The sequence below is a fragment of the Physcomitrium patens genome, chromosome 3 (genome assembly GCF_059467195.1).
Source record: "Physcomitrium patens ecotype Gransden chromosome 3, ASM5946719v1, whole genome shotgun sequence".
Classification (NCBI taxonomy): Eukaryota; Viridiplantae; Streptophyta; class Bryopsida; order Funariales; family Funariaceae; genus Physcomitrium; species Physcomitrium patens.
Window position 1 is genome coordinate 4,870,805 of NC_143412.1, and position 58,110 is coordinate 4,928,914.

Genomic DNA, 58,110 nt, shown 5'->3' on the forward strand with positions numbered 1-58,110 from the left:
CTTTTAGAATGTATAATCATCCTTCAAAATAGAATAGATTTTTTTTTAATTCAAAATTTTAAAAATTATTTTTAATATCATAAATAAGAATATTAGAAGACATACTCAATTGAACTTATTTGAAAAAATTTGAGTCATCAATCAATGTTGATTCCATTGTTTAAAGAAGAAAATTCTTTGGCTTTAAGAGAATTATTCTTTATTAATTAAAACCTGCATCTCCTTCTTTTGGTATAAGATAAGAATATTTAGAAAGGGCATCTAATAAACCTTGTTATTTTTTAAGGCAATAAGTGATCTTGAAATCAAATCTTAATAAAAACATGCTCCAATAGGCTTGGCGATGATTAAAACATGTATTGAAATGAAGTACTTGAGGTTCTTGTGATTCATATATATAGTGACTAGACTTAAAGTGACATTAAGATAATAATATCATTCTTGAAATGAATCTATAATTGCAAAAAATTCTTTATTGTGGATCTTATAATTAATCTTGATTTTTTTAAATTTCTTGGAATAAAAAGCTATCAAGTGGAGCTTATCATTTACTCCCATTTTTGACAAAAAAACATCCATAGCAAAGTCTAATGCATTTTTTTTCATGAAGAATGCCTTAAAAAAGTCAACGCAATAAGAAATTGGTATAAAAATAAATATTGTCTTTAAGTCTTTAAAAGATGCTTCAACTTCTTTGCTTTACTCTAGGTTTTTTTTACATATTTGGCATATAAGAGGAGTAGAAATTTGATAAAAGTTCTTGATGAAGATCTAATAATAATTAAAAAATCTTAAAAAATATTATATCTCTTTGATTATTTTTGAGATCTTCCAATTCTTGATAGTCTAGATTTTTTTAAGATCTATTATAAGACCATCATTTAAAATTATATATCCTAAGAAGTTAATTTAAGTAGTAAAAAATATATACTTGTTTTATCTTCACATATAATCTTACATTTCTTAATTTTTGTAATATGCAACAAACATGAAGTTCATATTCTTTAATGTTTTAGATTAAATTAAAATATCATTCAAATAAAAAATAGTAAAGTCATTAAAAAACTTATAAGAGATATTATTTATTACATATTGAAAAAAATTTGGTGCATTATGCATGTTAAAAAATAAATGGCATAACATTATATTTGAAATGTCCATACCTAGTTTGAAATGTATTTTTTTATTTTTTTCCTTCTTTAATGCATAAAAAGTTTTATACTCTTTGTAAATCTATTTTTGTATAGATTCTATAACTTATTGTAGAAAAATCTATAAAAAACTTTAAAAAATATCCTAAAAATCTTGATACTAGTTAAAAATACCACTTGTCTTTTCACCATCAAAAATGGGCATGGCATATATAGCAAAAGATGATCTTTCTTTTGCCACATGCATCAAAGTTTTTATACCTATTAATAGGAATTTTCATGTATTAGACTAATATATTTCTATTTAATTAATGAAATTTTGGATTAAACTATAAGAAAAATCAAGGTTATAAAAAATCCAATCTATCTAAGAATTATGCTTTTCTAACCATGATAATCCTAAAATAATTAAATTAGAGGGAGATCTTATCATTTTAAATATTGCTAGTCTATTATGATCTTTAATTAGTACATATAAAAGAATAATCTTATGGATAATATCTCCAAAAGATAACAAATGACCATCTATGACTTCTATTTATATAAATTTAGTCTTCTTTACTAAAAATATTTCTTATTTTTTGACAAAGTCTTTGTTTATAAAATAAGCTGAGACTCTTCAATCTATTAAGATAAAGATTTTGTGATTTTTAGGTCCTAAATATACATCTATTATAAATCAAGGTGAAGAATTTGAAAAAAAATAAGATCTTTATTAGATATCGTATATGATTTTTGCAGCAAGATTCTTATTGTAGCTAAAAAAAATTATTTTTTGATACATTGTCTTTTTTGGCAACCATGCTCCTTATTTTTTTATTGCATTTTTTTTAAGGATAATATTGAGTAATGTGTTTAGTTTTTCTATAATACAGGTACAAACCTTCTTAATAATGTCAAGTCTTTTCTTATACAATGAAAAATTTAAAATATATTATATCAATTTGTATTGATTCTAACCTTAAAAAATAAGTTTTTAAAATCTTAAGAGCTATCATTATTGCTTAATTTTTTCCTCTCCATCCAAATATTTATTCTTGTTTCTTTTCAAATAGTTGATTATTGCATAAAATAGCTTCAGCAATAAATTATTTTAAAGAATCTATTTTTGGTATTATTAATAAAAAAATATTTTAAATTATCCTTTAATCCATATTAAAATTGATTATTAAAGGCTTTATCATTTTAGTCCATATTACAAATAAGATTTTAGAATTTAGCAATATATATGGTGGCTAATCATGATCCTTATTGTAAAGATAAGACCTTGGTTTCTACTAATCTTTTTTAATTACTTTCTTTAAATATAGTTGTAAATACTTTTAAAACCAAATTCAAATTATAAAAGAGAAATGAATCATTTTCTATCAAAGATATAAGTTAAAAAAAAAAAAAAAATACTTCCAAATAGAAGTGTGCCTATAAACTCAACTTAAATAAATCCATCAAGATATTGGAAAGGATACAATCTTAGATAGACCTTGATTTATTGCAAATTTTAATTTTGTTCTATCAAACTTCTTGAGCATATTAATCAATTTTTCTTTTATGGTTATAAAATCAAAAAATTTTAGATTTGATTGTGAGGTTGATCTATTTGCTTCTTTCAACTATACAACTTTTTGGAGTAGACTTTGGACTTCTTCTACAGACATAGGAATAGTGCTTTTATGATTTATATTAGTAATGCATAAAATTTCTATTCTAAAAATATTAAAAAGCTCATGAAGATATGTAATAGTTATAAATCTATTCTCACTTCTATTAAGTATAGCATCTATAATTTTTACTTCTATTTCAAAAAACTTAATAAATCTACAAGTCAAATTAAAAGAGGATAATCTATAACTTCCAATATCAAATAAAAATTTCTACAAAGAAGGATAATTTACTTTCTTTAAGAAAAAATTAGTATTAGAAAAATAGACTTAATTTGCAAGGTAAGTTTCTTATAAGTGTACTACATCATTAGCTTGTAGTATAAGCTACCAATATATATAACACAAGATTAACTTATTGACTAAATTTTTAACCTACTATTTATATATATAAAGTTAAAATTATATCTATATAGCTTCTAAGAAGCTTCTTTATAAGATATTTTCAAATTAATCTATTTTTATTTATTTCTATTTACTTATATTATCTATATTCTATAGCTATATTAGTGACATCTATATCTTTTTCAATTTTTTCTTGAGGAATCACTGACTCATTAAGCTATTCATCTTTGTTATCAAAAAAAATCATAACTTGACTAAAAATCATCTTTTTTTCTTCAAGTAGTAAAATTTCATATTTTTTATCACATCTAAATATCCAAAAAAAATACACTTTGCTTTTCTATCAAGTTTTTGATACCTTTTTTTTCATATGTGATATCAAGTAGGATAAACAAAATAGTGAGTATTTTGAAGATGAAATATTTTACTATAAAAAACTTTATATAATATCTTATTATTAAGTCTTGCAAGTATAAGGCAATTCCAAATCTTATAAGAAAAATATACTTGGTTTTTAGTTTGAAGAAATGCAAAGATACAATAATTGGAGTATTTATTAATCTATACAATTAACCATTTGGTGCCATCAAAACTAGTTATATTGAAATAACCCTGTTGATGAACTATTATATCTAAAATACTATTAACATACTTATGCTTGTCTAAAAAATATTGCCTATGGATCTTATTAATAATGCTTGATTTATATGTAGGTATTTTATCTTTTTCACCTTTTATTTTTAATTTTTCAATACTATACATTTGCTTTATCTCTTATATTATATGTATTAAAGCATGTACTAATGCTTGATCCTATTCAATAAGTATACAATTCAAAATAGATGAACTCATAACTACATCAATTTTTTCAATTTTACAATGCATAAAATAAGCTTTATTGGCTAATGTACCTTGTATGAATAAGTCATCTAAAAAAAGAATTCAATCCATTCCATTGACATTCGAATTGAATTTGCAACTTTTCTTGTATAAGATTATATTTTATAATAGAGTATCACATGCTCAAAGCACTAAATTTATGTCCTTCACAACTACAAAAATATATTTTTTTGTGGAATTTAAAATTATAAGATATATTTTATTTGAGTCTTGTGATATACTAATGCCACTATTGTAGCCTTAAAATTAAATATTTATATTTTTATTAAAATTAAGAAACTTACTCCAATCTTCTTGGATATATACATCTATTATAATATTAATACAAACATAATAACATTACAAAAATAAAAATATAATTTTTGTTTTTGAATTAAATGATGCTTCTTAGATTGAGAGAATAATAGCAACTTCAACATTTATTATACCATTGTTGATTGTTCTAAGACGCTTTGCATCACCTTGTCAATGCTTCTTATGTCTATAAGTCCTACAAGTGCTTCTAAACTCATCAATCTTGAGCTTCTATTTTTGCCATGGATGGTACTTCATCAAGACTTATTTCTTTTCTATATGCATTGTTAAAGTAAAAAATAAAGAATTAATATTTTTCTTTCTTTGCATCTCCTCTTCAAAAATTATAGATCCTACTATTTTTTTGAGATCTTTTCTTTTTTTTCAATGCAATTGATTAAACAAGTCAATTCCAAAATTTTGGTAATACAATAAGTATAAGAAATGTCATGCTTTATTTATCTATTTCACTATTGGATTCAATATCTTAATTTTTAAGATCAAAAATCTCTCTAAGAAAAGTCTTTATAGATTTTTCATTAATATATCAAAGATTGTGAAGTTTCTTTATCAAAAATATCTTAGTAATAATTCGTGAGGATTTTTGAATCTTAGCTAAAATATCCCATATCTTCTTTGCAACTTTATATTTGAATATTTGAGTTAATTACAAAGGCTTGATATTGAAGGCAATCAATACTTCTGCTTCCTTTTTGCTTGATTTCTATTTTAATTTTTTATCAATATGTATAGAAAATTCTAATGTCCTATGTACATGCATATAGAGCTTACAAATGTGTATCAAATGCTTAATAATAAATTTCCATGAGCCATATTTTTTTTTATCTATTTGATCAATGTAATAATCTATTGAAGATGATCTATTGAAGATAATGCCATTGCCAAAAATAATCAATGTTATAGCAACAAATAATAAAATTATTAAATAATAATAAATCTTATAGAAATTATAAAAAAATAATCAACAAATATTCTACAAAATATAATATTAGAAAATAGAAGTATTAAGCTAAGATGAAGAAAAAATAGCTCTTTTTTTAACACTAGTAATAGATTAATTATAGTTGAAATCAAGAATAGTAGCATCAAAATAATGCTCCAATAGCAAGGCTTTAATGGTGTTAAGACTCTGGAAATAGCAATGGTTTAATAATAGTGAGGCTTTGATAAAAATTTATTTATAGGAAAATTTCATCAAATAAATTTATTCACAAAATTCATCTAATTTTTTTATTCAAAAAATTTTATTTATAGAAGGTGTTTATCAAAGGTTCTAATATCATGTTACAAAAAATGGATCTACATTCATGTTGCAAATAAGAATATGCAAGAACAAAGAAAGGTGGTACTTTGTAGATCTTTGTTATGTATTAAATAAGTCTTAGCTTTTATTACAACTAATATTTAATAAATTCTTATATTGAAAATTCATGTCAAGGATATGAATCTTGAAAAAAGAAAATCTTCAATACCCTCTTGTGTCATTGAAGAGAACTAAAAAGTCACTCAAAAAGTGATGAAATATTAAACTAGAATAGCCATTGTTAAAAATAAAAATACTAGAAAGTCTTGAAACAAGACTAAGAACTAGAAAGGCATTGATAAGAGTGAAGAAGGTTTCACTCTTGCTTCCATGTATACTCTTAACTAAAACCTGTATAGCAATGTTGTATAGGACCTCCAAAACATGTTGACTTTGTTAGCCACATGTCTTAACTTACAAGACAAGTTTTTTATATATATATTACATAGTTAGCTTGTTCTATAAGCTACTACATGAAGTTAACTTGTTCCACAAGCTACCAATACGTGGTTAATTTTCTCATCAAGTTTCTAACCTACAAACACATCTGAAGTCAAATCCACATGTAGATAGCTTCTAAAAAGCTTCTTTAGAAGACTTTATGAAATTAATTCATATTTATCTACTTCTACTTAATCATATAAGTAACTATTGGAATAAATATATATGGCCATAACATTATCCTCTCCTCTAGGGACAAGTTCCACCAAGAGTGGTCATCATTATTTATGGATCTTTATAATTCTTCATCTTGGTTTTGATGGATGTTGTTGTCAAGGACAAAGACTTGATGAGGAAAAATATACACCAAAAGGCTATCTCGATATAATAAGTCAAAATATAAACAAATAGGTATATTAAAAGGAAACTGGAATGGCTATTGCCACAAGACAAGAAACTAAAGACTCTTGAACCTGGACTAGAAGCAAGAAAGGAGTTGACAAGAGTGAAGAGGGCTTCACTCTTGCCTCTATATATATTATCTAACTAGAAGCCATGTGGCAATGTTCTATAAGACCTCCAATATATGTTGACTTTCTAGGCCACATGCCTTTGCTTGCAAGGCAAGTTTTCTATAGATGGACCACGTAGTTAGCTTGTTCTTTAAGCTTCCAACATGCGTGGCACATGGCTAACTTGTTGACCAAGTTTCTAACCTAAAAGTCAACTATAGACTCCTATAAAGTCAAAGCAGCGTCTATGAAGCTTCTAAGAAGCTTCTCTAGAAGATATTACACAATTAACCTACTTTTACATACTTTTATCTATTCATATAGGTAATTATATGTATGTCCGTGACATTACCCCCCCTTCTAGGGACGAGTTCCACGAGGAGCGGTGATTATATATTGAGAAAATCTAATATGCGGCGAATTGTATTTGCCACATACTCTGATCTTTGTTCTCTTCGAAGATAGTTGATGGATCCTCTTAGCCATCGATAGTGTCCCATTCCAGGGCGAGAAGACCACCCTGTTATTTGATCACTGTTGAGGCCTTCATAACTTCCTCAATCTTGTCTCTTTAATAAGAGAGGTTTTCATCTTGGTTTTGATGGATGTCGTTGATGAAAAACTTTGACTTTAGCTGATGCATTTGCTAGATTCCTGGATGGCTCCCATGTGCGCTCACTAATATCATATCCGCACCAATGAACAAGATATTCCAGCTTATTTCGGCGCCGCCTTGAGTCTAATATCTCTTCCACCTCAAATTCTTCATTATTATCTACTTCTATAGGAGGCGGTGGCATTTGTCTTCTTCCTTGTATATCCACTGTCTTATATGATTCAAGAAGAGACACGTGGAATATAGGATGGATCTTCATTGACTCCGGTAGATGTAACCGATATGCAACTGGATTGATCTGTTCAGAAACAGAAAAGGGGCCAAGCCTACGATAGTCCAATTTGTCACAAGGTCGAGTGGTCTTGATATTGCGACGAAGTAGCCATACCTTATCACCCACGTTGAGTTGTGGTTGCTCTTTACGATATACATCTGCATTTATCTTTTGTCGTTCTTGAGCTTTCTTCAACTGCGCCTTCATTATTGCATGTAACTCTGACAACCGATTTGCCATATCTTCTGCTGCAGGATTATCAACTTTTGAAAAATCAAAAGTATCAAGTCGTGGATGATAGCCATAATTGGCAAAGAAAGGTGTTTGTTGCGTGGAAGAATGTACCGTATTATTATAAGCAAACTCTGCCAATGGCAGAAGGTTTGTCCAATCATCTTGTTGGTAGTTGATGGTACACCTTAAATACTGTTCCAAGACTTGGTTTACGCGCTCTGTTTGTCCATCAGTTTGAGGATGGAAAGCTGAAGATAGCTTTATGTCCACTTTTAAAATCTTGAAAAGAGTCCTCCAGAATCTCGACACAAATTGAGTTTCCCTATCCGATATGATATCTTTAGGTAATCCATGATAGCGATAGATATTATCAATGAAAAGCTTAGCTGTTTCTTCACCTGTGATAGATTTTGTACATGGCATAAAATGTGCCATCTTGGTGAAACGATCTACTATCACAAATATAGAATCATAAGATCTTGAGTTTGGAAGATCTGTGATGAAATCCATAGAAACAGAAGACCATGGTTGTTCTGGTATAGGTAATGGCTGAAGAAGTCCATAAGGTCGATGTCGAGGAATTTTTGATCTTGAACAAATATCACATGATTGTACAAAGTCTTTGACTGACTTCCACATTTGTGGCCACCAAAAATCTCTTGATATGAGTTCCAGAGTCTTATTATATCCAAAGTGCCCTGCTGCTGGAAAGTCATGACGTGCTTGAAGAACACGCAAACGTGCTTTTCCTTCTGGAACATATAGGCGTCCTTCAAAATATAATAGATTATTCTTGAACTCAAACTTAGAAGAATCATGAGACTTGGAAGAATTATTCTCGATATCATGAACAAGAGGGTCTGAGGACATACTGGACTGGATTTGCTTGAGAAAAGTTGAATCAACAGTCAATGTTGATTTCACTGCTCGGAGATGAAATTGCTCCGGTTTCAAGAGGACCGTTCTTTGTTGCTCAAAAGCTGCATCTCCTTCTTTTGGTGCAAAATAAGAACGTCTAGACAGGGCATCGGACAAACCTTGTTGTTTTCCTGGCCGATAAGTGATAATGAAGTCGAATCTTGACAAAGACATACTCCAACGAGCTTGACGACGATTCAACACGCGTGCTGACATGAAATACTCGAGGTTCTTGTGATCTGTATACACAGTGACTGGATTAGAAGCACCTTCTAGATAATGACGCCATTCTTGAAAGGAATCCACGATTGCAAGAAGTTCTTTATCGTGGATTTCATAATTGATCTCGGCTGCTGAGAATTTTCTTGAATGAAAAGCTATCGGATGAAGTTTGTCATCTGTTCCCATTTGTGATAAAACTGCACCCAAGGCAAAATCCGATGCGTCTGTTTCCATAAAAAATGCCTTGGAAAAATCAACACGATATAAGACTGGTGCAGAGACAAACGATGTCTTCAAGGCTTCAAATGCTGCTTCCGCTTCTTGATTCCATTGAAATTTATCTTTACTAGTCAAGCGTGTAAGTGGAGCTGTAACTCGTGAGAAGTCTTTGATGAAGATCCGATAGTAATTGGCAAATCCCAAGAAACATTGGACATCTCTCACAGTCTTTGGAATCTTCCAATCCATGATTGTTTGGACTTTCTTAGAATCCATCATAAGACCATCATTTGAAATGATGTATCCTAAAAAGTCAACTTGAGTAGTGTGAAATACACACTTTTCCATCTTGGCGTACAATCCTGCATCTCTGAGTTTTTGTAATACTTGACGAACATGTATTTCATGTTCTTCAACATTCTTAGAATAAATCAGGATATCGTCTAGGTAGCAGACGACAAAATTGTCTAAGAATTCACGAAATACATCATTCATGAGATGTTGAAAAGCAGTTGGTGCATTCGTGAGTCCAAAAGGCATGACATTATATTCAAAATGCCCGTACCTGGTTCGAAACGCAGTCTTCCATTCATCTCCTTCTTTGATCCGTACTAGATTATATGCTCCTCTTAGATCTATTTTTGTATAGATCTTAGCTTGATTTAACTGGTCAAGGAGTCCTGATATCAAAGGTAATGGATACCTGTTCTTGATTGTGATCTTGTTGAGTCCTCGATAGTCAACACACATTCGTAAAGATCCATCTTTTTTCTTTACGAATAAAATTGGAGCTCCTGCTGGAGATTTTGAATGGCGTATGAAATTCTTCGCTAAATTCTCGTCAATATATGTCTTGAGTTCAGCCAACTCATCTTGCGATAAACTGTAAATTGGTCCAAATGGTGGCTGAGTTCCTTCCTTGAGATCGATTGAACAATCGTATGGGCGATGCTCAGGAAGAATATCTGCATTCTTTTTCTCAAAAACGTCTTGATAATCCTGATATTGACTTGGAATGCCACTTGAAGTCTTTACGCTTTCAGAAATAGGTGCAGCATAAATAGCAAAAGTTGATCCTTCTTTTGCTGCGTGTATAAATGCTTTTGCACCTATAAGTGCGGGTTTTACTATACTAGACTCATGGTTTTTTACTTGATTAATAGAACTGTTACTAATGCTCCGAGGAAAATCAAGTTTACGAGAAATCCAATCTATTCGAGGATTATACTTTTCTAACCATGATAAGCCTAAAATTACTGGATTAGAGGGAGATCTAATTATATTAAAAATTACGCAACTACTATGACCATTTATTACTACATCTACAGGAAGTGTTTCGTGAGTTACATCTCCAGAAGACAACGGACGACCATCTATGACTTCTACGTGTACAGGTTTAGTTTTTTGTATTAATGATATTCTATGACATCTAGCAAATTCTTCATCTAAAAAACAAGCTGAGGCTCCTGAATCTATCAAGGCAGAGGCTTTGTAATTATTAGGTCCTAAACGCACATCTATTATAAAACAAAGAGATGGTTTTGAGGAGAGGATAGGACCTTTATTAGAAGTTGTACAAGATTCCAGCCGCACGGTCCCTATTGTAGCTGGACGTACTCGTTTTTCGACATACTGTCTTCTTTGACAGCCGTACTCCTCATTTTGTAGTTACGTCGCTTCTTTGGACAATGTTGAGCAGTGTGCTTAGGTTCTCCACAATATAAGCACAATCCTTCTTGTCGACGACGAGACTTTTCTTGCTCAGTAAGAGGTTTGAAACGTACCGCATCAATTTGCATATCCTCTACTTCCGAAGGTATGTGTTGAGGAGACGTCGGTGTTGCCATTGAATTGTAGTAACGTTGAGGCCCACTTGTGCGACTCTCGGATCGAAATTCAAAAAGTCGATTGTCGCACTTCACAGCAAAGTCAATTGCTTGACTCAATGTTTGAGGATCAGGTAAATTAAGCATCAATTTCTTTACCTCATATTGTAATCCGTAGAGAAATTGACTCACAAGTGCGGCATCATCCCACTTGATATCAGTTGCAAGTTGTCGAAATTGCGAAGCATATAATGTTACTGATCGATTGCCTTGTCGCAAAATACGGATCTTGTTGGTTGCAACACGAATTGCATCATGTTCTCCAAACATGGATCAAAACTCCGCCAAAAAAGCCTCCAGATTATCCAATATTGGATCTCGTCGTTCAAGAAAAGATGAAAACCATGACAATGCTGAACCTGAAAGAAGTGTACCAATGAATCTTACTTGTGACCCTGGAGTTGGATAGCTCTGGGGTTGAAGTTCAATCACTAGTTGGACCTGATTGATGAATCCTCGAAACTTGGATCTGGTACCATCAAACTTCTCGGGCAAGGCAACTCTCGGTTCTCTAACACTCGAAGGGTGTTCCATTCTGGGAGAAGGGACATGGTTTGGTGCAGATGTTGAAGCAGCCCCAATCATCTCTATATCTTCACTTCCTACCATTCTTGTTGCTCCTTGTGGTGGTAAATTGAGTTGATGCATCGCAAGCATTAACTCCCTCAATTGTTCTTGCATCTGTGCCATTGCACTCTTCATTTCAACAAGCTCTGCCATAGTAGCACTTAGAAAAGAGAAGATGTCTAACAACGCTCAAAATAAATAGAAGAGAGGAATTGATAACAAAGAAAATACTAAGAACAATATCAGTTTAAAAGAGGGTAATCCGCAACTTCTAATGCGCTTATGTCTTATCAAGAAAAAGGGGTAATCCACTCTTAATCAAGAAAAGACAAAGCTCTGATATTGTAAGTGTACTCTTGTCAATCTGTCAAGGACAAAGACTCGATGAGGAAAAATATACACCAAAAGGCTATCTCGATATAATAAGTCAAAATATAAACAAATAGGTATATTAAAAGGAAACTGGAATGGCTATTGCCACAAGACAAGAAACTAAAGACTCTTGAACCTGGACTAGAAGCAAGAAAGGAGTTGACAAGAGTGAAGAGGGCTTCACTCTTGCCTCTATATATATTATCTAACTAGAAGCCACGTGGCAATGTTCTATAAGACCTCCAATATATGTTGACTTTCTAGGCCACATGCCTTTGCTTGCAAGGCAAGTTTTCTATGGATGGACCACGTAGTTAGCTTGTTCTTTAAGCTTCCAACATGCGTGGCACATGGCTAACTTGTTGACCAAGTTTCTAACCTAAAAGTCAACTATAGACTCCTATAAAGTCAAAGCAGCGTCTATGAAGCTTCTAAGAAGCTTCTCTAGAAGATATTATACAATTAACCTACTTTTACATACTTTTATCTATTCATATAGGTAATTATATATATGTCCGTGATAGTTGTTGATAAAAGACCTCAAATTTCTTTGTTGCATTTGCAAGATTCTTTGTTGGCTTCTATATGCATTCACTAATATCATATCTATGCCAATGAAGAAGATATTTCAATCTATTTTGATGTTGCCTTGAATTTAAGACTTCTTCCATCTTGAACTCTTAATTATTATCCACTCCTATAGGAGGAGGTGGCATTTGTCTTCTTTCCAAGATATTCACTATCTTATATAGTCTAAGAAGGGACATGTGAAATATAAGGTGGATCTTTATAGACTCTAGTAGATGTAATCAATAAGCAATATAATTGATTTATTTATAGATTAAAAAAAGGTCCCAACTAACGATAGTCCAACTTATTACATAGACAAATAGTCTTGATATTGCGATGAAGTAATCATACTTTATTATCTATATTGAATTGTAGCTACTCCTTGTAATGTGCATCTGCATTAGTCTTTTGTCATTTTTGAGCTTCTTTTAATTGAGTCTTCATTGTTGAAAGTAGCTCTGACAAACAATTTGCTAAATCTTTCGCCACAAGATTATCAACTTTTGAAAAGTGAAAAGTATCAAATCATAGATGATAACTATAATTGGCAAAAAAAATATATTTATTGACTAGAAAAATGTATCAAATTATTGTATGCAAATTTTGTCAATAGCAAAAGAGATATCCAATCATCTTGATGATAATTGATAGTACACCTCAAATACTACTCCAGAAGTTAATTCATCCATTTTGTTTGTCTATCAGTTTGAGGATAAAAAGTCAAAGAGAGCTTTATATCCACCTTTAGAATCTTAAATATGATTCTCTAAAATCTTGATACAAATTGAATCTCCCTATCTAATATAATATCTTTTGGCAATCCATGATAGCAATAGATATTGTCAATAAAAAACTTAGTTATTTCTTCACTTGAAATAGATTTTGTATATGGTACAAATATATCATTTTGGTGAAGCAATCTTTGGTTATGAATATAGTGATATGAACCTGAGAAGGAAAGATCTGTGATAAAATCCATAGAAACAAAAGACCATAGTTGTTCTAGAACTGATAACGGTTAAAGAAGTCCATAAGATCGATGGCGAGGAGTTTTGGATCTTGAAAAAATATCACGTGATTGTATAGTCTTTGATTGCCTTCCACATTTGAAGCCACTAAAAATCTCTTGATATTAGCTTCAAAGTCTTATTGTATCCTAAATATCTGACTGTTGAAAAATCATGACAAACTTGAAGGACATGTAATCATGCCTCGTCTTCTAGAACATTTAGGTGATCTTCAAAATATAGTAGGTTGTTCTTGAATTCAAATTTTGAAGTATCATAGGACTTAAAAGAAGTATTCTTAATATCATGAGCAAAAGGATCAAAGGACATATTTGATTGAATTTGCTTGAAAAAGGTTGAATGAATGGTCAATGCTGATTTTATTGCTCAAAGATGAATATGCTTAGGCTTCAAGAAAATCATTCTTTGTTGATCAAAAGATACATCTCCTTCTTTTGGTACAAGATAAGAATATTTAGAAATGGCTTCTAATAGACCTTCTTATTTTTGAGGTCGATAAATGATCTTGAAATCAAATCTTGATAATGACATGCTCCAACAGACTTGGTGATGATTCAAAATATGTGCTGACATGAAATACTTGAGTTTCTTGTGATATGTATATATTATGACTGGACTTGAAGCACCTTCTAGATAATGATGTCATTCTTGAAATGAATCCATAATTACAAGAAGTTCTTTGTTGTAGATCTCATAGTTAATCTCAGTTGCTGAAAATTTCCTGAAATGGAAAGCTACTACATAGAGTTTGTGATCTATTCCCATTTGTGACAATACTACATCCAAGACAAAGTCTGATGCATCTGTTTTTGTAAAGAATACCTTAGAAAAGTTGATGCGATACAAAGTTAATGCAGAAATAAGTTCTTTCTTTAAAGTGATAAATAGTATTTTGGCTTCTTTATTCCATTTGAGTTTGTCTTCAGAAGTCAAATGTGTAAGTGGAGCTGCAACTTGAGAAAAGTTTTTGATGAAGATTTGGTAGTAATTAACAAAGTCCAAAAAGTATTGCATATCTTGTATTGTTCTTGGAATCTTTCAATCTATAATAGTTTGGACCTTCTTAAGATCCATCATAAGACCTTTGTTCAAAATGATGTATCCTAAAAAATCAACTTGAATAGTATGGAATACACACTTTTTCAACTTGGCATATAATCTTGCATTTTTAAGTTTTTGTAATACGTGACTAACATGAAGTTTATATTCTTTTATGTTCTTAGAATAAATTAGAATTTTGTCTAAATAAAAAATAATAAAATCATCCACTATTGATATCATTGTAGATTTTGGTATAGATCTTTACTTGATTGAATTGGTCAAGAAGTCTTGAAATGAGTGACAAAGAATACCTATTTTTGATGGTAATCTTATTCAGTCCTCAATAATCCATACACATCTATAGAGATCTATCTTTCTTCTTCACAACTAAGATAGGAGCTCTGGCTCGACGTTTAAAATGGCATATAAAGTTCTTTGCCAAGTTTATATCAATATACTCCTTTAATGTAACCAACTCATTCTGTAATAAACTATAGATTAGTCCAAATGGTAGTTGAGTTCCTTCTTGCAAATCAATTAAACAATCATAAGATGGATGCTTTGGAAGAATATCTGTATTCTTCTTTTCAAAAACGTCTTGGAATTCTTAACATTGGCTAGGAATATCACTTGACATTTTGGATATAGTATATATAGCAAAAGATGATCCTTCTTTTATAACATGCATGAAAGCTCTTGTACCTACTAGTAAAGATTTGGATATACTAGACTTATGTACTTCTATTTCACTAACCCAATCCTAGATCATACTACCAAAAAAGTTAAAATTATGAGAAATCTTATCTATTTGAGGATTATATTTTTCTAGCCATGATAAACTTAAAATAATTGAATTAGATAGAAATCTTATTATATTAAATATTACTATGTTATAATGATCTTTAATTACTACATCTATAGGAACAGTCTCATGGATAATATTTTGAGAAGACAATGAATAACCATCTATAACTTCTACATGTATGGATTTAGTTTTCTTGACTAAAGGTATTTTTTAATTTTTGACAAAATCTTTGTCTATAAAATAGGCTGAGGCTCTTGAATATAATAAAGCAAAGACTTTAAGATTTTTAGGTCCTAAATACACATCTATTGTAAAACAAGATGAGGGGTCTAATGAGAGAATAGGACCTTAATTAGGTGTTGCACATGATTCTACTTGTACAGTCTCTATTATAGTTGGAAAAACTTATTTTTTGATACATTATCTTCTTTGGTAATTGTGCTTCTCATTTTATAATTACATTGCTTCTTTTGATAATATTAAGCAGTGTGCTTAGCTTCTCTATAATATAAACACAAATCCTCTTGGCAATGTCAAGTCTTTTCCTGCTACAAGAGAGATTTAAAACTTATCATATCAATTTGCATTGGTTCTAGCCTTAATGAATATGTTTTAAAAAACTTGAGAGTTGCCACTATTACTTGACTTATTCCTCTCTAGCCAAGTCTTTGTTCTTGACACCTTTAAAATAATTGATTGTTGCATACAATGGCTTGAGCAATAAATTATTCGAAAGATTTTTCTTTCAACATTGTTAATAACAAAACTTTGATGCTATCCTTTAACTTATATCAAAATTGATTGATTAGTGCTTTGTCATTCCAGTCTATGTTGCAAGCAAGGTTTTGGAATTTAGCAGCATATAAGATGGCTATTTGCGATCCTTATCATAAAGATAAGAGTTTGGTCTCTATTACTCATTCTCAATCATTTTTTTTGAATGTAGCCATAAATAATTTTAAGAATGAATTTAAATCATAAAGAAGTCGTGAATTATTTTCTATCAAAGATGCAAATAAAAAAAAAGTACTTTCAAATAGAAATGGGCTTATGAAGCTGACTTGAATAAATCCATGTGCATATTGGAAAGGATATAACCTTAAGTAGAGCTTAATTTCTTATAAAAACCCTCAAAATTTTAATCTTGTTCCATCAAAATTCTTGAACATATTAATTCTTGCCTCTCTTGAGCTTGTAGAAGTAAGACCCCTTGAATTTGGTTACGAGGCTGATCAACTTGTTTCTCTTAACTGCACAACTTCTTGACGTAGACTTTGAACTTTTTTCATAGGTATAGAAGTAGTGCTCCCATAGTTGACATTGGTGATGCATAAAATTTTTGTCCTAAGAGTGCTAACAAACTTGTAAAGATCCACAATAGTTACAAATCTATTCTCACTTCCACCAGGAATAGCATCCATAATCTTTCCTTCCATAGACAATTCAAACAAATCCAAAAAGTTAAATTAGAGGAGGATAATCTACAACCTCTAATAAAAATTTCCTCAAAGAAGGATAATCCACTCTCGTTAAGGAAAAGATTGGTATTAGAAAGTAAGATTTTTTATTTAAAGATAGATAGTCTGTAACCTTCAAAATACAACAATAGAAGTGAGGTGATCTACTCACTTCTAAAACAAGAAAGAAATAGTATATTAACACTCTTGTTAAACTGTCAAGGATGTAAAACTTGAAGAAAGAAAATCCTCAATATACTCTTGTGTCATTGAAGAGAACTAAAAAGTCACTCAAAAGATGATGTAATATTAAACTACAATGGCTATTGCTAAAAACAAAAAGACTAAAAAGTCTTAAAATAAGACTAAGGACTAAAAAAGCATTGACAAGAGTGAAGAAGACTTTACTCTTAACTAAGAGCTACATGGCGATGTCCTATAGGACCTTCAAAACGTGTTGACTTTGCTAGCCACATGTCTTAACTTGTAAGGCAAGTTTTCTATGTATGCGCCACAAGCTACTATACGGAATTAACTTGTTCCACAAGCTATCAATACAAGGTTAACTTGTTCACCATATTTCTAACCTATAAACACATCTAAAGTCAAATCTGCATCTATGAAGCTTTTAGGAAGCTTTTCTAAAAGACTTCATGAAATTAATCTATATTTTCCTATTTCTACTTAATCGTATAAGTAATTATTGGGATAAATGTATATGGTCGTGACAATTTAGTATGTTCCTTTATCAAACTCCTTATGTATTATCTATCATCACCAACTTAAAGCTCCATAATTGTAATTCTATGAAAATGCTACTCCTACAAAACCTACAGTTCAAAAAAGATATAATATTATTACCTACCAATTCTCACTTATATCAAAAAAATTGTTGAAAATTTTAATTTTTTTTACAAATATCAAATGGAATATTGCTTTTGTTATCAATTTGGTATCTCACTTCACCAAAAGACCGCAAATTGTTCATTTGCAAATAATAAAGTCAATTGTATAATATATCAAGGACATTCTTGATTATAGACTATTTTATTGACAAGCCATCACATTTGATCTTCACTATCAAATGACCAAAGGGCTATAAAAATATCTCATAATCCCATATTTTATTCCAAGATAGAGTATTTTGAAATATATTTGTATTTTTTGAGAGACATAATTGAAAAAAATCAAGTTCAAATAATTTGTATTCCTATAGATCAACAATCACAGGATGTATTGACAAAAGCATTAGAAAAAACGAAGTTTAAAAATAGATTCAAATTTCTAAAATCTTTGAGATTAATCTATTAGATACTTCTTAAAAAACTTTAAGCCTCAAACAATGAGCAAAAGCTCTTAATCATCGTTCTTCTAAAACCAATGACTTGATTGATACAAAGATATCAAGAATAGTAGATATCTAGCTCACAACCTATTCTAATAGCACACTACTCTAAAACCCCTTAACTTTGTACTTGGAATAATATAGTACAAACTTTGTACTTGGAATAGTAACTCCAAATAATTGTCTGTTGAGAAGCCTGTTGTATATGGGAATGGTATAAACTCTTAAGTATAAAACTTGGCCAAAACATCTGGTCAAGGAGCTGTTGCATAGGCCTCACACAGGTGCTATTCAAGTAAGATCTCATTTCATCAAACCACACACATGACTGACTATCAAGGTTATTTTGGTCACGTTATTCTGGAAATCAGTTGTTAAGCAACTCTTCCAGAATATGAGTGTGCTAGCCTCCTTCATTTTAATCCAAAAGTTAATTGCAACTTTAAAGGATTTGTCATTCATTGTGAATATTCTGCAGGGGATGTTGGAGAGAGATACCCTGGCTAGTCAAGATACTCGCCGTTCCAATACCTTCATGCTCAAAAATTGCTCGACTGTTCTCAGATTATGAATGTGACTGGAGGCGGCTGACGTACTGTTGAATGAAGTTGTGGAGGTAAAATCGCATATTTCCCTCTCTTGACAAATACGATACGAATGGCAAGAGAAGAAAATTGCGCCACCAGTATTCAGATTCGTTAACCTGAAACAATGCATACCAAGATTAGACACAGGATGTGCGTGGAATTCATAACAACACCATTGTGGACCCGATAGAAGTGAATGTAGAGCCCCGACCCCAAAGCACCCTCGAGCCGCAGGTCAAATCTCAACGACTAAATGCTGGGCCGATCCCCTACAATTTTACCAAAACAATCAACGCCACCGTACTACCCGGATACCCAATGGACGAGATTATGACATTTTTGGCGACGTTCCAAACGGTGCTCTGCAGCACTCTCATCGCTACGGAAATGCTGCATCAGGGGTTGTGGGTCTGATACGCACGATCTTGTGACTTCTGAACGCGGTTTGCTGCAGACGTACATGATACTTCAGGGAATATTTTCAGTTGTGCTATTACTACTCGTTACTATACGTCAGCATCGCACCATAACAGCTCCGATTGGTATCACTCTCACATCCACTTCAGCCAATGAGTCCGGCAATTCATTTGGGGTGTTGGGCATTACGCTTGAAACGACTCACTCTTCAACAGTGTGTCTGTGCTGCGACAATACCCAACGTTGAAGGCCTACAAATTCACTTCAAGCGAGAGTATAAAATGTCGAAAATTCCAAGAGACACCGTAAGCAAAGTCGTCAACAAGGTTGAAATTAAATCATAAAAAATATAACTAACGACAAAATGAGGAACCAAAATTCTGCCAATTGGAGCAGATTTAAATTCCAACCTCATCAATAGTTTGTGAAAAACTGCTGACAGCAGAGACGCCTATCACCAATCTGCGAATGGGCATCATTGCGACTGCGGAGCCCCAACGAAACAGAAATGATTACTCACTATTCCTGGTCAGAATGTGCTAGTGGGATTGTTTCAAAATCGAGGCACTAGCAAAACAATTGCTGACAATATTGTGGTGCCTCGTTTCTGCTATGATTCTAAACCAGCATCTAATCACGATGCAGATATTTGATATACCTACTCTATAAGACTGCTATCTTCACTGTGACATCAACCCATAATTTCTTGCAACGACCATCAAGATTTCTAAAAGAAATGCCATTTATCAGCCAGACTAGAGACTACGAATAGAGATGACATGCCCCTCTACACAGTGTACGACTGTTGAATCATATCGACGTCGAGATTCTTCAGACGAACCACCGATTCTACATGTCCCTTCAAAGTGTTTAACTCACGCAGCCTGCAGCGTGAAAACTCAACATCAGTGATCATTTCTGAGACGAAAAATAAGTCTATGTCCTTGAAGGCAAGATATAGAACCATATGCTGAAGATGCATGAGTTCAGGTCTACAATCAAATGGATAACATCGAAGATCCAAAGAAGATTACAAAACACAAATAATAAAATATAGAAGATAATTCATATGCACCTTGCAATTTCAGCCCTCCTCTTAGCCTGCTCTGCCATGAATCCAAGTTCTTTGTTACCGCTAGTGGTGGCAGCGGCATCATCCTTAGATTGGGGAGGATGCAGTCCATGCAATGTCCGCTGAGCATGAGCCCATTGGGCTTCACGTGCCTCTTTTCCGAAGTCCTTCTGGGTTGTGAAAGCAGTCTGTACAATCCACCAATTAGATCAAGGTTAGCTGTTGCAGCTCTCACACGACAAGCTTCGAAAAAAATATTTCTATCGAACAGATCTATTTGTAGCAAGAACGTCCCGAGCACAAGTTATACCTTGCGGTTAATCAAATTATTCCAAGCCTTTCCACTTTGAATGTATCGAACAGTAAACTTCAAAATATCCAGAGGAATGTAAGTGACGATGCTGAATAGCCAGACGATTCCGGCCCAGCCCCACCCACAACCTTGAATGTGAGCAAATCCCCAATTAGCATACACTGCAATGAACGTCGCAATCTGTGGAAAAGACAGATTAATGTAAGCATCGACTTCATTCATTCATGTTCTAGAAGTCTCACGAAACCTTACAACTAGTCTGCTACACAAGTAAGGCGCAAAACGAGATCACACAACCCAACGATTGAAAGGAGAGTAGCGAGTTCAATGTAACTGAAGCATATGTATCGAGTTGTTGAAGCTGAAATGATGACGAAAAACACTTACCAGCTGAGCAGACAGAAATGCGAACATCAGGAGGGCTCCTGGTCTCTCAACGAATGACCAGCTCTGGGAACGAGTGACAAAAATAAGAGCTTGACTAATAATGCTGACTTGCAGATAGATGGCCGCAGTCATCTCGCCGTGGCTATTGCCAATGTTTCTAACCCCAAAGCGGTCCTGCGCGACATGCAAATTCATCAGCTGCTGGCATTTGTAGAAACATAAAAACTGCATCTGGAACCAAAAAATAACATTTATTGTCCACAGCCTGTGGGTGACAAACGTAACCACTGTATACATGATAACTCGTTCAAAATAATCTCTTGATAATTTAAACTCATGAACAGGGCAAAGCTAGTTACAACCTACATCAACCACATCTTAGACATCTGCGAAGAAACCTTAGGGGTTAAGATCCTACAACGCACCAATCACCAATCGCCGACATTCAAGTTATGATGCATGGAAATGAGATCCTGTACCGGGAAAAATGTAGTCTCGTGCATGATCCAGAAGAACAGAACCGTCATCAGGGCCATGTAGGTGCCGAGTACGACACCGATGGAGAAAATTTCTCGCAACTTCCAGCTGTCTGGCAGAGGAGATGGCTTAACGCGATCCTTGGCGATGGTCATAATAGTACCTGTCCCACACAAACATGAAATAGCTATTACTCACTTGACTACTCCGTTTACACACCGGATGAAATGATGAAATTTTGATGCTGAAACTAGATAATGCCTGAAGGGTTGCCCCGAACCATGATTACGAGGTCATAATATACATCAGAGGACCCAATGCGATCCTCAAACTGAACTGAATTCGTAAAGAAAGAGCAAAAATGCACACATACCGTCATTAAGAATAGCAATAACAAGGACCATGAATGGTGAAAAGTCAAACTGCCAGATTAAGGCCAAAAGCATAAACCCAAGCTGCAAACGAAAATACGCTATCAGGCCACATTATTATCACACGAAAACAATGTCATTTATAACATCTACAACAAACACACCACCACAAGAAAATTCTGTAACTCAGAGAAAGGGTTTAGCAGCAATCTGAACAGTTTGAGTAGCGCAAAAATAATATTTACCACTATACGAATGGTGATGGAAACAGCATAGATCTGCAGACCCACCATGACAGAGAAATATATCGTTAAATGTTGTGAGAAGGGTACATGCATGCCGCAGTGTAGGAGGAGATAATATCGGACTTACAAAGTTCTACCAATTCATTGCGGAACAGTATGGAATGCATTCAATACAAGGGAAATGAGCCAAAGGAAAAGCGGCATTTAAAAAGCACAGATATCTGGTCTCATCACACACACCGTGTAGTTCTTCATACGCTGGAAAATGGCTCGACTGGTCAACACAGCACTAATAATGACACTGAGCCCAGGTTCTGTTAGCACGATATCAGAAGCACTGCGAGCAGCATCAGTAGCATCTGCAACAGCAATACCAATGTCGGCCTTCTTCAAAGCAGGAGCATCATTCACACCATCGCCGGTCATACCAACAATGTGCTTTTTATCCTGCAACTTCTTGACGATTTCATACTTGTGCTCTGGAAACACCCCTGCAAATCCATCCGCCTTCTCAATCAACTCGTCCACAGGTAAAGCGGCAATCGCTTCATCCTTGTGTGCTCCTAGTAGAGAGGACGATGGATACATGTTGGTCCCCATGCCCAGCCTTCGGCCTGTCTCCTTTCCAATAGCCAGCTGATCACCTGAAACAAATTGCTACGTATTAGCAAACTGTAGCAGGTTACACACATGGTTACTGTGCACTGGAAACCCGGATGCTAAAGATATATATACTTCAGTCTTGAAGAGCAATGTACCTGTAATCATCTTCACACTAACTCCCAAGTTAAGGGCCCGACGAATGGTCTCAGCACTATCATGTCGGGGTGGGTCAAAAAGAGGCAACAAACCAAGGAACTCCCAGGGGCCACCGGCGCCATCCTTGGAGCGTTCAGGAACTTCCTGTATTCAAAAACAAGTCTAATAGATTTAGAACGTTTTCTCAACCCAAAGCAATATTACTGAGCGAATAAAATCAAATTTTAACGTAAAAACCGTAGTTTGGACTCGCAGAACGAAAGAGGATGTGCAAGGTATATTAGGACGACGCCACATCCTCACCAAAGCATTCCGTTAGGGCAATATTCCATTATTTGGAGTCTGCTAAGAAATAGTGATCGCATTAGTTGGCTTTTGTCTGTACTTGCCTGTCTAGCTACAGCCAACGAACGCAACCCCCGTTCAGCAAACTTGTCTATAATCGAGTGCACTCGTGCAGCAATCTCGGTTTTGTTGTGAGCCAGTTCCAGAATCTGCTCGGGAGCTCCCTTGCTAGATCGATACCACTTGCCATCGACACTATCAATGTATGTAATAGCGGTACGCTTGTCAACAGGATTGAAAGGAAGGAAGTGTACTTCTTGAATACCAGCACGTGCCTGCAAAAGTAACAAAAAGTGCTCATGCATTATCCATATATAATGCTCAACTTCAACAAATCATAGAAACCACATCATAAGCATGACGGAAAAGAGGACATAAACTAAATCCTAGCTGATCCTAGATAGGGTTCTTACCTCTTTCGGATCAGCTAACACTCCAACGATGCATGTATCAATGGCGTCTTGATTCTCTATCCTGGAAGCTCGAGCAGCCATTAAGCACACCATATCCTTGTCAACACCTTTCATAAATGTCTCTACAAGGTTCTTGTCAACAGTCAATTTGTTGAGGGTTAGGGTTCCCGTCTTGTCACTGCACAACACATCCATACCTGCCATCTCTTCGATAGCAGTCATACGTTTCGTGATGGCACCCTGCACGATTCATGTTCAGCACAAAATATGAATTAGCATCACAAGGGCTTGCCATCACATCAAATTCAACTTACAACCTTCCATTATTATAAGATCTGCGGAAATAAAAGGAACAGCCCCAGTCACCGATAGTCTTTTTATAAATACCTGTTGTGAAAGACGGTGAGAACCAATAGCCATTGTCACTGAAAGCACGGTAGGCATCGCAATTGGAATGCCTCCAATGAGCAACACCAAAAGGTTATCAATACCATCTCTGTAGCCACGCTTCTGGATAGGCCACATCACAATGATCTCAATAACGATTCCAATCGCAATGGACACGATGCAGAAGTTTCCAATAGAAGTCAACACCTTCTGGAAATGGCCCACGTTGTTGGTGGAGTCTACCAAATGCGCAGCCTTGCCAAAGAAAGTATGGACACCAGTAGCAATAACAACGGCCTCAATCTCTCCTTGTTTGCAGGTGGATCCTGAAAATACTTCATCTCCGGGCTTCTTGGTAGCAGGGAGTGACTCTCCCGTCAAAGCTGACTGCGACGGAAACAACCAATACTGTTAGAAGTGCTCAAGCCTCCGCAAAGACAAATCGGTAGCCTCACTTCAGCTCAGATTAATTTAATGATTGAGGGCAAGACACCCAGCGTAGTAGATTGCCCTAGCATGAATTTGTATCGAACGATACCTGGTCGATTTTCAACGGGTCACCTTCAAGGAGTCGTGCATCTGCAGGGACGATATCACCTAGCTTGATACTGATGATATCACCAGGAACCAAAATAGCTGCATCACGTTCAGCCCAGGCGCCATCACGCAACACCTGTACAGTGATGATTCGGGGATCTACAGCTGAGAGAGTACATCGCCGAAACGTGCAAAAGATGTTGTGTAGTACACTTCCATTTAATTAATGTGTTAAGACTATCAAGCCGCAATCATACCACGATTCCGAGCAACATCTTCTACATAGAAAGATTCACTTGCTATACACTTTAGTGAAGAGCTACAAAGTCTTGAGAGCCACCTTCGTTTGAGGAGCGAGTCGTGCCATGAGAGAAGCAGCTGCCTGGCCAGCGTTATTCTCTTCAATAAAACTAATGGTCGAATTGATGATCAACAACACAATGATTCCCACAAAATCTTGCCAATCAGGTGGCCGTCCCTGCAAAAATCCCTGTTCGTCAGAAATCGAAAAATAACGCACCAACAGGCATTCTCCGCCTGCAAAGCAAGACCTGCCTTGCTGATATTGTAAAACAAAAATGACTTGCGACTTTAAATGTGAGATCTTACCCCTCCGTTCGCAAGAGCGATGGCCATGATAGCAGCAGCCTCCATAACCCACGATAAAGGGTTCCACATAAACCCCAAGAATTTGAGAATTTTACTTTCCTGGAGAACCGAGCATGCAAAAATTGGTGGACGGCCATGTGCAGAATCCCTCAAGTGTAGAGGAAGAAGAAGAAGAAGAACTTACACCACTGGAAAGAACGAGGCTGCTTACGACACGAACTGCAAACCACTTAAAAAGATCCCAAACAATGTCAAGAGTTGAAATAATACGCACCGATTTCTCTTCGAGCTTGTTAGGGCCACAGATCTTAATTCGCTGTTCCCCCTCCGCATCGGTCAAACCCTGTCTTGTACACCTCAATTGCTCAAATACCTCCTCAACCGGAATGTGTTCCTGCGTTCAACAACAGCAACTCGATTACTGTATACTTTGATACCATGCCCTGGCAGTGTTGGTTCATTACTCTTTAGCTATGCTGCAATGGGTCGTTACTGCATACCCACTTTTACTTCCACGAGTTCATATTAAGATTCTTTTCCAGAACATGTATAATTGCATGAAATTCATATTAATTGAGACGTACAAGCGTATCTCAACCCGTATTTCGTCTCATTACCATGTACTGCTAAAATAAACAAGAGTAAGTGGTTTACTGTTACTTGCTGAACAAATGTAACACAAAACTCGAAAGTTCGCTCTCGAAAGTTGAAATTTTTTGTCATCTGACATATTTCTTCAAAAAAGAGGACCTTGTGGGTTATTTGCAACGTTCTTCTAGAAAGCTACAATCGAACAAGTTCAGTTGGCCTGGTATATCCATCACCTAAGCACTTCAAGAATGCACAAGCTACCGGGACATTACAAATGAGTGAACATTCTGACAGACAGGGCTCTCTGTACGAGCATTCCCAAAGAGAATCACAGCCATTATCCGTGGAAGCTGAAAGCAGCTCCTCATGTTGTATTCCTACGCAAATTTGGATAACTCCCTTCACGAGTCACCAAGGTACTTATTCAATACTTAACGTGGCGCAATTGAATGATAACTACGCAACCATAAGGAGATCTCCGAAACGAAGCACAAGATGACTTGAACTCTCGGAGAACCGATCTACACCCGCGTGTAGGTAATACACTCCCAGGAGAGGATCCAGTGGTAGGGTGAAAGGAATCAGTGCTTCCTCCGACTGTCTCGAAACTGAAGCGCACTACAATTCGGACCAGCTTCACAAGGTCGCGACCCTCGCAAACCAAAGCAGCACTTCGCAAGTAATCAATGCTACATTCGTAGTGCTACAGAATCGTAAGTTTCTTTGAAACGGCAATCATTCATCACTCGTTTGCTGGCCGTCAAGCCTGCAACCCGACAACGAGCCGCGCGCGACAGAGGTAAGCGCGAACTCACCAGGTCCACAGTCTCGTTGTTGAGCGCCTGAAGCGCCTCCATGTTGTTCCCCTTGTCGCCATCAACAAGCGTGTTGTCATTGTGAGTCTGAGCCATCTTCCCTGCAGCAGCACGAGCTGCGGTAGAAGGCAAGCGATCCAAGAAAGGCACGGCAACGCACCTCAAGACTCACTAACTCAAAGCATGGACACAGACACAAAGAAACTGCGTCACCACATTGACACAACACGAGCGGCAGGAAATGGAATGACGATGGCTACTCCTCTCCAAGCGCTCTCATCAATCAGAGCTTGAAAGGAGCAGGCAAAGTCTCCGCGCAGCACGAGATGCATTAATACCCCACCTACAGGGACGCAGCGTAAAGGAGCGAGAAGCCCGGGAGGAGTCTCGTCTCGTCTGGTCTCGGCCCGTCCCGTTACGAAGGCGACCCGCCGTGATTTGCCGGAGACTCCAGGCACCTCCGGAGCGTCGCCATGACACTGGGACCCCCTCCCGCAGAGCAGCGCAGCGAGCGCATCGCGTGCAGGGAACACCGGCCAGGCCGGGGAGGGGGAGCGCGGGGGTGGAAGGCTCGCCAGGCCAGCGAGCGAGGCATTAATTTTGGGGTAAGGCACCAAAATTGATCTCAGTATCAACAGTAACAGTTTTGCTATTATTAGCCCCACGAGGGCCCCACTCGTTTCCGTCCAGCTTCTGTAGATTTAGTAACCTCTCCTGCACTCCCCCCTTTGTGGGGCCCCTCCCTCAGTGGCCACCCCTCCGCTGCTGCTAGAGCCCCCCCCCCCCTGCGCCCCCTTGCCTGCCCTTTCTTTAGCACCCGCCCTTGCCCGGCCCGGCCCCGGTTGTCCAAGGGCCCCTCCTCTTCTCCCTGCCTCGCACCCCTGATGTCCCTCCCACATCGTCCTGAACAATCAAGCGTGGGTCCAGAGTCCATTGCAGAGGCCCTGCCTCAAGTCCCACGCTCTCTCTTCCTCGCTGCTTCGGCCTCCTATGTTAACCATAGGGAAGCAAGGTGCTGCCCTCAAAGAAGTCAATGATTGCAACAAACATAACTGCCGTGTGTATCTGTCAAGCGGGCGATGGATCCTCAGCCTCCTTTTGTATTCATACACTCTCTTCCAGCACAGTAAAATCATGGAAAGCAAGCAGAGCAGTGGATTCATGAGAGTGCAGTGCTGCAGAAACCAATCTGCTTTAATTGAAGCCGGATCCCCAGGTTGACAATAGCAGCCAGCCCCCTTTCTGCAGCATTGACCCTGCCTCCCTCCCCGCCTGTGTCTATATGATTCATGGAGTCATGTCCAAGGGTGTGCTGCCAACCCCTCTTCATCCTAGTCTTCACCAATGCTTCTACTGCAGCTATACTACCACAGCCTTGCTTTTCATGATTGAGGCAACAGAGAGAGATGCATCCCAGTTCAGGTAAAGATCTCTCTCTATCTCTCTCTCTCCCCCCCCCCCCCCCCTGTGCCCAGGGTCTCAGCCCTGCCCATCCCTCACCCTCCACTTCCAGTACATATTCCAATCCTTGGGATAATTCTGCTTGAAATAACATATCCTCCTCCACAGAGTTAACTTAGTTACAGAAATAAATCATCAAACCAAGTACAACAGAACATTGTACCCTTTCAAGACATAGGTACAAACTTTGAAGAATCCAAGGATTCATTGTACTTCATGCCACAGCACCTTCCACCCCATGTGTTTTGATTCATGATTCTAGTTGTAGTGTACGTTTTGGAAGGCAATGAAAAGGTGAGTTGAAGATGCATACAAAAGCACTATGCTCCTCTTCTTGGCATCTTCTTTTGTTTTTGACATGGCAGAATGTTTTGCTTGAATACTTGCAAAGTGAAGCATGGATGCTCCAAAGTAAATAATGACTTCAAAATATACCTGAACCTAAATTTTTTCTATTCTAATTTGGAATTTTCTCATGTGTAATTTTGGCTAATTAAATAAATAAGATAATATAAACTTATTCCATGTGTGATTTTTATATTATTCTATTTATATGTGATTTTGAATAAATATTTTTTTTATATTATTTCATGTGTGAATTTGAATAATTAATAATCAGTTATAAGAACTGAAGTAATAGCTCAAATTGAAAAGAAGAATACCAAAGAAGAACTGTTAATATTTTAGAATCTAAAAATGAATAAAAGTTAGTGTTATAATATAAGGTTATACATTCTAAATGACATATGTCATAATATATGTACATGTATGTGTATATATATTTATTTATTTATTTAGATAGATAGATAGAAAGATAGGTAGGTATATTCAGAATAGAATCACATATCTGTGGTATATAAATAAAAATTGAGACAATCGTTTTATATAAAATCAGACAAATTCTTAAGATATAAATGAATAAGAAAAATAATAATGAAAAAAACATATTAAAAATTATGATTCAAAATACATAAATATTATCTAAAACTGGCTTCTATAACTAAATAAGACATAGAATTACATGGAGTTTATTCACAAATCTTTTATTCAAAACATTGTTGCAAAATGGTAGATTAAATTCTGATACTACCTTATCAACTTTTGAAGTATTTTAATTTAGAAAACATTTCCTTTTGACATCAAGATGTTGATATATGCTATATTTGAGTTATACACAAGTTTAATGAGATGATGGTGATACTTCAAACTAACAAATCTAAATCATACTTGGTGCTATATTTTTTTTTTTTTATACTTTAGGTACAATTTTAAAAATCGTCTTTTCATATTCCTGAATAATATCAGATTATTTTTTTTGAATGTTCATCAATTTTTATTTAAATAACAGTGTATTCAGAAATATTCCTAAATTACATCTTTTTAGATCCTACTTAAAAAAACATTTGGGTGTTCCAACCCAAAGCACCCTTGGTACAAATTAGACATCCTGTGTACTTGTTTAAAATAAAAATTCACTAATATGTATAATAGATATGTTACAGTTTTATAAACCTTGAGAAATTCAACATCTGTAATTCTTGAAAACAATCACCAAGTGAAGAAAGCACCAATAGTTCAGAGTTGTTCAATGTTAGTGACTAATGCAGATTGAACAAATGGGTTGATTGATTGACATCCCTAGTGCTGAAAGTAAGACTCAAAGCAGCAGATGGAAAAGAAGAAGTGAGCAAGCTAGTCTCAGTGTGATCAAAATAGATTTCTTTAGAAAGTGAGAGACCTTGCTGCACAAGTGTGGAAGACAAGGAACAAAACTGATGCAGTGCATGAGGATGATGCAGACCAAACTCTCATCATCTACATGCACTGAGTTACAAGAAGAAAACATGTGTTTCAAGTCTTTGGAGCCCATGTTTTTCTAGGACTGGGCTCATTCACCGGACACACCTGCTCCTCTCGAAACACGGCTGGTTGTTCTCTACACAAATTCTGTTTTTAATATCTAGTTACGAGTTGTTGCAATGGTCCAATATCTATCCATGATGATGGTATTGTCTTTTTCACCCCATTGTCCTCCTCTTCCTATTTCTTCTCCAATCTACATGATATGGCTGAGATTGCACCACATTAGTCAACACAAGCTCCGGCCATTCTCATTGCTAAGCTTTTTATGGCGACAGTAAACAGAATTACTAAAACTAGGCCAAGACTGAATTAGACTCTTAGCACATTTGCTTCTGGTGCTTTAGACTGTGTAGGACTGCTGGATCATGTCGATGTCCAGGTTCTTGAGCCGGACAACCGATTCCACATGTCCCTTGAGAGTGTTATGCTCGCGCAGCCTGGCGATCTCGGCCCTCCGCTTGGCCTGCTCCGCCATGTCTCCCAGCTCTCCCCTGGTACCGCTGCCGCTCGATATGCCGACGTCGTCCTTGGATTCCGGTGGATGCAGCCCGTGCAATGTTCTCTGTGCATGCGCCCACTGCGCTTCCCGAGCTTCCTTTCCAAAGTCCTTCTGCCTCGTGAATGCCGTCTGTTTAAGGAGGGCCACAACCACGATGCATTATTGTCTCATTGTTATCCGATTGCCCATTCCAATTCTTCAACACTATCAGTGCGGCAACATACGAAAATATATATATATATATATATATATATATATATATATATATCCTAAATACATGAATTAATCATACCCTGCGCTCAATCAAATTGTCCCAGGCCTTTCCACTTTGAATGTAACGGACAAAGAACTTGATGATATCGAGAGGAAGGTAAGTGACTATGCTGTATAGCCAGATGACTCCAGCCCAGCCCCATCCAATGCCTTTGATACTGGCAAATCCCCAGTTCGCATACACTGAAATGAATGTGGCAATCTGCAGAACACGCCAAGGTTCTTGTAAGGGTTCTTCTCTCGTCAAAACCAACAGATAATTTTTTTAGGCAGCGCCCATCTTGTACATGAATCAGTGAATGATGATGTCTTACCAGCTGAGCAGCCACAAATGCAAACATGAGCAACCCTCCTGGTCTCTCCATAAAAGACCAACTTCGTGAACGTGTGACGAAAATTAGAGCCTGACTGATGATGCTGACTTGTAGGTAAATTGCTGCTGTCATTTGGTCACTACTCCGCCCGATGTGTCTCACCCCGAATCGGTCCTGTAGACAATGGCCACCATTCATGAAATTAATAATCCTGGTTCAGGTGTGTTCCAATTAGTAATGAAACAAGCCAAATATTTCAATTTGGTATTTCTGAGGTGAAGTACGCAATGAAAAAGGAAAACATAAATAGGATAAAATTAGGCATTTACAGTGAAAAAGCTCGTCTCGTGCATGAGCCAGAAGAAGAGAACTGTCATCAACGCCATGTAAGTACCCAGCACAACACCGATGGAGAAAATTTCTCTCAACTTCCAGCTGTCTGGCAAAGGAGATGGCTTTACACGATCCTTTGAGATGGTCATGATGGTACCTGCCTCATACAATCAGTTCATCACTGAGTTTAATAGAAGAAAAAAAAAAAAAAAAAAAAAAAAAAAAACGGAAATGTTGCATCACAGGTTACACAATAGATCCTCTACATTCCTCACAAAGTGATGATGAAGCTATACCATCGTTGAGGATGGCGATGACCAGAATCATGAATGGAGAAAAGTCAAATTTCCAGATCAAGGCCAGCAGCAAGAATCCCATCTGTACCACCATTCCAACCACAAGAACCTTCAGTATCACAAGAATAATAGAAGCAAGACCAAGCAACGATGGTACCGTAGCATTTCAAGTGCATTTTCAGTGAACTCATAAAAAATTGTAAATAAAAACCGGATGCACGCACAGAATTGAAGTTTGAAGGATTACTTACAACTATACGAATGGTAATGGAAACAGCATATATCTGCAGGAACATCAAATCCCCACCCCACACAAATTGGTCATGTCCTGGTACATCGAATGTCACATCTTGCCAATCAAACAGACAATGAGTCTCACAGTATTATTGAAAAGAGTACACACCGTGTAGTTCTTCATCCGCTGGAAAATTGCTCGGCTTGTCAAGACAGCACTAATGATGACACTGAGCCCCGGTTCAGTGAGCACAATATCAGAGGCACTTCGGGCAGCATCAGTTGCATCAGCCACTGCAATTCCAATGTCTGCTTTCTTTAATGCAGGAGCATCATTTACACCGTCACCCGTCATTCCTACAATGTGCTTCAAACCTTGCAACCTTGCAACGATTTCGTACTTGTGCTCTGCATTTCAACATGACCGCATTGTGTTAGCGAGTTACCCTCCACATAACCAACAAAAAAAAAATCATCTCAAAATTAGACTGCATAATTCAAAATGTCTTACCAGGAAAGACGCCTGCAAAGCCATCCGCCTTCTCAATGAGCTCGTCCACGGGCAGAGCTGCAATGCTCTCATCTTTGTGTGCCCCGAGTAGAGATGATGAGGGGTACATGTTGGTTCCCATGCCCAAGCGTCGTCCTGTCTCCTTTCCGATGGCAAGCTGATCACCTGTCAACAACATACGTTTGTGACCGATTCAGATTTATCCACCACTCAAACACACAGCTATGGGAACCAGAGGAAAATCAATTGAATCCAACTTACCCGTAATCATCTTCACACTAACTCCCAGATTCAAAGCCCTTCGAATTGTTTCAGCACTGTCATGTCGGGGAGGGTCAAAAAGGGGCATCAAGCCTAGAAACTGCCAGGGTGTACCAGGATCCTCTTTGCTTTTCCCCGGAACTTCCTGCCTAGCTACAGCCAAGGAACGCAGACCACGTTCCGCGAATTTGTCAATGATCGAATGCACACGCGCAGAAATGTCCGTTTTGTTGTGGGCAAGGTCAAGAATCTGCTCAGGAGCTCCCTTGCTAGATCGGTACCACTTGCCGTCAGCATTGTCGATGTATGTGATAGCGGTTCGCTTGTCGACAGGATTGAAAGGGAGAAAGTGAATTTCTTGAATCCCTGCACGAGCCTGCAAGTCAACCATACAAAGTCATGTATTTTACGTGTTTACATCGCAAGAACACAGCTACTTCAGGTAAAGCAGACTACTATTTTAAATGTTATTACAAGATGATCCAATGCACACCTCCTTTGGATCGGCAAGAATTGAAACAATGGCCGTATCAATAGCATCCTGGTTCTCCAATCTGGATGCCCGAGCAGCCATCAAGCACACCAGGTCCTTGTCAACACCTTTTGTGAAACACTGCACAGAAATGTAATTCAATCAGAAATAATGATTCGACAAGTTCACCAACGTGTTCGAGGAAACAGTTTTCCCACCAAAACAAAGAAAGCAATTGACGCGAGAGGGCAAAGTTTTGTACCTCCACCAAGTTCTTGTCAACGGTCAACTTGTTAAGGGTGAGTGTCCCGGTCTTATCACTACACAGCACGTCCATGCCTGCCATCTCCTCAATAGCAGTCATACGTTTCGTAATGGCTCCCTGAATACAATACCCACCTCCACTTAGTGGGCCATTTATTTTCCAAGACTTTGAGCAACACGGTTCACTGTTTTAAAATGATCCAAAGTACTCAATTCACCTTCCAGAATGAGGAATGATCATTGATATTTATTACCACATCTATAAATCTAGAAGATCCTTTAAAATGGTCAAATATAGTACCTGTTGAGAAAGCCTATGGGATCCAATAGCCATTGTCACGGAGAGTACAGTGGGCATGGCAATGGGAATGCCTCCAATGAGCAACACCAACAGATTGTTGATTCCATCTCGGTATTTGCGGTGCTGAATGGGGTACATCACAATAATTTCGATGACGATACCAATGGCGATGGAAACGATACAGAAGTTTCCGATCGATTTCAGCACCTTCTGGAAGTGGCCCACATTGTTTGTGGAGTCTACCAAGTGAGCGGCCTTCCCGAAAAACGTGTGCACACCTGTGGCAATAACTACAGCCTCAATCTCCCCTTGTTTACATGTCGATCCTGAGTATACTTCGTCTCCCGGTTTCTTGGTAGCAGGTAGTGATTCCCCTGTCAGAGCCGACTGCACCAGGTTCCAACTGTAAGTTAGAGAGTCTACCCAGAGAAATCAGCTAGCGGCTGAACACAAAAGAAGAATGTCGTACTGAATAACAGCTTGAGATATATCGATATTTACCTGGTCAATTTTTAAAGGATCTCCTTCAAGCAGACGTGCATCAGCAGGAATGATGTCCCCAAGCTTGATGCTAATAATATCCCCAGGCACCAAGATCATTGCATCACGCTCACCCCATTGACCATCGCGCAGCACCTAAGAAGGAAAATTCCACAAGTTCACAGTTCAGCATTACGCCACCCTTGCGAAACCACAGTGCCATGTAAGGCATATAATTTACCTCTGGAGGAAAAGGTTGTAACGAAAAATTACCTTAGTCTTTGGAGCTAGTCGTGCCATGAGAGCAGCAGCTGCGTTACCCGCATTGTTTTCCTCAACAAAACTGATGGTTGAGTTGATGATCAGCAAACATATAATCCCAATGAAATCTTGCCAATCTGGAGGTTGTCCCTGCAAATTACCCCGATTGTGACCGTCAGTATCACTGCAATGTGGTATCCCAGCAATTTGCAGATTGGAAGCTACTGGATTCACAACTCTGATTTGATGCAAAAGCTTGGCGCGACTGCTTTTATGAATCTTACCCCTCCGTTCGCAAGAGCGATGGCCATAATTGCAGCAGCCTCCATGACCCATGACAATGGGTTCCACATAAACCCCAAGAATTTGAGGAATTTGCTCTCCTACAAGTTTGAGAAGCACCAGCGTCAGCACACGAGAAAAAACGTAAACTGGGACAACTGAAAACTGGCCTCCTAGAAAAACATCTATGCGATATGAAAGAGCTTGGGTTCAACCAGGTAAGGTGAATTATACCGATTTCTCCTCCAACTTGTTGAAGCCGAAGATCTGAAGCCTCGCTTCAGCCTCCTCATTTGACAGCCCTTCTTCAGTACAGCGCAAGTGCTGGAAGACCTCATCGACAGGGATGTGTTCCTGGATTCATTCCAACGACGAAGATCAGCAACCATAAACAACAAATATGACATCAGCAAGGACACATGTAGACGTACAGTCAGCAATTTGCACCAACAACCACGGAGAAGAATTGTTATACATCATCTTGTTGAACAAGTCACAAGGCTCTAAACTATTTTCATTGATCACTGCAATCATCAGGTATCGATCGCTATATTTCCAACGACGACATCTTCAGCATCGCTGGTGAAAAAAATTCTCGGATCAGGACTACTCCGCTTGTAAACACACAACAAGGCAAAAGGTTTAACCCCTGGCTGCCATCCAACACCATTCTCAGAATTGGACTGAAGGCAGTCAGAGAAGATGGATTGTCAAGTCTCATGCGCAATAGATTCCTACTTAACTTCCACGACATCAGTACAAATTCCGCGGAACTTAGCTTCATAAACACAGTCAGAAGCTACATCTTTGCTAATGCGCCAACTTGCAAAGGCGCAGCACAATCCAGCCCAGCACAACAAAGTCTAAACTTCAAAACCCTCGCAAACCAAACAAGTGCTACAAAAGGAAGAAAAGAAAAGGCTGGAATCTTCTGCGATAAAACCCCCCATCACAAGGTCCTTTCAGAGCGGCAAACAATTGATGTCTAAACCCATTCGTCGTGTCCACCACATCAACTCCCGACACTGTGTCCAGCAGAGACGCATTCCGGAAATACTAGTAGCAGTGGTCACCATGCAGCAACCCAACCGAAAAGAAAGAAAAAAAAAAGAAAAAAGAGACAAGGCATCCTCCTCCTTGCACCGAGAATGTCCCATTTATTCGATGGATCAGCGAGCAGCTAACAGCAGCAAACTCCCTAGAAAGAAATAAAAACTGAAGTGAGCAGCCGATAAATCTCACCAAATCGACTGTCTCGTTGTTGAGGGCCTCGAGGCCTGCCAATTTGGTCGCTAGTTTCTCCCCCATCGTTAAAACTCACGGATGCCACTACCGATGATTCCTCGGCGCACCCAAACAAAACGCAAAGCCAGGTCTAGCAGGGGGAACGCATTGAGGACACCCTGCCTTAACCCACAATGAAAATGAACAGCCCAGAGTGGGGTGCTTTAATGCAGCCCCATGAACCAGAGAAGCGAAGCAACCCAACGGAAAGGATCACGGCGAGACCGGGTTGGACTCAGCTCATGAAGTGCAGAGCAACAGCGATTGCGGTGCTTTAATACACCAACCGAAACCGGCAGGACAGAACGGTTAGCTTAATCTAGATCAATGTTCTCATGTTTAACTTGCTGAAGCGTGCATCGGGTGGTAGGTTGGCGAGGCAGCCGGTTGACGAGAGCCTCGCGGTGGTCACGGCATCGAAAGCCGCCTTAGCAATACTTCCGATGTCTCGTCGCGTGGGTGAATGTGCTGCATCTCATTTTGTCTGGGATGAGAAAAGGATTTGCCGCATGCTTCGCCGCATTATGCTACACTCGCGTGAATATCCTTAACCACGTCCCAATCCTCATCCCGCCCTGCCTGCCTCTGCCCAATCGCCCGCCCCGCACGGCGTTCGAGCTGCCCCGGGCACCCTGCCCCCTTTGACCTCCCCTGTTTTTGTTTTTGTATTATATTTTTTTTGTATTTTTTCAATCTCTCTCTCTCTCTCTCTCCCCCACGGCAACTGACAAGATATGACGACGCCCCTAGGGTGGCCTCCAAACCCCCCCTGCTCCTTCTCCCCTCTTGCACCCTACCGCACTCTACAATCCTATTATTTTATTTCCTTTCCTGTTCAGATTCTTTTCATTTTTGCAGTATTTTTTCTACCACTTGTGCAAAATCGTACGTGAGCTTGACTCTGCAGGTTTTGGGTCTTAAAAGCCTACACGACTTTTTATATAGACCCAATATCTCCCCTCATATTACCCAGTCAAATACTAATGGTTCATCATCTCGTGTACGCACCCTGCAGCACTGCAAGGCAGCCAAAACAAACATCAACAATAACAATAAATTAAAATTATTTAAAACCCATCCTAATTACATTTTATAGATCATGAATGTGAAAAATGTTTGTGAGCTGAGTTTATGAAGAAAGCATCAGTTGGGTTGGTCACTGGGTTTTTGTTTGCTGGCTCAGTATCTTCCAGTACTAAACCTGGAGTAGAAAGAACATTCTTTGTGGTATGGCCCCCTCCTCCTTAGAGTACTGCAAAGCATACACCTTTGTAAGGGTGGAAGCCTTTAAACACCTTCATGAGCTTAAGCTAATGCAGTGCATTGTGATGACCTTGATTGAGCTCCAACTTTCAAGACAATTATAGGCCACGTGGATGGGGCTGTGTGGTGCTGCAGGCACTTTGTTTAGTGAGTCAAAATTCTACATGCCATGTTGCTAAGCAAGCATCCCCCCCCCCTCCCATGTTAACAACCAACCTGCCCCTGCACCCCAGGGTTGCAGAGGAGTAAGGTACAGTGTCCCCTTCAGTACCTGCTTTCTACTCTCCATGCTTGATCAACATGCCAAATTGCCTGTAAAAACAGAAATGGACCCTGATGCATAACTATTTTGCAGTCAGAAAACAAAATGAGGGGGTATGACATGGGAGCATGCTGAAAAATAGACTGAAATTGCCCCCAAGCTATGGGTATCTCCAGATCACACATGCAAATCACAGCATGGAATTTTGGATGGCAATGAAAATTGCTCAGAGCCAATTGTAGGAAAATAGGCCATGACTGAATGAATCTTGCATTAACATCCATGGTCATGATCTGAGTTTGCTAAAAAATAAAAATGGTAACCATGAGAAGAAACTTCTTAGGATGCATGTTCCCCACATGTCACAATGGATGGGAACCTGTCACCTGAAATGCAGTTGCTGAACTGGAGCTGGAGCTGCAGCTTCTAGGGTTTAATAAGCCATGAGGGAATTCCAAGCTAGTCTACATGCTCTAGGAACACAATCCCCAAAACACTCACTCTGCATGTTCCTAATCATGGTAGTGAGCAAAAGAATTTGATGGATACCTATGAATCCACAAGCAATGAAACCCACTTATGTCACAATTGTGAAGTGGGCCCTCAAATAATGTATAAATAACCAAATTAAGATTCTTGAGTCCATCACTGAGATGCCCATTCTTTGAGAGTGGTGTGAAAGGAGAAGGTTTCATAATAGTATACATGTATGTACATGTATATGTAACATATGTATATTTCAACTTTAAAGATTGCCTTGAAATCAACCAATCCATGCTTGAAAGAAATTAATACCCTGACCCTGGGGTTTCAAACCCAAAGAATGTGAAATGGCATCTATTCTGGCTAATTATACAACCTGGAGCTCTATCCACAATGCACCTGGGGATGATTCCCAATTCTCAATTGATTTGGAATTACGATTTTGGACCATTTGCAATGGCAGACAAAGTGCCCTCTGCTACAGCTTATGTTTTTTTTTTTTCTTAACTAATTTACCTGTTTATAAAAAGGGCATACACATGACTGCTGCTGCACAAATCACAAAAACTGCCAATTTTTTTCATTACAAGTAAAGGGTGTTTCTGTTGTTACAATGTTAACATTTCACTGCAAATTTAAGTAAAGTGGTATTGGGGGAAAATATTTTACCTTTTAAACCCGTTGGTTGGTTATTATCAGTTAGGATCATGATGATTGTTTGAACTTTCTTTTCAATATTATTAGAGTGATGATGAGAAGAAGAAAACAAATATATGAAATTATGTATAAGGGTTAGATGGAGAAGGACCTACCATGTCATGCATGCATATAGATAAACTATTATGACATCCTTATATTCTGGAGGAAAAAGATAATTGTTTTAGAAATAAATGATGGAAATTTAAAGTTTTGAGTATTATATACAAACATGAATACGTTTGTAGAAGTATGTGTGTGTGTGTGTGTTCATTTACATGTATGGATTGTAGAAAACAGTAAGAATGAATTAAATATGGAATTAATATACATAATACATATCACTCAAATAATTTTTTTTAGAATATTAATATTTGTATTTTGAAACACCCTGAAAGACTGAGAAAGTATAACTCTTGTAGAATACTTGCTAAAGGGTATATTATTGCATTCACACTAACCCAAAAATTGTGTTCTGAATACAATTACAACTTTTCAACATGGCACTACAGAACTCAACATTGGTTTGACATTGAGCCTGCAGACTTTACAGCATGACATTGACTATCAGGGGCAGAGAAGGGTGGGTACAGAAGATGGATTCCCTTTCTCAAAATTCATGTAGGTGAACCAAGGCGAGGGCTAGAGGGACTGCAAGAGAGAGCCATGTGACCCAACACTTCCTTGGATGAATGAGCCATGTCTATCCTTCAAACTGAACACAAATAAACTCCATTTGTGCTGGGCACACCACGATCACAGAAGCCAACATGAGCTGAGGCCATCTGCTACTGCTGAGATCATGGGAAAACATCCTTCCTCCTGAGCTCTGTCCTTTCCACTGCTACAGTATCTATCTTCAACCATTCTTTTAAAGTAGTGCCTCTCTGAAATATAATGAACATTGCACCCATGAGGTCACAAGCTGGATTCTGCATCAAGGAATTTGGTGACAACTGTGGCATGAATAAAATGAAGATATTCTATCTCCAGTCTATTAGTTCCTATGCACACATATAGGAATGTGAATATACACATTTGCAGGCATGTGTATATATTTAAATAAATTGATAGATGTGGAGAGAGACAATGGGAGAGTGCAAGGTGCTATGAATCTCCTTGTGATTGTGACAATCTCTTCTCAGTGGGTTTACTGGTGGTTCTTTTCCAGCTCATCCTAACTTGAATAGTACTTGCAGAATGTAGATGGAGGTTAAGGTACCCAATTGCTTGACCAAATCACTGTCCTCTCAAAAATGAATTATGGCTTTGTTGGATTCTGGAAGCATAGTAAATGCAGGAAGCTATTCATCTCTATCATTCAGTTATATTCATGTATTTTTTAAATAAGAAAATATAATGTTTTTTTTTGGGATTTTGGGGAATCCTTAGGGGCATTACCTTTAGCTGTAATATTCCAGTGCATTTTCTCCAATGGTGGCCCAAATTGTCAATGGCAGAATAGTTGCATGTTCTCGCAGTGCCATCATGATATGAAGCTGCTTACAATTTTCCATCATGTCCAACATCCCTTCTTAAAGCAATGCACGTCTTGTAAAAGGAAAAATGTTGTTAGTGGATACTTGTAGTACCTTTGTTGCCTTTTTACACTTATTTATTTTCCCAATCATATCCTATGCCATTCCAGGGATAGCAATGAAAATCTTGAATCTTGACATGAATCATTCAAGAATCTATACTTTTAAGGTATGAAGTTGAAGGTCACAACTTTTCAAATTTAAAATTGTTAAAATTGAGAATCCTTGTTTGGTTGGCTTTAAGCAAACGAAAATTAGTTCAAACATTCTAAAAAAAAAAATGAGTGGCTTTTTTCTTTCTTTCTCTCTTTCTTTCTACATGACATGAATAAAGTTATTCTCTCACAATTGTTGATAATTTCATTTCAAGAGATCATTGTTCCAAAAATAATTGAGAAACCATGTAAAAAATTGCTACACTAACAACTAAAAATTAATTCAATTAAATATTTTAACATATTCTTAAAATATAATTACCAGAGTCAAACTTTTTGTAGAAGTACAACTACAAAAATCGGTTGATTTATTTCATAGCCTCTTCTCACTTATACCATCTCCAAATACAATTCCTCTTTGGCAAACAAAGAACCTTTGCAAATGGATTTGTCCATATAAAGACCCCTATTAGTATCTTGTTGTACCCAGAATTTGTTTTTAGTTGTGTTGCTTACTGACAAATCCTTACACAGACCCTACATTAAAACAGGCTAGAGGTTCTCTGGTGGCCCCTGCAGGAGCTAAATACAAGTTCATAAAGAGAGTATTTCAAGCAGGCTGTATGGAACAACAGAGAATTGTGAAACACTTCTTGGTTCTACTTGCAGAAATAGTGTGGCTTGGTTCACTTCTCAGACTAAGAATTAGCCCATGGCCCAGCATAAATGCCAGTCGACCACTCTCTGCAGGTTCAATGTGAATTCTTTTTTTTTTACATTTTGTTTATCACGTTGGGTGTCTAGTATACTTTTTTCATCTTGAAATAGAAATATCTGCAGGTTCTCAGCCCCATTTGGGGGCACTGGTTCACCATGTTGAGTACTAGACAAACAGAATGCCCTCCTCATGCTGCCTTCCTTTCTTGTGGGTTACACAGGCTGCCTTGATAATTTGTCTGTTAAATAAAGAAGTTATATAGGCTATGTAGGGGAGCATCTCATCCTGACAATCAGGGTAATAGGAGAGCCCAATCATTTTCAACATAACAAGGCTGCCCAGGGCAGAGGCAGAAATAGGTGAAGGGAGTGGTCAAACCCCTAAGCATAGTAAGTATGATAATGTAATGGAAATAGCTACAGGGTTGGTGGTACATCAGTCACAGTAGAGCATGTGTGAGTGTGCGTCTTGGTGTGTGATTCACACAGTTTCCTCTGTAGAAGGTGTACATATAAGTATTTCATGACCATACGATTGTGCCACACGAGTTGCAGAAGAGGAATTGTCCACTGCAAAGGAAAATCATGCTGCCAGAGAGAGAGGGAGAGAGAGAGAGAGCAAGAGAGGGAAGAGCAAATCACTGTTGTGATGGTGCCAGGGATCATGCTAAGGGAGGGAGCAAAGAGAGGAGGAGGCAATGTATAGAAGAAGGAGAGGTTGCCATGCAATGTGTCAGACACTGCACCCTACTTGGCCAGCAGGCTCATCCAGGTTGGTCTCTCTTTGAGTCTCAGCCTAGTCCAAGTTAGGGAGGTCCCATGTGGTATTCTTTCCTCATTGGCAATGCCCTCACTCACTGAAAGGGCCAGGGAAACCATCTCCCCAGTACCTTCCCACACATATTGGAAAGGCTAAAAAGCCTTCTTCCTTTCTTTACTCACCTCCTATATAAAGGCCTTTTGAGATCCTCTTCTTGCCTATATTTGGGCTTCTATAGAGGTGTCTCTGCATCACCTCACACGGACACACACATTTACAGCATCTTCATTTGTGCCCCACTAAATGGGCACTCCATTAGGGCTTTGTGGTAGGACCCATCACACATATCATTTTGTCCCAGCTGAAATGCCATATTGGTCCACATGGTTCATAGGCCTTGGGTTCTGCCACATGACAACTATGGTTAGTGGGCAAATCTCTTTTGTGATAATTGGTGATGGGAGGTGAATTCAAATTGAAGGATGGAATTTAGTATGGCTCTTTACACTGCACTAAATTTGATGTGCGAAAGCTCACATCTGGCAGGTTGTACATATGTTTTGAAGTCAGTGAGCTGAATGCTTTTCCTTTTCCCCTTTAAAGAAAAAAATGGTGAAATCACTTGCTAAAAACTTGTGTAGATAGCTTGAACTTGGGAACTAGGGCATTGGGGTAGAGTTTGTACTCCAACTAGGATTCCATGGATCTCTGATTTAATTTTATCAAGTAAAAAGAAGAATCAAATATTAATGGCATGTAATAAGAAATAATGTGCACAAAAGTTCTTAAACATAAAATAAATACACCAACTAACTTTATAATATAAGAGAGTTGTTTAAGATCCAAATAACAGTTAATTTAATGTCAAGTTTAAAAACAAATGATATGACAAAGAAAAATCTATTTAAAAAAAACTAACAAGATTATATTTGAATATTATTATGAATAATGGTAATATAAATAGTCAAATTTCTATTAAAGATAATAATGATAATAAAAAAATACTATCTTATTTATAAAATAGTAGTGATCAATAATAAGAATATATATGCTATAGAAAAAAAAAATTAAAACGACATATACCTTAATATTTATGTAAAATAAGAACCAACTTAGAATAAATGTGGTTGGGCAAAAATAAATATTTAAAGTAAATAACAAAAAATAGTGCTACATATGTATGCAATTAGAATACATCAATAATTAGTTGATTATATTCATACAAGAAGAAAAATCACATCTTCAACATAAACCAAATTTAATCTATTAACTTAAAGCCTTGTCAATTAAATAAATCACTTTATGCTTGTATTTTTTTTTAAAAAAAGAGCTAAAGTAGATCCAATTTTTGTATTACTTCAGATGACAAGCAAACATGAGACAAAACTCTATAAAGTATTTAGAACTAGTAATACATACATCAATTCAATAATGAACTTTGTTTATTGCACACACTTTAAAAATACATGGCTTCTAGTCTAGTACTATTCTATCTAAAGTTTGATTGTGTCTGCAACCATCACATTCTTTGCATTAATTCATAATTGCTTAATATAGTATCTACTTGATCTTTAAATAGTCTGCCTTTTTTATCCAAGCTTGAGCTTTGTCTCTTGGTTTGGTAACAATATTGAGAGTGCCTCTTTTATCTACTTCAAGCTATTGCTCTCAAATCTTAAGCTCACATCATGTTGTTGGACTTGTTTGTTTTGGCAGGTAACACTATTTTAAGATTAAATTTGGTCATGATGAAATGAAAATGTATAAGATAAATACTATCACATAAGTCATCTTTGGTTATGTAATATTGAACAGTACAGATTAGATATCAGCATACCATAAAAGAGTAGAAAATTGCATTCATAATCAAAGAATATTTTACTGAGCATACACCAAAATAATCATTAAAGATCAAAAATATTTTCACCTAAATTTTAAAATCATATAAAGTGTAATTTGCCAAAGAGAAAATGGACATAAGAAAAAATGGACATAAGTCAAAATAAATTGTTTATAGATTATTATACTTTATTAATTACATATAATTATATATCTTTATTATAAGTAAATAAAATATTTCAATCACATAAGTTAAAAAAATAATATATATTGAGCTTTAAAATAATATTATTTTTATTATTTATAAAACCATCATTTAAAAAAATAAATATCAAGCAATATTTTTAAAGAGTTTCTAATACTAGAGGATTTATTATCTAGCTAACAAGATTAAATTTCTTAGTAAGGCACTTGTGTTTCATAATTTAAGCATGCAAGATGAACTTTAAATCATATAAGTTTGTGTTGAACCATTGATTGGTGGAAAGAAAGATTTGAGTGTTGTTATCTATTGAATTCACAAAATTTTCTTTTTTGGAATCAAAGAAGTAGTCATAAAGTTTAAATCATTAGAATAAAGTGGATTCATTTAAGATTTAAATGGATCAATTTAATATTCTCCTAGTTTTTAATACCTCTCTTCATTTTTCAACTTATGAAAGATTTATCATATGTATTTTAATACTTAAAGACTCAATTATTTAAAGATTATTCAAGAATTATTCATCTACCTTTGAATATTACATCACAAAAAGAATAAAAATAAAGTAGCAAAATTTGCAAGAAAATTTGATCATAAAATATAAAAGTAAAAAAAAGCTATATTTGAGGTATTACTAGACAACATTCAAGTAAAGGACAAAACTTACAAAAGAAAAGTAAGCATATTTATTTATTTATAAAATATATGATTCATTTATATATAATGATGATAATATAATACAATAATATAAATTTCCATCATAAATTCTGTAATATGAACTTTTAAAATCACTAAAAATTACAAATAGAATGAACTTAGAATAAAAATAATAAAAAGATTGCAAAAAATAATAAATAAATTAAAACCAAATAATATTAGTTAGAAAATTAAAAACAACTAAAATATGTCATTTTAAGTTTTAAAAAATCATTGTTAGAAAAATATTCTTGAAAAATAATAAAAATAAAATAAAATTTATACATCTTTTTCTATCATAAATTAGTATAAATTAATCAAATAATAATAGAAGGAATGGCCTTACAAGTCTTTACATAATATTATTACTATTATCAAACATCTATTTTTTTTAACACCAATAATATTTAGAATTATAAATTAAAAAATACATCTTTATTAAACAACTTTCAATAAGATTGATAGTATAAAATTTATCTAATCTATAGTTTTGTATAAATAAAACTAATATACTATTAAAAGAAAAAATTAAAGAAAAAAGTAAAGATACAAAAAAGAAAAGGAAAAAGTTTTTTTTTTTTTTTTTTTTTTTTTTAATATTTAAGTTGAAAAAAATCACACAAACTAAAAAACAGTTTAGAGAGAAAGAAACAAAGTTATTTAAATAAATTGAACTAATATAGAAAGAAGATAAAACATTATTTATAATATACTAAATAAGAAGTTACACTATCAAAATTACAGAAGAAGTTAAAAAAATTAAAAGAAAATATTTTATAATTATATTAAAAAATAATAGAAAATCAAAGAGAAAGACATTAATTACATAGACACTGAAAATAGACTAATAATTTAAATAAAGTTTTTAGGTAAATAAATCCTATGAAAACCAAGATAAGTTATCTAATCTCAAAGTGTAAAATTTTAAAAATTAATAATAATCTAAATAAAAGAATAGCCATCTTTTTCAACATCTTTATATATATAACCAAAGTGCTAATTAATAGAGTACACAAAATAACTAATATAAATAAAAATCATTATAAATTATTTTAAGTTTTAAAAAGGTGTTTTTTTCTTCTTTTTTTATAATTTTTATAAAAAATATTATTTTAATATTTACTCTACGACAAGCTAATATCAATTTCAAGGTATCATTCTGTCAAAAAAATTAAAGATAAAAAATCATTAATTAATATGCTAATGACTTAATCATCACAATAAAAGCAAGAAATAAAATTTAAAACTTGATTCTTAATTTTATTCATGTATTAGGTATGGCATCAAAATTAAAAATAATTTAGTACATATTTAGAATATTTGATACTTTATAACAAATCAACAAAAATAGATATTAATATTTTAATTATTTAAAAATTTATTCGTTTTTTAAAAAAATATATTAAAATAAGTTTTTAATTTGAATTATAGATTTATTTAAATTATTTTTTTAAGTATAAATTATATATTAATAATTTTTTGACTAAAAATATTATTAATTAATTATCTAAATTTATACTTTTAAAATTTTTAAAATTTAAAATTCTTCCTATAATAAAAATAGAATAATTCACTTATAATAATGAGTATTTTTGTTACATTGCATTATGGATCATTTTATAGATTAGAAAAAAATTGATAAATAATAAAAGTAACAATAATAAATCAATAAATTTTTAATATAATTTAAAAAAATCAATCTGAAAGTGAGCCTTAATGTATCATGGACATACTTAATTACTTGGATAAGGAATGTTAGATGGAATGTAAATTTAGTAAGATTTGATAGTATTTTATATTGTACCTTTTTTGAAGCTTCATTGATGCAAATTTGATTTTATATGCAGTTATAGTTGATTGATAGCTTAAAAACTTGGCCAACAAATTAGCTACATATTGCACATATTAGTGGCTTTAATACAAGTTGATCATGTGATGTACATGTACAAAATTTGTCTTATAAGACACGTGTTTGAAATCCTATAGAATATTATTATATAGCTCTTAATTAGATAGTATATATGGATGCAAGAGTGAAGCTTTTTTTACTATTTATAATACCTTTTTCATTCTTAGTCTAATTTCAAGAATCTCTAATCTTCTTGTTTTTAACAATAGCCATTTTAGTTTAATATCATAATATTTTTGAGTGATTTTTTACTCTTATTAAATAACACAAGACTATATTGAGGTTTTTATTGTTTGTAACTCACATCCTTGGTAATTTAACAAGAGTGTTAATTTATTATTCTATATTTTTTTTAGAAGTAAGTAAATTATCCTATTTTTTTTGAGCTTTAAAAGTTGCATACTACCTATCTTAAAACTACTATTTTTTATTTTTTAATATAGATAATTAGAACCATGGGAGTTTTTAGAATTGGGGTTAGGTTAGTGGATTGAATAGGATCCATCATAGAACATTCTAGAAAGGATTTAGGGTGGTTGTTTAGGTAGAGTCCACCATAAAACCTTCTAGAAGAAATTTTAGGATGTTTATTTAAGTAGGGCCTACTATAGTATCTTTTAAAAAAAGAATTTAAGGTGATTATGTAAATGGGATCCACCACCTAAGAACATTCTAAAAAGTCAAGGAAAGAAATATATATCTTGCAAATGACCAAGAAAACGTATTGAGCGAGACGTGTGAAGAAGAAACCTTAAGATTAATAGACACTTATATCTTAAGAGAGAAATTCAAGGTGACAAAGCTAAGGTATGATGTTATTTTTGGTTTACCATGGCTAGAAATGGAAAATAAGCAAGTTGATTGGATAGCAATAACAATCTCTTTAAAAGATGGAGGACGCAAGATGACTCATTGTACCTCTACATTAGGTGAAGAGGAAAGATAATCTGCAACCAAATACTTATTTGTAGGGACAACTTTTATGAAAGAACAACTATAACACAGGAAACCAATACATATGGTGGTTCCAAATCTTGCATCAGTGGTGGGAAAGACAATCGAAGGGATAGAATGGGCAGAGCAAATCATATAAAAATATCAGGATGTCTTTCCAACTGATCTACTTAGTAGGATACCTCTTAATCGAGGTGCCTCCTTTCAAATAAAACTGTTACATGGGGCCTCTTTCATGGATCAAATGAATAGATTGTTTTGAGATCTTTTAGATAAGTATATAGTTGTCTTTATTGATGATATCCTTATGTATAGTAAAATCCCTAAAGAACATGAGGAATACCTATAAGAGGTGCTATCTTAGTTATAAGATAGTCACTTCTATTGTAAGCAATTAAAATATGAATTTTGAAAGTCGAAAGTTACTTTTTTGAAGCATGTGGTGTCCTTTGAAGGCATACATATGGAACAAGATAAGGTAAAAGTAGTAGAAGATTGGCCAACTTCTAAAGATGATTTTAAAGTTTGCTTCTTTTCACGCCTTATTGGATACTATCACCTTTTTATTTGGCAATGTGTTCACATTGTTGCCTCATTAACAAGCATATTGGAGAAAAGTGCACCATTTAAATGGAAATTGAAGCAACAAAATGCCTTTGATATGTTGAAGGAGGCATTCATTACTGCTCTTATATTGCAACCGTATGATCCTAATCTTCCTTGTATGCTTATCATTGATGCTTTCGACTTTGTTATTAGAGTGGTCCTTCAACAAAACTTTAGTAGGGACCTTCAACATGTGGCGTATGAATCATGTAAGCTCAAAAGGGCAGAGTGCAATTACTCTACATGTGATCAAGAGTAATTAGTGATTGTACATGCTATAAAGATGTAGCGACATTATCTATTGGGAAAGCCAGTGGTTGTTTGGACTGATCATTGATCCTTGCTACATGATTTGTATCTAAAAAATATAAAATTGTCGCATCATTCTTGGCAAGAATAGTTGCAGCTTTTTGATATCCAACATATTATATGTCAAGGACAAGAACTCGATGAAAAAACAATTCAGACAAGTGAGCCTTCACTCAAAGAGAGGTAACAAAATATATATATACAAGGATATATATTGAAAGAGAAACTGGAATGGCTATTGCCAAAAGACAAGAAAACTAGAGACCCTTGAAACTAGACTAGAAGTAAGAAAGGAGTTGACAAGAGTGAAGAAGCCTTCACTCTTGTCTCTATATATACTATCTAACTAGGAGCTATATGGCGATGTTCTATAGGACCTCCAATATGTGTTGACTTTGTAGGACACATGCCTTGACTTACAAGGCAAGTTCTTCTACGTGTGGGCCACATAGTTAGCTTGATCTTCAAGCTAACAACATGTGTGGCACATGGCCAACTTATTGACCACGTTTCTAATCCAAAAAGTCAATTAAAGACACATATGAAGTCAAAGCAGCATCTATGAAGCTTCTAGGAAGCTTTCATATTAAATACTATAGAATTTACTTACTTTTACCTACTTTTACTTATTTCTATCCATTTGTATATGTAATTACTAGCTTACATGATTATGTCTGTGACATTACCCCCCCTTCTAGGAACGAGTTCCAAGAGGAGCGGTCATCATATGTCGAGGAAATCTATGATGCGACGAATTGTATTTGCTACATATTTTGATCTTTGTTCTCTTCAAAGATGATTGATAGGGCCTTTCAACCATCGGTAGTGTCCCATACCAGGGCGGGAAGACCACCCAGTTATTTCATCATTGTTGAGGCCTTCGTAACTTCCTTCGAATAGAATATTTGGAACACGATCAGGAGTTGTTCCTATCTCTAGCATAATCACCAAACATCGGGAGTCCCTTCCAAAATTGTCATACCAAACGCGTTATAGTTCACCATCTATTCGAGGAAGAACATGTCGTTCTTGAAGATCTTCATCTCGATTGTGTCGTCTTGAAGGTTGTGACAATCGTAATGTCTCATCCGGCAGGTCAACAAATGAAGGCTCTTGAGTCGAATCCACTGGTTGTTGGTTCTCCATCTCCTCAACATCACTACTACAAAGAAGCTACCAACAAGAATTGAAAGTAGAATGTTATCTTGCCTAGATGTTGTTTCTTTTATAAAGAAGATTTTCATCTTGATTTTGATGGATGTTGTCGATATAAAGCCTCCACTGCCTTAGTTGCATTTGCAAGATTCTTTATTGACTCCCATGTGCGTTCACTAATACCATATCCACGCCAATAGACAAGATATTCTAATTTATTTTGGTGTCGCCTTGAATCTAAGCCTTCTTCTACTTCAAACTCTTCATTATTGTCCACTTCTATAGGAGGAGGTGGAGCTTGTCGTCTTCTTGGTATGTCCACTGTCTTGTATGGTTCAAAAAGAGACACGTGGAATACTAGATGGATTTTCATTGACTCCAGTAGATGTGAACGATATACAACTGGATTGATTTGTGCAGAAATAAAAAATGGTCCCAACCTTCGATAGTCGAACTTGTCACAAGGACGAGTGGTCTTGATATTGCGACGAAGTAGCCATACCTTATCACCCAAGACGAATGATGGTTGTTCCATTCGATAGACATCCACATTGACCTTTTGTTGTTCTTAAGCCTCTTTTAACTGCGCTTTTATCGTTGCATGTAGCTTTGATAAATGAATTGCCAAATCTTTCGCAGTAAGATTATCAACTTTTGAAAAGTCAAAAGTATCAAGTCGTGGATGATAACCATAATTAGCAAAAAAAGGTGTTTGTTTTGTAGAAGAATGTACCATATTATTGTAAGCAAACTCTGCCAATGGCAAAAGAGGTATCCAATCATCTTGTTGATAATTAATAGTACATCTTAAATATATCTCCAAAACTTGATTAACACACTTCATTTGTCCATCAATTTGAGGATGGAATGCCGAAGATAGTTTTATATCCATTTTAAGAATCTTGAAAAGAGTCTGCAAAAATCTTGATACAAATTCAGTTCTCCTATCTGATATAATATCCTTGGATAATCCATAATAGCGATAGATATTGTCAAGAAAGAGCTTAGCTGTTTCTTCACCAGTGATAGATTTTGTATATGGTACAAAATGTGCCATCTTGATAAAACGATCTACTATTACGAATATAGAGTCATAAGAACCTGAGATTGGAAGATCCGTGATGAAGTCCATAAAAACAGAAGACCATGGTTGTTCTGGAATGGGTAATGGCTGAAGAAGTCTAAAAGGTCGATGACGAGGAGTTTTTGATCTTGAGCAAACATCACATGATTGTACAAAATCTTTAACTACCTTCCACATTTGAGGCTACCAAAAATCCCTTGATATCAGCTCTAAAGTCTTATTATATTTAAAATATCTTGCTGCTGAGAAGTCGTGACGAGCTTGAAGAACACGTAAACATACTTCTCCTTCTAGAACATATAGGCCTCCTTTGAAATAGAGTAGATTGTTCTTGAATTCAAATTTAGAAGGATCATGAGATTTAGAAGAATTATTCTTGATATCATGAACAAGAGGGTCTGAAGACATACTTAACAGGACTTGCTTAAAAAAAGTTAAATCAACAGTCAATGTTGATTTTATTGCTCGAAGATGAAATTGCTCCGGCTTCAAGAGAACCGTTCTTTGTTGCTCAAAAGCTCCATCTCCTTCTTTTGGTGCAAGATAAGAATGTCTAGACAAGACATTAGACAAACCTTGTTGTTTTCCTGGCCGATAAGTGATGATGAACTCGAATCTAGATAGAGACATGCTCCAAAGAGCTTCGCCACGATTTAATACACGTGCTGACATAAAATATTTGAGGTTCTTGTGATCCGTATACACGGTGATTAGATTGGAAGCGCCTTCTAGATAATGATGTCATTCTTGAAAAGAATCCATAATTGTAAGAAGTTCTTTGTTGTGGATCTCATAATTAATTTTTGATGTTGAGAATTTTCTTGAATGAAAGGCTACTAGATGAAGTTTGTCATCTGTTCCCATTTGTGATAAAATCGCACCCAGAGCAAAGTTCAATGCATGTGTTTCATAAAGAATGCTTTGGAAAAATCAACACGATATAAGATTGGTGTAGAAACAAACGCAGTCTTCAAAGATTCAAAAACAACTTCCGCTGTCGTGTTGTAACACGAGTATACAGTGAAAATAAAAAGAAAGGGGAATTTTATTAATATTCAGTTACTTCGAATATTGGGAGCATCAACCAACTTCAGTACAAATACTGAGTGGTCAGGTTCAGTCACTCCGTTGCAGTCAGCCGGGGCATACTGAAATGCTCCATTCGATTCCAATAATGGGAGTCAGCAGGAAGAGAAGGACCAATTCACACGACGGGTTCGAGGAGCCAATTGGATCCAATTTCGATAATCCAATCCGGGTCCTCTTATCCAATATGAGACCTGAATTGGCTGGTCAACCCAATGCAGTCTAATTACGGGAAATCCAGGTCTTACTACGGGTCTTAGCCAATTTGACGCGAGGACCAATTTGACCCAATTACGGGAACATCCAGGTTACTACGGGCATCTTTCCCAATATAGGACCTGAATTGGTCGGGCGACTCAATGTGGTCCCGATTACGGGGTTCGATTCTGTTTCAGGCTGTCCTGTTCTCTGTGCCGTTTTAGGGAACGTTGTTTTCGGTAAATGGATTTCTTAAAGGTAAAAACGGAGGAGAAAGTTTGACGGCGAGAGCCAATTTCAGATCCAAGGTTGAGGTGGGAGCCAATTCCGGATCTAAGACGGAAGATTGAAGAAATTCAGAGGATAAGGTTAGGGGGGGATATAGTTTTGAGGGGGGGAGGTTTTTTTTTCAGGGGAATCGGGGGGGAGCTAGTTTTCAAGCTTTTGCAAGGTTACCAGTTCGGTTTCATTGGAGGTTTTTGAAGATCAAGGGAATTAGAGAGAGGAGCTTCATGCTTCGGGTCGGAGAAGGAAAGACATAGAATTTGGATTTTTCTTCTTCGTAGAGTTTTGGGAAGACTGAGGCAATCGCTGCTGAAGTCAGTGTTGTAAGGGTGAATCGGGATTTTTAAATGAAGTGGGTTTGAATACTCTTGACTGTTTTGTAAAATCAAGTTACGTCTGTGATTGAAAGATTAAAGGGGTGTCTATAGGATTGAGTATGCGGAGTGAATGAAATTTATTAGGTTAATCTAACAGGACAGTCAGTGGATACAAATCGTAAGTACAAAGGGGTATTGAAGATTAACAATTTGGGTTGTTCGGGGTTCTCTGTAACGTCTAGAGACCTATCGGCTGGGGCAAAAAAAAAGACTTCGATAAGCAGTCGAAGAGCATCCGTATAGATTTACGGTACATTGTTGCAGTCGTTTATATTCCAGCAGTCAAAAACTGATAGACTGCTTGACTATCGGCGAATCTTCATACTACCTTCTACAGCCAGACGCCCGGTGCGTTCTCGAGCAGGAAAGCACGTAATACGACATAAGTGGTGAACCCGACGTGAAAGCTTGAGGTAGAAGGTATTGGATTTCGGTTGATTTTATCGTTATTTTTATGGAAAACAAAAATAAAAATTTTGAAGGATTTTTGGGAGAAGTTTCTGGTGGGGAGTCTTCTAAAGGACAAGGTATGCACATGGATCCGTCTATTGCTAGTTTGTTTCAAGCCTTCTCATTGTCAATGCAGCAACAGCAAAGCAATGATCGAAACGAAGCTTTGGCAACCAAAGCATTGCAAGCAGTGGTCAATAAAATTGATCAATTTGATGGGAGGAATATTTCAAGGTATTTAAGATGTTATGTTCGTGAAATGGAATTAAATCGGGTTTCTGAGAAGAAAATGGTTGCACTATTTGGACTTGCCACGATACCGGAGATAAGGGACCACATTACATCGATTACGGATCGTTGTGGGAATTCATGGGAGGATTTTTCACATGCATTGAAAGACGAATATTTCTTGGAAGATGCTGATCGCGTTACTAAGAAGCTGTTTCTGTGATGGATTGAACGGCCCAATAAGAATTTGCAAGCAACAGAGCTACTAAGGGAATTTGAGAGGCAGTACTTTCAATTATCGAAGGTAGAAAAATTGACATTGGAGCCGAACAAAGTTGATCTATTTCTTCAAGCTGCTGATGGAGAATTGCAAGAGAAATTAGAACCCCTTCTTGAAGACAAAGAAGAAGATGAAGAATTACCAACGAAGTGGAAGAACGTTGAAGATGCGGTCGGGTTGCTTACAAAAAAAGAAAGGAGGAAGGATAGGAGCAATATTCCGAAAATAGTACAAGCACCCAAAGCTCCAGTACGTACAATACCACCGACAATGCCTACAGTTCAACCTTCGACATCCTTGTCAAAGAAAGCAGATATGGGTATGGAAGAAATTATACGAGGAATGCGAGATCTTCAAATCAAATTGGCAAGACTTGAAGAGAATACTTCTATAAACAATTCGAAGAATGTTTCAAAACAAGGATATGTACAAAGATGCATTTGGTGTGATGATGCTTCACACACTAGAAAAGATTGCAATGAATTTAATAATATGATACGGCAGGGAATTATTTGATGGAAAGATGGGAAGATAGCATTGAAAGATAGGGAGGATCTTCTTCAAACCAATTTTGGCAAGGGAGGAATGAGAGCATTGGTTCAAGATTACTTAAAAGAGCATGAAACAGTAGTACGAGAAAGTGCAAGTTATGGTGCTAGAGTAGATGATGAAATTGGTGGAAGTACGGAAACTAGTGAGTTTTCGGCTTCTGCGGTTTCTACAATGCAAGAAGGGAAATAACCTCGAGAAGCGTTATTGAGAACTGCAGCTACAATACGAGGTGCAACAGGTTGGGAGGATCCTGTTGAGTCTCTTTCAGTTCATGCATATATTGCTAAGAGCCAACATGAAGCTTTGATGGAAGAAAAAAGACGAGGAAATTTTGATGATACTAGAGAAGGAAATTCTTTTAAGAGGCAAACTCGAGGAGACAAGGCTCGGGAGGCAGCTTCACAAGAATTGCCTGTAAAGGATACCTCAGCATCATTGGGAGAAAAAACAACGGAGACAAAAGATAAGGGCAAATCAATTGCTTATAAGCTTCTTTCTGATATTGAAGCGGCAACAAATTTGAAAGGGGTGTTGGAAGAACGTATATTAAATGCTAAGGTGGAATTCACATTGAAAGAAGTCTTGGGAATTGCAAAGAAGGAGTTTCATGATGTTATCATTGACAGCATTAAGCGAAAGAGGCAATTAATGAGCGAAACTGGAATGAGTCATGCTATTGATGCAAGAATATGTAGAGATGAAGAAGAGGTTGATATTGGTTACAAGCAACCAACAAATGAAAAGAATGGGTATAATCAACGAGTATGTTTCGAAGATTCTAGTGACAAGGAAATGGAAACTTTGAGCCATTATACTCGAAAGCATTGGGCAATGGCAACTACTGAGGTATTGGTGAAGGTAGGAGATATAGAAGAACCAATTGTTGCTTTAGTCGACCTTGGTTTTGAAATAAATCTCATGTCTAAAGATCTTTATAAGAAGCAAAAATGGCCAATTGATATGGAACATGGATGGGCAATACGAGCAGCTAATAACACACGAGGCGAATTATATGGAGCTTGTCCAGATGTCAAAATTCGTATTGGGGATGTTGCGACGGAGCAACATTTCTTCGTTCAAGATACAACGTCTTATCCGTTGATTTTAGGCAACCTTATATTACGGCAACACGGATGGAAATAAAGGTACTTGACGATGGTTCTGCTTATGCAAGGGTACGGAGCGAAGATGGGAGGAAAGCTGTACAATTTCTAACAGTACCTCCTAACCATGAACGGAATCGAGATAGGTTGAGGGAGAAACCATTGCCAAAGATTCTTGAAGGATTTAAGGATTTTGGGGAGGTACTATTGTAAAGCGAGATTATGGAGGTACAAAAGAGGAGGTACTCTCGCGAGATGAAGGTGCCTTTGATGCGAGTTTTATTGGTATATTGGAGAATGGAAATATTATGTATAAGAAAGTTGATGATTTTAAAAGAAAAGAAAGAAAAAGATTATATGATATTGAAGGACAGTTACGCAAGATAGGTACATTGCAAGATGATGAGAGGATTTTGGGTGTTTATGAAGAAAATGGGCTGGAAGATTCATTGGAATTGATTACATCTATTGGGTTAGGAGATAATGATAAGATTGTTGAGATTCATTCGAGAGAGGTTTATACCATGCTTGAATCTTTTCAAGCACCAGAAGTCACAGTAGAGACCATATATAAAATGGCAGATAAGAAGGTAAAGCCTGTTGCCGGACCATTACCAGAGGATTCTAAAGAACAAATGGGAGAAGCATCAAAAGAAGCAAGTTTAAGAGATCTAATGAGTATTGGACATCAGTTTACTGAAGAGACTCTTGAAGAATTGAAGATTGGTTCAGATGGTTCTTTATTGCCGGAGGAAATTACTTGCTTCAAAAAGATGTTGGCTAAACAAGGTAGATCGTTTGCCTTCGAATCTCATGAAATTGGGTGTGTGGATCCAAATATTATAACACCTATGGTTATCTTTATTGTACCACATGTACCTTGGAATCTAAGACCGAATCCAGTACCGAGGGCACATTTACCTAAATTGGTGGAACTATTGAAAGAAAAGATAAAGATGAAAATATTGGAACCTTCAATTGCGCCGTATTCTAGTCGATGGTTTATGGTACCTAAGAAGAATGGGTCACTACGGTTTATTCAAGATATGCAGCCGGTAAATGCTGTAACTATCAGGAATGCAGGAATTGGACCTATTGTGGATGAATTTGCTGAGGCGTTTGCTGGAAGGGCGATCTATTCAATGGGTGATTTGTATTCAGGTTATGATCAATTTCAACTTGCCGAAGGAAGTAGAGATATGACAACGATGAGGACACCACTTGGATTGGTTAGAATGTGCACTCTTCCTCAAGGCGCTACCAACTCAGTTGCGCATATGATGAATGGGATGAATAAGGTATTGAGAGATTTTATTCCGGAAAAGACTATGCCTTTTCTAAATGATGTTCCTATAGAAAGATGCAGAGAAGGAGACAAGGATGAAACTTTAGATACGAGGGGGTGTCGCAGATATGTTGTTGATCATATACAAGATTGTAAAAAGATTTTAACTCGGTTTGGAGAAGTTCATCTTACATTATCGGGTATGAAGTCCGTATTTGGAGTGTGAGAGGTTGTAATTGTTGGACATTTATGCGGATCTTACGGAAGAAAACCAGATCCGACTAAAATTGATGCAATTGGAAGGATGAAAGAGAATTGTGGTTCTTTAACAGAGGTTCGCAGGTTTTTGGGTGCATGTGTATTTTATCGAATCTGGATCCCTCATTTTGCTCACATAGTGGATCCATTATATGAACTGTTACGCAAGGGTTACCGATTTGAATGGAAAGAAAGGCATATTCAGGCAATGCAAAGATTGAAGAAATTATTGATGTCACCTCCAATATTGAGGAAGGTTGATTATAAGTGCAATAGACCAGTGATTCTTACTGTAGACGCTAGTCCAATTGCCGTTGGATGGGCGGTGGGTCAAGATGATTCGAATGGGAGTAGATTTGCAGTTCGATTTAGGGCTAAAGTTTTAAGTATTCATCAGCGTGCATATTCGCAAGTCAAAAGAGAACTTTGGGGAGTCGTTTCAGCTATGAAAGCTGAAAAGGACTATTTGATTGGGGCAGTAGTAGTAATTGAAACAGATTGCTTGCCATTGCTTGGAATGATTATTAACTGTTCAACGCCAGATATTGCAATGTTGAGATGGATTGCTTATATTAAGTCACTAAATCCAGAATTTAAGCATATCACTGGAAAGGACAATTTAGTAGCAGACATGCTATCTCGAGCAAGATACGAGAGGGAGGATGAAATGGTTGAAGACATTGATGATGTCGGATTGAAATTCTATTCAATATCGAATCTCAACAGAGAAGACAAGCTATTTCTTGAAGAATCTTATGAAGGAGAATTATTGGATATTGGTCATTATTTGAATACCTTGTCTAAGCAGGGGAATTGGTCTACAGAAAAATTCAAACAAATAAGAAAAAAAAGCATATGGATTTTTATTTCGAGATGGATTCTTATGGAAGAGACCGAAGAAAGGAATTGGGATGCCACAACGAGTGATAGGCAAAAGGGAAGAAAAACTAAAATTATTAAAGGAGTTTCATGATAGTTTATGGGCAGGCCATAGAGGAATCTGGGCTACTTTTGCTAAACTCAAGGAACGATATTGGTGGAAAAATATGTATCGAGATGTGCTCTCATTTGTAGAGTCATGTGAAATCTGTCAATCGTATTCTAATATCCGACATCGAGATGGTCTTCATCCTACGTATCCTCTGGCTATTCATTTTAAATGGATTGTTGATTTGGTTATTATGCCGGTTGGGTTATGGCAGATGAGATATTTGGTTTTAGCTCGTGAAGATTTATCAAATCAAGTAGAAGGAAGAGCATTGAGGATAAAATCTACAGAGGGGATTTGTAGGTTTTTGCTTGAAGATGTCATTTGCCATTACGGGTACGTAGGAAAGATCGCTGCAGATCGTGGAGAATTAAATGCACAAGAAGCTCGTAAGTTCTTTGAAAGATGTGGAGTTAAACTATCACTGACTACTGCTTATAATCCGGAAGGGAATGCGAAAAGCGAATGCGGTCACCCGCCGATTGTGAAAGCATTGGTT

General features: G+C 36.2%; 2 protein-coding genes across 3 annotated transcripts; both read right to left on the reverse strand.

Annotated features, from left to right (window-relative positions):
* Positions 1-19,552: 19,552 nt before the first annotated feature.
* Positions 19,553-26,884, reverse strand: LOC112280278 (plasma membrane ATPase). 2 transcript variants are annotated; one of them, XM_024515583.3, is made up of 17 exons: positions 26,505-26,884; positions 25,373-25,492; positions 25,099-25,197; positions 24,830-24,967; positions 24,491-24,625; positions 23,953-24,339; positions 23,566-23,805; positions 23,197-23,427; positions 22,807-22,951; positions 22,289-22,692; positions 22,049-22,081; positions 21,806-21,887; positions 21,435-21,595; positions 20,956-21,129; positions 20,566-20,748; positions 20,259-20,443; positions 19,553-20,067 (listed from the first exon to the last, which is right to left on the reverse strand). In XM_024515583.3, the coding sequence occupies exons 1-17, from the start codon at positions 26,598-26,600 to the stop codon at positions 19,971-19,973; spliced, it is 2,910 nt and encodes a 969-aa protein (XP_024371351.1). In that variant the 5' UTR covers positions 26,601-26,884; the 3' UTR covers positions 19,553-19,970. The 2 variants fall into 2 exon arrangements, with proteins under 2 accessions (XP_024371351.1, XP_073388723.1); XM_073532622.2 differs by having other exon boundaries at positions 22,807-22,947; positions 23,193-23,427; positions 26,505-26,810.
* Positions 26,885-29,669: 2,785 nt separating this feature from the next.
* On the reverse strand, positions 29,670-36,130 carry LOC112280191 (plasma membrane ATPase). The gene is made up of 17 exons (XM_024515385.3): positions 35,852-36,130; positions 34,844-34,963; positions 34,612-34,710; positions 34,340-34,477; positions 34,088-34,222; positions 33,587-33,973; positions 33,284-33,403; positions 33,043-33,162; positions 32,550-32,925; positions 32,289-32,453; positions 31,947-32,185; positions 31,795-31,827; positions 31,544-31,625; positions 31,244-31,404; positions 30,915-31,088; positions 30,620-30,802; positions 29,670-30,456 (listed from the first exon to the last, which is right to left on the reverse strand). Exons 1-17 carry the CDS (start codon positions 35,915-35,917, stop codon positions 30,169-30,171), a joined length of 2,886 nt encoding a protein of 961 aa, XP_024371153.1. The 5' UTR covers positions 35,918-36,130; the 3' UTR covers positions 29,670-30,168.
* Positions 36,131-58,110: the final 21,980 nt, after the last annotated feature.

Bases quoted from the DNA above. Each gene is read 5' to 3' on its own strand.
- LOC112280278 (XM_024515583.3), bottom strand. From the start codon at position 26,600: ATGGCTCAGACTCACAATGACAACACGCTTGTTGATGGCGACAAGGGG. The intron at 24,340-24,490 runs GTATCGTTCGAT...TTTCCGTCGCAG, and splicing joins ACCCGTTGAAAATCGACCAG to TCAGCTTTGACGGGAGAGTC. The intron at 21,888-22,048 runs GTAAATATTATT...TTTCGTTTGCAG, and splicing joins CCATCACCATTCGTATAGTG to CTTGGGTTTATGCTTTTGGC.
- LOC112280191 (XM_024515385.3), bottom strand. From the start codon at position 35,917: ATGGGGGAGAAACTAGCGACCAAATTGGCAGGCCTCGAGGCCCTCAAC. The intron at 34,223-34,339 runs GTAATTTTTCGT...TTTCCTTCTTAG, and splicing joins GACTAGCTCCAAAGACTAAG to GTGCTGCGCGATGGTCAATG. The intron at 31,828-31,946 runs GTGTGTACTCTT...ATGTTCCTGCAG, and splicing joins AGCGGATGAAGAACTACACG to ATATATGCTGTTTCCATTAC.